The sequence below is a fragment of the Bidens hawaiensis genome, unplaced genomic scaffold, assembly GCF_021521415.1.
Source record: "Bidens hawaiensis isolate Kalapana, Puna unplaced genomic scaffold, B.hawaiensis_p1.1 tig00001236_1, whole genome shotgun sequence".
In the NCBI taxonomy this organism is placed as follows: domain Eukaryota; kingdom Viridiplantae; phylum Streptophyta; class Magnoliopsida; order Asterales; family Asteraceae; genus Bidens; species Bidens hawaiensis.
This window is the reverse complement of record NW_027491070.1, coordinates 823,548-895,636: the sequence shown is the minus strand read 5'-3', so window position 1 is coordinate 895,636 and position 72,089 is coordinate 823,548. Positions and strand designations below refer to the sequence as shown.

At 38.9% G+C, this 72,089-nt stretch overlaps 5 protein-coding genes, 1 long non-coding RNA gene and 4 pseudogenes across 6 annotated transcripts; 7 read left to right on the top strand and 3 right to left on the bottom strand.

Annotated features, from left to right (window-relative positions):
* Positions 1 to 2,220: 2,220 nt before the first annotated feature.
* On the top strand, positions 2,221 to 3,236 carry LOC143567152 (hydroxyproline O-galactosyltransferase GALT3-like). Its single transcript, XM_077053636.1, has one exon. It carries the CDS (start codon positions 2,258 to 2,260, stop codon positions 3,215 to 3,217), a length of 960 nt encoding a protein of 319 aa, XP_076909751.1. The 5' UTR covers positions 2,221 to 2,257; the 3' UTR covers positions 3,218 to 3,236.
* A 36-nt stretch (positions 3,237 to 3,272) lies between these two features.
* LOC143567163 (uncharacterized) lies at positions 3,273 to 4,481 on the bottom strand. Its single transcript, XR_013141365.1, has 2 exons — positions 4,442 to 4,481; positions 3,273 to 3,799 (listed from the first exon to the last, which is right to left on the bottom strand). It is a non-coding gene; the product is annotated as an uncharacterized LOC143567163 (long non-coding RNA).
* Positions 4,482 to 25,925: 21,444 nt separating this feature from the next.
* Positions 25,926 to 26,826, top strand: LOC143567142 (AAA-ATPase At5g57480 pseudogene; annotated as a pseudogene).
* A 5,552-nt stretch (positions 26,827 to 32,378) lies between these two features.
* Positions 32,379 to 33,866, top strand: LOC143566009 (AAA-ATPase At5g57480 pseudogene; annotated as a pseudogene).
* A 3,540-nt stretch (positions 33,867 to 37,406) lies between these two features.
* Positions 37,407 to 38,574, top strand: LOC143566003 (AAA-ATPase At5g57480 pseudogene; annotated as a pseudogene).
* Positions 38,575 to 38,937: 363 nt separating this feature from the next.
* LOC143565994 (uncharacterized) lies at positions 38,938 to 44,401 on the top strand. The gene is made up of 12 exons (XM_077052800.1): positions 38,938 to 39,068; positions 40,959 to 41,037; positions 42,084 to 42,212; positions 42,306 to 42,594; positions 42,684 to 42,802; positions 42,888 to 43,020; positions 43,101 to 43,177; positions 43,245 to 43,442; positions 43,528 to 43,717; positions 43,798 to 43,979; positions 44,064 to 44,164; positions 44,247 to 44,401. The coding sequence occupies exons 1-12, from the start codon at positions 38,938 to 38,940 to the stop codon at positions 44,386 to 44,388; spliced, it is 1,770 nt and encodes a 589-aa protein (XP_076908915.1). The 3' UTR covers positions 44,389 to 44,401.
* Positions 44,402 to 46,765: 2,364 nt separating this feature from the next.
* Positions 46,766 to 48,961, top strand: LOC143568444 (uncharacterized). The gene has a single exon (XM_077054603.1). It carries the CDS (start codon positions 46,938 to 46,940, stop codon positions 48,816 to 48,818), a length of 1,881 nt encoding a protein of 626 aa, XP_076910718.1. The 5' UTR covers positions 46,766 to 46,937; the 3' UTR covers positions 48,819 to 48,961.
* Positions 48,962 to 49,615: 654 nt separating this feature from the next.
* On the bottom strand, positions 49,616 to 50,341 carry LOC143565983 (protein SEED AND ROOT HAIR PROTECTIVE PROTEIN-like). Its single transcript, XM_077052796.1, has 2 exons — positions 50,167 to 50,341; positions 49,616 to 49,977 (listed from the first exon to the last, which is right to left on the bottom strand). The coding sequence occupies exons 1-2, from the start codon at positions 50,339 to 50,341 to the stop codon at positions 49,616 to 49,618; spliced, it is 537 nt and encodes a 178-aa protein (XP_076908911.1).
* A 3,677-nt stretch (positions 50,342 to 54,018) lies between these two features.
* LOC143567132 (uncharacterized) lies at positions 54,019 to 55,281 on the top strand (annotated as a pseudogene).
* A 4,851-nt stretch (positions 55,282 to 60,132) lies between these two features.
* On the bottom strand, positions 60,133 to 60,846 carry LOC143565971 (uncharacterized). The gene has a single exon (XM_077052787.1). The coding sequence runs from the start codon at positions 60,844 to 60,846 to the stop codon at positions 60,133 to 60,135; it is 714 nt and encodes a 237-aa protein (XP_076908902.1).
* Positions 60,847 to 72,089: the final 11,243 nt, after the last annotated feature.

Below are 72,089 nucleotides of genomic sequence, written 5' to 3'. Positions count from 1 at the left end.
CTGGTGATCTACTCACTCAACATGTGTTGTTGACAAACATATATTTTGTACGCATTTGCAGGTTATAGATTTGGATTGCTTATCGAACTGAAGCTTACATAGAGATGACTAGGATAAAACATATACAAGAATAGTTGGTGTTGTATTTGTAATTTTCTTTATTTTTGTTGTATATGAATGTTGTTTGATAATAAATAAATTAATTAGATATTGTCGCTTTATAATTTCATGATAGTAACCTTGTGAGCTGTGACAATCAGTTACGCCCCGGCATTTCCGCCGTAGGTTGGGGTGTGACAGATGATTGGTATCAAAGCCACTCTTGTGCCGTTCGGGATGATGGGACACGCCTCATCGAGGACGATGAGTCCAATAGGGGGTTGTTTGTAACAACCTTGGCAAACACAACATCGTCCCACTCTTAGGCTATCCCACATCGGCCGTGGACAAGAGAGATCCTTGGTTCATAAGTAATGTCCTGTCTCTTAACATCACCAACGCGTTTTGGGCAACCAAAAACAAATCCGTGAGCTCTTCGTGGACAGAGCGGACAATATTGGTGGTACGAGAGGCCTGGGTGTTACAGTTTACTCATGATTACTTCATGTGGTTGCATCATTTTTCAAAAATTGAAATTGTTTTTTGCATTTTAAATTGATATAAGCCTAACTGTTTAGTGTTTACACACGTCTACTGGTTAGATGATGGAATTTTGAGTTTTTATTCAATTTGTGCACAATTGTATGTACTTACTTTTTTATAGACTTCATGTTTTAATACAAGGGTTGATAACAATTCCAAAACAAGAAAACAATAAAAATTAAAAAAAAAGTAATCGTGGTTGATTTGTTTTTTTGTTCTAAAAATTTTTACTAATTTAATTAAATAATTTTCCTTTTTTTTTAAATTTCGCATATTTACATTTTATATGACTTTTTTTTAAAACAAATTAAAACTTTTACCCCTATTTAATCTTTTTTTTTCTGAAATAATTTATTTTTTCTTTTTATTTTAAACGGCGAGAAATGGTATTTTATTGGAGAATTAAACTTTTAGCAAGAAAATCCAATGAATTCTCGCCACGTCAACAAGACAACAAGAATGTATTAAAATATAATATACTTTTAAAAGACCGGCGAAATGTATCATGCTTTTTCTCTCCACATCGGAGAGAACTGATCACGTGTCTTATGTGTATTAGTTAAATAGATTTGTAATTGAAATGAATCAATGGTCATGTTTTTAAAGATTGTCTGATCTCTAATTATGATTAGAAAATAGAAATTAAGAGTTTTCATCTAATGAGAGTCATTAAATTATATCGTACATATTACTCCTTCCCTGAAGACTAGATATAAAAAACTGTATAACTTTAAAAATTACAACTAATGAATTATATATAGCTTAATATATGGTTTGCCCTTATAAAATATAATAAATATACAAGTGGTACAATTTAATAACTAGTAATAAAACTATGAAACCCAATAAATATAATTAAAAAAATTATTAGATGTTTTCTGAAACAAATAATTCTACATTAGGTTGAGACGAAATAAAATACTTTAAAAAAGAATATATAAATACTTCCACTTAAAACCTAGAGATCCACTAAAAGATATTGGATCTCTACGTGTTAATTTTTATTTGTTGTCTAGTTTTTTTCTAACTTCATATTTGAATATAAGAGTTTAAATAAAAATAACTTGCTCAAAGAATAAAGGTTAATAATTAATAATATAGGTTCGATTTATTTGTGTCTCATAAAATGTCTAGTTATTCTTGTTTTAGGTCGGGTCAGATCGGGTCAGGCCGGGCTGGTGGGATCGTTTATTTATTTTAGCAGAAAATTCAAATCCTGAAAGCTATGTAAGCCTTCATGCTGAAGCATCTTTGACGCAATTTAAGCAAGAAGCCCATGTTCATATTCATGTTCGTGTACAATTACCTAATAAACACACAAACTAGTTGACCAAACCTTAGTTTACTTTGACCAACATGCAAGCAATAACTATAGTGTACCATTTAAGTTAGGTTCAATCTCACTATGTCACACTTTAATATTTACCAAAAACACCACCACCAATAAACACATATAAGTATATAACCTCCTCCTACACAATCTCCCAAGGGCAAAACAGTCAATTCACCACCCTCCACACTCCTTTTATTCTCCACCTTCCTTCAAGGATGTAAAAAGTTCATTTGATAGACTCAACATCAAGAAATTGACACTCCAAAAATCTTTAATACCATCATGATCTTAACCATTCTTGAATCAAAGTTTTTCAATATGGCTAAGTCGAAAAAGGGCCGGTGGTTCATCGTCTCGTCCTTCCTTTTCATCGCGTTTCTATGCACCATAGCTTCCATAAATGAAATCCGCTTTGACCACTTATTAACATTTAGCAAATGTGCATTATCTTTGGATAATTCGACTCTACCTATACATTCCTCAGACGATGATATCCGTGTCGTTATTGGTATTCTAACGCTTCCAGACCAGTATAACCGCCGTCAATTCCTTCGTCTCGTCTATGGGACGCAGACAGTATCCCGTGGCAGAGTCGATGTGAAATTTGTCTTCTGTAACCTCACGAAAGAAGACCAAAAGGTTCTAGTAGCACTAGAGATCATGCGGTATGATGACATAATCATCTTGAACTGCACGGAGAATATGAACCGAGGTAAGACCTACACCTTCTTCTCGAGCTTACCAGATATGCTAAAAGACGAGCCCGATGGGTACCCGCCGTACCATTATGTAATGAAAGGTGACGACGACGCGTATTTCCGACTCGATAACCTAGTAGAGTCGCTAAGGCCGTTGCCAAGAGAAGATTTGTATTACGGTTATACCATCCCATGTGAAAATATGGATCCGTACGGGCATTACATGGCGGGAATGGGATATCTGATATCGTGGGACACCGTCGAGTGGCTAAGGGATTCAGATATCCCGAAGAAACATTTAGAAGGTCCCGAAGATAAAGTGTTTGGAGATTGGATGAAAGACGGCCAACGGGGGAAGAACCGACACAACGCTAAGTGGTCGATGTATAACTATCCCGACCCGCCCACAAAATGTACACACGAACTTTGGCCGAACACGGTGGCGGTGCATCTTTTGAAGACACAAGAAAAGTGGATTCAAACACTAAAGTATTTCAATGTCACACAAGATCTTAAACCTTCTAAACTTTACCATATACCTTAGATCATATAGTACAATGTAATGCATGATTCATTTTTGCAATTTAATTTAAATCAAATTGTAAACAATAAAGAGTTTAACTGATATTAATTTCTAACAATGTCAATGAACAAGATTCTTTCATAACAAAAACCAAACTGATAAGTCTCTTGACAACAAGTTCAAAATCAAAACTTTAACCATCTATCTCTCTTTCTTGAATAACGAGTTCTCGATTTAAAGCGATTACCTGTATGCTATTTAGCATCTTTATTGACAGACGAGCTCGTGGGGTCGCGTTCTTGACGAAGGTTGCGGAGTTTTTCTTGAAGGGATTTAACTCTATCTTCAGTATTTCTCAGCTTTTTGTATCTATATGCCACCCATAGACCGAACCCGCCATAAACAATAACATAAGACCCCCATACGTAAGGATAGGCTTCGGCGTTCTCTTTGGCTTTACGGTACTGTTCAAATACAGCTTTTTTAAATCCTCCAATGGTTAAAAGACTCGAGTTTGGTACCGGGTTCTCGTTACCCTTTTCGGGCTGACCACCATTTGCTGTTTGCTCAGTTGCCATATGTTGTGTGTTCAGAATAAGTCACCTGCAAGAAAGAAGAAATCGATTTTATAAGAACTATTGAAGTTCATCTAACAATTGCATGAAGTACCAGTTTCCAGAAACGAAATCAATTTGACAACGTAAAGTCGTAAACAATCCTACATCATTTGTCAAAATCAAGATCATGTAGAGAATAATTTAAAGTGAGCAGAGTCTTAGCTCTTAACGTCTAGAACGGACGAGTAACTTGTTAGAAGTTGCAGCATCTCTAGGATTATATTCGTTTGAGTCAAATATTGAGGCAAACAGTTCTTTGTTTTCTATTAGTTATGAGTCTTTATCTATTTAAAAGAATATATTTGAAACCCTTATTAAAACGTATGCCTGGCAAATTAGGCGGGTAGGATAACGGGTCAGAATGGGTTATGGTCTCGGGTCAAAACAGGCTGATTTAAAAATGATTATTTTGGTTCGGGTCAGAATCAGTTCACAACGCTTGGCAGCAACACCACAGCGAACACAAAACAGATGAAGTTACCAACTAAAACATAAATGAAATAATAATTGGGAATCTGGACAGTTAAATAAACCCTAAATCAATATCACGTACAGAGAGATTAGAAATACGTTTTGTGTAACAGATGATATAATTAATTAAATTAAAAAAAAAAAAAAAAAAACTTACATGTGATTCGATACGAGGAAATCACGAACAACTACTGGTGTCGGCGGCGGCGGTGAGTGTGGTGGTTCAACGTTGTTTAGGCACAACTTGTTATTTGCAAATACACCCTTAAGTTTATAACTGTTGCTAAATCACCCACAATCTTTTGTTTTTTCTGGTTTTCCATACTGAATTTTCATTAATATAACAAGTTATTTTCACCAATTGCTTGCCGGTGAGCCCAACTTCAAATGTAAATTTTGGCAATCTCAAGTTTCAATATAATTACCTACAACGGTCCCTGTCTAAAAATGCTTAACATGGTTAGGTTTTGATAAGTTGAACGGTTGATGTGTCTATATAGACTTGCTGAAGTGTAAATACATTAAATATTTTATATCTGGATTTCCGCATCATGTATTTACATATCAACGGGTTTATATAGATACGTCAGCCGTCCAACTCATCAAAACCTAACAGTGTTAAGCATGCGTTAGCTAACTGCCAATTTGCCTTAAAACTTTTGTTTTACTATTAAAAAGGTGTAATTGATTGCCAATATTTGAGTTCGACTGGTTAAAAGTTTTAAAGCTCTAACCTGGCTACTCTCGAGTATGTTATTTCATAATCGAGCTCTGTTTGTAAAACGTCATTAAAGACCAAGTTGGTTTGACTTGTGTCTGAAGAGCTCAAACGAGTTAAAAAGTTCGGCCCAATCTTGTTTTACTAGATAGTGTGTGTCGGATTAAAATCGGGTCGGACGGGATCCGAATCTAAAATTTTTTAAAGATAAAAGTAAAAATATTGGACCGATATAGGGTGTCGGTTCTGGTCTTTTTGGCTTGATTCAGTCTCAGGTTGTGCGAGGATCAATATGAGTTTGTTAGACCAAGATGTTTAAATTTCAGTTTTTACCCAAACCGAGTCCGGACCAAACTCGAAAGCAACCTCAAAAATTAAGAGCGATAACCGAACCAAATATGCTTTTGCTCGGTTTGATCTCGGGTCAGGTAATTGGGTTACTCGATCCAACTAAGGGAATAAGAGTTTTGGGCAAATAGTTTTGAAAGGGAAAGTGAATAGGCCAAGATTGGGTTACATTCATTTGGGCCAGTAATTAGTTGGGTAGGGAAATGAGTTTTATAGGCCTTTTAAGTGTTAAGTTTTTAAAAAATTTGTGTGCAAATATATTAAATTAATGAGTTTCATAGTTGTATAAAACTTGAGTTTTCTGAAAGGCTGGAGTACGCTTAAGAATTAAGATCGGCTCGTTTAAAGCTTTTATAACTAATATCAGCATCTCAAGTGCAGTATGGCTCGTTTAACCCCTAATCATTGTGTTGCTCGGAGTCTAAGTTTGGTAATGTATTGTTACACCATATGTACTAGTTTAGGGATTTAAAATCTGGTTAACGTGCTTGGTATATTTTACTAAGACTCGTTAGACTGGTTGGAAATGACGGCTTTTAAAAGTCACGATGACAGAAATGTCAAAAAAGTTTTTTTGGATGGAAACGACAACTTTTAGAAACCACGAGTACGGAAAGCCCAAAAAAATCTTTTTTTGACGGAAATGGCAAAAGTGAGCAAGTGCCCAATCCACATGGACGGAAATAGTTGTTTACTCTCTTTTTATATTATCCGGCTACACTTAAAGAGAAAAAAAAAACACCTTTCTATCATGTTGAGCAATTGAACTAGTGAATAAAAAAAACTCGGTGGCTTTTTCAACAACGGAAGAGGCAAGTGAAGAAACACCTAGAGATATATTCATAGGAAGACATGTTACGATGAACAAGACCAAGTGGTTTATAAGACCAACTGTCAAATGATGATGATGGCATGCCGGGTTGGAATAAGAACCCAACAACACAAAGGTTTAGAGTATAAATGCAAGATGTTTGGTAACATGTTAAAACAAAATGTCAACAATGAGCAGCAATTTCTTGTCGTGTTCTTTTTGCATTATCACCATTTGTTTGGACACATTCTTTAGTAGGCTTCTACTAGCCATCCAAAATTATTTTCGAGTCCTGCCAAGAGCGTGCGGTACCCGTCCTACCCGCCGACCCCCACGCCTCTATCGCATGTCTAGTTTTGTTTCTTGTACCAACTTCATATGCCTAAAACCGATGAAGTTTTATTAATGTGTTAAGGTGTGTAGAGACGTGATCTAAAACACCTACTACACATGGTCTTAGTATACGTTATTGAGGGTCAATGTCGTGAGCAAACTCTACATAATTCCATGTCTCAAAAGTCAAAACCCCTATTTTATTATATTAATAATTAATAAAAACCCAAAAATTACAAAAACAAATATATTAATAATTAACTTTAGGTGATTACTTAATTAATATATAATCCCGTTATCCACTTCATCCTTCCCACCTATATTTTAATCCACCTCCACGTCAGACCCTCACCTGTCGTCGAACCACCAACTTCTTTTGGACTATCCAACTCCCTCTTCTCTTCCTCCGCTACGTCTTCCTCCTCCGCCTCCACCCGTAGCCACTTGTTCATATACCTCTCTTTTTAGAGTTTGAGTTTGACTTGGTTTTTTTTCCTTGAACATGTATAATGTTTGATTTGATGATTTTGATTCTTTAAACGTGCTTTGCAGTTGAATGACACCATTTTTTGCCTTAGTTGAGATAAAAAATACGTATTTTATCCATAAATTGAAGCCGACATGGGATGATACATGGTGGTCGGAGCACACGCACTAGGCACCTTGCGTTGTCTTATGTGTATGTTGCTTCGTAGCCACATTTACTTTTACAAACTTTGATATGGATTCGGTTCGTTACATAAATCATAGCCATGTTTGATCCGCTAGAGATAAAATATAAGCTTAGCTTTCCGATAAGAGACAAAAGATAACCGAACTGGATAGATTCAGGTTATGTTTGTCTCTAACGAGTCGCTCGACTATGATTTATCTAATGGGTAGAATTCATTTACTTCTGTAAACTTTGATATGAGCATCATTTACTTCTACAATAAATGAGGCTCATTTACTTGTTACAAGTTAGTGAAGTTACAACTAGTTTCATTCACTAAAAGACCACATGTTTGTCGTCTATTGTCTAATATAAATCACATTTTCGTACCTTAGGATTTTTAAAATTTAAAAGTGGGTTGGGCTGGCTGACCAGAATGTTAGGTGGGTAGCCTCATAATATTTATGTATTGGGCTTATTATTATTATTATTATTATTATTATTATTATTATTATTATTATTATTATTATTATTATTATTATTATTATTCACACACAAATAATCTTTGTCATAGATTTACACTTTTTCCATCATGCATGCAAGGAGTGTTGTTTGGGTTTTGGGTTAATCAGTTTTTGTAATTCACTAATTCTGATATAACATTTTGCATTTCGAAATCTAAATGGAATAAGACTTGATAAAAATCGGTAATTGGGTTATGAGTTTGTTTGGGAAAGGGTACGAGTGAGATTGGGTTGGGTATGTTCGTTGGATATAGGTAAAGTCGACATGCGGGCGTACACCTTATGACTAAAACGTTCAACCACTTGAGAAGTAATACCACTATATGAATACCTTAATACCATTAGACTCATGCCTTTTTTTAAGCATCAAGTTTGATAGTAACTTATTCAGGAGAATGCATACAACCTTGTATTTTAAATTTGTTAGAGCATTACCATACAACCTCGTATATTTATCTCATAATTACATTTGTTAATACTTTTATATACTTTTATCAATGCATTTATCTCATTTACAACTCAAGTAACTCTTTAGCATGATTTAAGGCGACGAGAATTAGCAGTTGCTCTTGAGGGTGGAGCGTTATTGCTGACTTGTTGACATAACGAGTTCATCAATTACATCAATAAGTTTTTATTATGTGTTGTTGTTGACTTATTGACTAGTGGATAAGGGCAAGGGTGTTTCATGTTTTTACACTTCTAATAATAAATGTCATTTTAAACCTAACATGCATTTTGTATCATTAGCTAGGGATAAAATAGTAAACGTGCTACTATGATTTATAAAATAGATTAAAAATAAGACACCCTCCTTATATATCCCCTACACATAATTCCATGTCCCACCCCTGTTATCAGGGATTAATAATTAACTAAACCCAAGCATTACAAAAGAGTTTAATTAAACAATTAAGCTTTAATTGATTTCTTAATCAGTCAACTAATCCCAAATCCTTTTCATCTTCTTGTAATCTACCTCCATGCCACATCACCAACTTTTTTCGGACTATCCAACGCCCTCTTCCCCTACAGCTCATCCGCCCTGTTCTTCTCCGCTTTACTCCTCAACGCCTCTAGCAACATCTTGACCGCCATGTTGTTATCTCGCCGGTTTATAATCAAAACCTCACTAATACCGGCCGAAGTCATATCTGCCTGGTTGATCACCGCTTCCCGATCCTCCAAAATTTTGTTCTCGATGTCCCCGTCGTCACATTCCAAGTAGTTCTTTAGCAAAATCTTAAGTGCGGGAAACGTACAATATAGTAAAAAAAATTGGTCTAAGGCAACCTTTATTTCATAAAAAAAAACTGCATTAGGTGAAGTTGCATTAGACCTAATGCAACCTTTTTGTTATATAATGCAATTGTTTATTTAAAATGCAACCCTTTAAAAGTGTTGCATTTGAAAGAAACAATTGTGTTATCTAACAAATATTTTGCACTAGATTTAATGCAGCTTCACCTAAATGTAGTTTTTTTTTGTGAAATAAAGGGTGCATTAGGCCAATTTTTTTGTAGTATATTGTATGTTCCCCGCGCTTAAGATTCTGCTAAAGAATTACTTGGAATGTGACGACTGCTAAAGATTCTGCTATGCACATCCATTCGACCGTTCAGTAACAATGCGGGTCAAGTTTCTCAATATGATTCGGGTTATGGTAATGAAGCTAAAACCAAAAAATAAAGTCATCAATGCTCAAATACAAAAAAATAACATATTTAAAAAAAACATAATAAAACCAAAAGTATCTATTTTGTTAACGTCCAAATACAACAAATAACATATTTAAAACAAAATTTTGCCAAATTAGAATACCTATTAAAAATAGAGTTTTGAATTTCATGGTGAAGAAACACTAAGTGAACCCACGGGCGGATTATAGATAATCTGGGGGTTAAGTAATGTTTCCCACGAGGGTGAGGTCCAGCAGAGAAGGTTGTTCTTCAGGGGACCTGCAAAACAGACACCGTAAGCTCGTCACTGAGAAGGGGGGGTTCCTCCTTGTGACCACCCTCCGGCGTGAGAATCAGACTAGATTGCTCTGAATATAAGTGTATATTAAGAGATTGCTAGATAAGATTGAGATATCAGATAATGTCCTTACCATTCCAAGGTGTTGGAGTATTTATAGCCGAAGGTAGGTTTCCTAGAAGGTACAGCCGGCTGAATAGTATTCCTGTTCTACCAACAGTGGACTACGCACAGGCCATGCTGGTTGGTGGATAGGCTACGGCCAACAGTAACAAGGTCGGCTGTACACTGTTCCTTTACTGCCGGCTACGCACTGTTCCACCAACTGTAGGCTGCGCACGTCCCATTGTAAGGGTTGGTGAGTAGGCAGCGGCTAATAGTGACAAACAGTACTAGAGGGTGCTCCTCCTCGTACTGTTGTCGGTGAGCTGTCACCCTGTGATTGGTTCATGGGTTGTTCTGGTCAAATCGTCTGTTCTGCCCATACCTTAGTAGGTATAGTACGAAAGATCTTCCAGAAGCATACGGACTGGCTCATTTAGGCGGGAGTATTCCCGCCTTGCTCATTCCTTCATGTGACTACTGAAGTAGCTAATGCCTTGTGCGTGTAGCCTTGCTGTTAGTGCGGGTAGCCTTCCCTGATGGCTTGTATCCGCAGCTGCGGGAACAGGCGGGGTACTTTACCATTGGGAGGCTTTCCCTGCAGGTACAGCTGGCGTACTGCGCGTAAGGTTCTCTGAGCATGGTGGGTCCTGCTGGAGCAGTTGGTCGTTGCGCAGACGTCCCTGTTCAAGGTGAGTCTTGCGGGTCCAACTGGGCTCTGCTGGGACCTACCTCTTCAAGTCCCCCCAGTCCAATGTTCTTCTCATGAATTATTAATAAGTGAGGTGAACTTTTGGACTTAGCAAGGGGTTTTGAAAAGGGTTTAGTTTTTAGGTTTTCCGTGGTGATTCTTCCCGCGGTTTTCCTGATGTCACGCAGAAATTCCCGACTTTTCTGCTTGATCTTTGGGTGTGAAGCGGGTAGGTTTGTAACCTCCTCGCACGTCAGGAGCGTTGAGTCCCACTTGTGTGGATTCTCCATGGGGTTTTGGTAGTTTTCAACATATTGATCAGTTATGCTAAAACCACCAATCCCATCATGGAGTTTCAAACAATATAGTTCTCGACGTTCCCGTCATGCGGGGATGTTATTCCCGTTTCCGCAAGCATGGCCCAGAAGATCCTTCTTGGTTTGAATTCCCTGCAGAGTGCTAAGTATGTGAAGGGTTTTGCCTTGACACTGTACCCGCACTCGTCTTACGGTTACTTTACTTCCAAGGTATTCCTGGCGTCAATTCCCTGCGGGTGCTAAGGATGTGCAAGGTTTTGCCTTGACACTGTACCCGCACCCGTCTTATGGTTACTTGGTTGCCAAGGTAAGGGGTATTTTCCCGCTTACTTTTGAATCTTTTTGAATTTTTTTGAAATTCGAAGAGTTGGTGAAAGGATAAGAACAGTCCAAACCTCTGAAACGTCGTGCGACGGTTTCTTCTGACTGTGTCAGGACGTGCAGGAAGTTATGGTGACGTGACAGTACCTGGTCATTCCAGACGCTTTTTCAGGCGCGTGGGCCCGATTTTTCGGGCGCGTAGCCGCGAAATTAATGGTATGCGTCCTTTCAACAGCTGTTGCCAGCTTGCTTTTTGCCACGTGTCATAGTTTCATTGCACCTTCGATTTCTCTCTCCTCCGCATTAAATTCATCGCATTAATTGCGATTAGTATATAAAGGGGGAGAGGGTTCTTTGTAATTCACACTTTCACTTTTCTCTTCATCTTTAGAATGATTTCCGGTGAATACTCAACTTTTCAGTCGAGCCTTTTCTCGAAATCGTTTTCTTTCATCTGCAAGATGTCGTCTCGTGATCTTAAGTCTACAGCCGATGACAAGAGTACTGCTGGCGAGTGCCAGTGTGCTCTGCCTGTCGATCTGTATCAGTACGTCGTCAGGAAGTTCATGCTCGAGTCTCTCGAGCCTGAGTTTCCTGAACCCCATCAGACGGTGTACGATGCCCCCAGAGGCAAGATCGGGGTATATGCTGCATTCTTTGTTTATGGGAATCTTAGGTTCCCATTGACAAAGTTTGTGTACCGTGTCCTGGAGAGGCACGGTGTGCACCTGACCGAGGTGCACCCGATGGCGATTGCCAAGATTCGGCACTTCGAGTGGGTGTGCCGGATTCTGGGCATTGAGCCCTATGTTGACCGCCTGATGACCTTTTACACTTGGAGGTGCATCCAGGGGTGGTATACGTTGATAACCCGAATTAAGGGTTTGAAGATTTGCGCAACCGAGCGCAGTCTTCGCTCGTGGAAGCGGGAGTTCTTCTGCATCTCAGCTCGCGCCATCCCCGTTGCCATGAAATTCAAGAACGGGCAAGCACTTCCCAGCCTTCACGCCTCCAACTACCAGGAGGCGGAATGGTTCTCGAAGATATCCCGGGTCCAATCTCCGGTTTACCGGTTTGCGGAGTCCGGGATGGTGATGCTCGGGATGAGCCGGGTGTGGAAGAATGCGGATGCGCGAAAGATTCCGATCGTCCTCGAATACGGTTCGAACTATGTTCCTTACGGTATGCCTTGTTTCTTTTTGATGATTTAGAATCTCTTCTAACTTGTTTCCTGTTTATTTCAGAGGGGAACGACTTGCAGTCGCTCATGCACCCGCGAGAGGCTGACGGTCCCGCTCGGATGGGTACTCGCGCTCTAGACGAGAACGAGTTGCCCATCCTAGAACAAACGGCGGATCGGTTCGTGGAGGTCTACCCGCAAGGCCACGAGATCCTTAGCGCCCGGCGGCCAGGTAAGGCGCTATTCGACCCTTGACCCCTCAATGTTGAAACCTCTGCTGGAATTCCTCTAATCGTATGTTCTGATAAGGAATCCGCAGATGGTCCTCCGTTGGTGCGGAAGAAGAAGGCTGCCGGCGGGACGGGAAGGAGAAGGTGGCCTCTACTGCCGATCCGGCGCCTCGGTCTGATTCGGAAACCGAGAGCGAAGAGGTGGCGGGGAATCCCGGTGGTGATAAGACCGCTCCGGAGGCTGCAACGATTGTCACCTCCGGAGAGCCCAGGATAACAACGGTGGCCGGCGTGAAGAGGCCGGCTCCATCGGGTTCATCCCCGCCCGTCCGCACTTTCAGGCTCAAGAAAACCCGTAAGTACAAACTTCCTGTCTTTTAACTTCATAGTTTTCCATCATTGATACTTATCTTCTTTGTGCAGGCGTGGATGTTGACGCATTCCAGGGTGGAGTGCAGAGGAGTACCTCTCCGCCAATGACGGTAGGCTTGGTCAGCCTACCTGAGGCGACGACCCAGGCGCCTGCGCCTGCTTCCGCTGGTTCAGTTGCTCACTCTGAGCAGACTGTTTCAGCTGTGATGACGTCACCGCCGGCTGTGAGTGCCATTTTTACCGCATCTTTCACCGAGCTGGCGGTTACGTTTGCTGCGGACTCGGCAGCGGCGACCGCGGCGGACTTCACCATGCCTCCTCCGTCATCGGCCTCGACGGCCGATCCTTCAGGTACGCATGGGGCTTCTCGCCAACCTCTGCCTCCTTCCCATCTACCTGACCTCTTGGACGGATTTCCCTTGGGTTCAGGTGACGGGTTTGGCGGCTATCGGCCTGTTATTGACCCTACAGGTGCGTAGGGTTCTTTTGGCCTAATTTATATATATATATATATATATATATATATATATATATATATATATATTTTATCATCTTTTCCTAACTGCTTTTTGTTTTTTGCAGTGTCGGATTCCAATGAAGTGTATGTTCCACGATGGAACATCCGCCGAGGAACAACCCTTCGCACACCTGTGGAGTGCATGGAGTGGGCTCGTTACGCTGCTCCCAGTGGTGCGTTGGGGGAAGCCATGGCTAGCTACCAGGAGGGTAGGCTAAGCAATGAGCTTCGGGTTCTCCTGGCCCGGATGCAGCCGCGCGTCGAGCTGCTTTGTCGTGAAAACGACAAGTTAAAAGCAGCTCGCATTCAGGAAGTAGCTCAGGCGCGGGCTGTCCGGGAGGAGAATAGGAGGCTCTTCGCCGCGGCTGCGGAGAAGGAGAAGGCGTTCAAGGCCCTTGAAGTTGAGGTTCAAGCCCGTCTCGAGGCTCGCTCCAAGGCTGCCCAAGCTGTTAATGAACAGCTTCGGCTGGCTAAGGAAACTGCTAGGAACGCAACTGAAAGGGCCACCAAGGCTGAAGCTGTTGCCGAGCCTCTACGCGTGGAGAATGAAGAGCTTAAAGCCAAATTAGAGGCTCTCCAGCAGGCTCATGATGCCTTGGCGATGGAGGACGCGAAGAAGCTCCAAGAGATCTTGGACCAGAGGGGGGTGCTTGACCACACTGAGCGGAAGCTAAAGGGCGTCGAAGAGGCTGCGGCTAAAGAAGTGTTGCTTGCCAACCTCAACAAGAGTAAAGCCGAACGCGCCCGTAACGAAGCTCAAGCTGCCCTCCAGGAGGCTCTGGTTGCCAAGGAATGGCTTCTTCGAGAAGCGTTGTCTCAGGTATGCTTTTTATGTTTTGACGCTTTTCTTTGTAAATAGAAAAGGTTCTGATACTTGTATTTTTTCTTTGTAGGTTGTGCATCGGGTCTTTTCAGAGACATCTTATGACGATGCTATGAGCGCAGCCCTCAACGCTTCTCATGAGGATGGGGAAAAGGCCGGTTTCCTGCTTGGTCTAGGGTTCGTTGAGAAAGGCATCCCGCCTTCCAACTTCCCTTTGTACGATGTGAATACTGAAGCTGTTTATAACCAAGCAGTGAACCAGTATGCCGCCTTCCCGCATCTGGTGGTGGAGAAGGTGAACGAAGTCGCTGCTGCTGATGATGGGCTAGCTATCCTTAAAGCTTTCCTTGAACCACCACGCTCTACTGATGGAGCGGGTCCAAGTGGAAGTGGTCCTGAAGCTTGATTCTGAAGATCCCTTTCCACCATTAGCGTAGATTTTTTGCTTTTGTATAGCTATCTTTGTAATATTTGAATTTGATGAAATAAAGATTGTGTTTGTTCTTTGCCTTGTTTATTTTACGCATGTTTTGATCTAACTTAGTAATTTCTTTAGTACTTAGATAAGTTAACTTTTTAACGTGGCAAATTATAAGTTTGTTTCGCTTCCTCTTTCATGATTGTGCGGGTATGACCGTCACTTACACTTAGTAGGATGGCTTAACTTTACTTATATCCGACCTGCGTGGAAGTTTTCCTCATCTTTTCCTTTGAAATTTTCTAAGTGTTCAGAATAAGTTAACCTTTGAACGTGGTAGATGATAGGTTGAAGTTTTGCTTCCTTGTTCGTGATTGTGCGGGTAAGACCGTCACTTGCACTTACAAGGATGGCTAAACTTTACTTACATCTGACCTGCGTGTAGGTTTTCCTTAAAACTTGAGATTTCTAGCGTTGTGTTTATGCGGGTTTTGCCGCCTTCCACACGTAACGACTTACTTCTTCCCCCATTTATGCGGTGAATACCGGCACATTAGTGTGGGAAGTTCATAAGTATAAAGGTAAGGCTATCAACACATTGTGAAAGGAGAATCATTTCCATTAGAAGTGGCTCTAGGCCTTTTCTTTACAAGTTTGGAATTGATCTACATATAACATTTGCGTAATTGAGCTCCATTCCATGTTCTTGGGATGGGAGTGCCATCGAGCCTTTCGAGCCGGTATGCGCCCTTTCCCAGGACTTCTTTGATGATGTATGGCCCTTCCCAGACCGGGGCCAACTTTCCTGGGCGTTCTTGGTTCGAAGCCTCGTTGTTACGCAGTATGTAGTCTCCTACTTTGAAGTTGCAGAGTTTTACCCGCGTGTTGTAGTACTTTTGCATTTGTCGCTTGTAGTTCTCTTCACGCACTGCGGCTAAGTCTCTGCGTTACTCGGTTAGCATAAGGTCCAACCGTCTTTCCGCATCATTGTCTTCTGGCTGAATCAAGACCCTTGGTGAGGGTAAACCAATTTCGACCGGGACCATGGCTTCAGTGCCATAAGTGAGGCTGAACGGGGTTTCTCCCGTACTGGCCTTTTTCAGCGTTCTGTTTGCCCAAAGGACGTGCGGAAGCTCGTCCACCCAGCCGGATCTATGTTCCAAGAGTCTTTTCTTTATGCCTTCGACGATGCTCTTATTTGCTCTTTCCACCTCACCATTACCTTGCGGGTGTGCCACTGAGGTAAAGGTGTGGGTGATTTGATGTTCTTTCAGCCACTGTTGTAGTTTCTTGTCAGCAAAGTTGGTGCCGTTATCGCTCACCAAATTCTGTGGAAGTCCAAAACGACAAATAATAAATTCCCAAATAAACTTTTTGATATGTTTCGCGGTTGTTTGGGCTAAGGGTTTTGCTTCTATCCACTTGGTGAAGTAGTCGATAGCTACCACTAGGAACTGAACATTTCCTGCTGCTGTAGGAAATGGGCCTGTCACATCGATGGCCCACTTCTGAAATGGCCATGAAGAGGTGACTGGAACAAGTTCATTCTTCGGGCGGTGCGTGTTGGGTGCGTAAAGCTGGCAAGACCTGCATTTTCTGATGTATGCCAGCGCATCCGTATGCATCCCCGGCCAAAAGTATCCCGCGTTGTTTAGCTTAGCTACAACAGCTCGGGGACCTGCGTGTACTCCACAGATGCCTTCGTGTACTTCCCTTAGGAGGTAGTCAGCATCTTGGTTGTCCACGCATCTTAAGAGTGGGCCAAGAAAGTTACGTCTGTAAAGGATGTCATCGATGAGTTGATAATTCAGTGCTTTACAGCGTAGTTTTCTTGCCTGTGTTTTTTACTCTGGTAGTGTACCTGCCGCAAGGTATTTTATTATTGGTGTCATCCACGTTTCCGTCCGGTTTGGATGACACAAATTTCCTTGTGCGGGACCGAAGGTGTCTCGAGGAGTTCAATGCGGATATCCTTTCCTAAGTGGGTGAAGGCTAATGATGCAATCTTGCTTAACGCATCCGCATATTTGTTTTCACTTCGCTTGACGTGTATGACTTTGCAGTCGTTGAAATCGCGCATAAGGGATTTTGCTTGTGCGAGGTACAGGGCCATTGTGTCGTTCACGGCCGTGTACGTCCCGTTGATTTGATTGGCTACTAACATGGAATCCACGTGGGCTTCCAAGTTTTTCACTCCCATCTTACGCGCAATTCTCAGCCCAGCCAAGAATGCCTCATACTCGGCTTCGTTATTCGTACTTGGAAAATCCAGTCGAATAGCGTAAATGTATTCTTGGCCTGCTGGGTTGGTTAGTTTCAGCCCTGCGCCTGAACCCTCGTTACTGGCTGCTCCATCAGTGTAGAGTCGCCAGACATCATTGATGTCTTGTTATGGAGAGGGTTGAGCCTCTTCCTGGCACTCTTTTTCCCGCGATGCAGGCACTTCTGCAATAAAGTCGGCCAGAACCTGGCCTTTTATGGCTGGTCTTGGCTTATACTTTATCGCGTATTCCCCCAACTCAATTGCCCATTTGGCTAGGCGTCCCGATAACTCGGGTTTGCCTAGAACGTTTGCAAGTTTGAAGTTGGAGAGAATGGTGATTGGGTGACCCTGGAAATACCGTCTTAACCTGCGTGAAGCGTGTATAAGTGCTAAGACTAATTTTTCGAGGGTAGAGTACCGGGTTTCTACGTCTGTTAGGATACGGCTGACATAATAGATTGGCATCTGGATGCCTTTTCGCTCTACTAGCAGGACTGCCCCGGTTGCTCTATCTGTTGCGGAAAGGTATAGGATTAACTCCTCTCCCGCTTTTGGTGCTGTGAGCGTTGGGAGTTCGATCAAGCGTGACCGAATCTCCTGAAAAGCTGCTTCCGCTTCTGGTGTCCAGCGGAAGTGCGTTTTCTTTAAACAGTTTCTCAACGTTGACACGAAGGGAAACGACTTATCCGCGTGGTTTGCCAAAAAGCGATTAAGTGCCACTAGTCGTCCATTCAGTGTCTGAGCCTGTTTTATGGTAGTAGGTGATTCCATTTTGATAATGGCTTCGACCTTCTCAGGGTTCGCTCTGAAGCCATCTTTAGTGACGATGACCCCCAAGAACTTCCCTTCTTCCATTCCAAAGGCACACTTGCTCGGGTTGAGCTTCATGTTTATCTTCCTGAGCGTGTTGAAAGTCTCTTCGATGTCTTTCAACATCGCTTCTGGGTCAGGGCTTTTGATGACCAAGTCATCCATGTAGACTTCCAAGTTCCTCCCAATTTGGGCATGAAACTGGTTGTCCATCAGGCGTTGGTATGTGGACTCGGCATTCTTAAGTCCGAATGGCATCATTTGGTAACAAAATGTGCCATCGGGCGTCCGAAAAGCGGTTTTGTCCTGATCATCAACGGCCATGTGGATTTGATGGTACCCCTTATACGCGTCCAGGAAGCATTTAAGGCGGAACGGTGCCAACGAGTCCACCCTAAGATCAATTTCGGGTAACGGATAACAATCTTTGGGGCATGCTTTGTTCAAGTCTTTGAAATCTATGCACATGCGCCATTGTTTGTTATTCTTCGGTACCATAACGGGATTTGCAACCCAAGTTTGATATCTACTAACGCGTACGATGCCTGCGTCAAGGAGTTCCTTGACTTGGGTTCTACACGCGTTAGTTTGTTTAGGCCCCATTACTCTGCTCTTTTGTACGATCGGCGTAACAGCCGGATCGCATTTGAGCTTATGCTCTGCCTTACTTCGGGGTACACCAGTCATGTCAGCTGGTGTCCACGCGAAGATGTCAGCGTTTTTTTGTAATAAGCGCTTGAGTAAGGTGCGTGTGGGATCAACAATTGTTGGGCCAATGGAGACGGCCTGGTCATGGTACTTGCCGTTGAAGGCCCATCTTTCTGGTTCGGTGATGGTTGGTTTAGCCATCTTTGGTTTGGGTTTAGATGAGACAGATGCGATGCATACCTGGGGAATGCCGGTGATCATCGCTACACCCTCAGCTGTTGGCCATCCCATCATGTCGTGGACTGAGGATACCACGGCGTTGAATCTTGCCATCCCGTCTCTCCCGAAGAGAATGTCGTATGTGTGGTGTGGCTTCCTCATCACGACAAAGTCCACGTCTTCCGTGCGTGAGTGATTCCCGTCCGTAAGAGTGACGGGGAAAGATAGGATACCCAGGGGGGTGTTTGTGCTGCCATCGAACCCTTCCATCGAGGCGTAGATCGTTTCCAGGCGTTCCTTGTCTTCGTCATCTAGCTTGTCGAAGAACTGCCTGTACATCACCGTTGACGAGGCGCCGTTGTCAGCAAGAGTGCGAGAAGTGATGTAGTGCCCCAGCTGGCTTTTGATGACGATAGGGCCTTCTTTGCTGGGTCCTCCTGGCACTCGCGGGAAGCGCACCTCAGCTTCCTTCCACGCACATGGTTCTGTCGTTCGCCTTTTTCTTCCTCTGATATTACCATGAACCATGTTGATGCTGATGTCAACGGGCTTTCGTCCGTTGCCTCGGTACCGGTTGTCGTTCCGTCCTCCCTTCTTGATTGATGCCACCAGGTGTGCCAGTCTTCCATCCTTGACGAATGCTTCAACAATATCCTTCAAGGATGTACACTCTTCCGTACCATGACCTTTTGTCCCGTGGAAGTCACAGGATTTGCTCTGATCCGCATTAGGTCGCTGCCGGATCATTGGAGCTTTTGGCCACGGTAGCTTTTCAGTGGCAAATATCTCCGTGACGCTTTTGGTGAGTGGCGTCCACCGGTGCTTTTGGCTTGAAGGGTGTGTGTGATTTCTTCCGCCAACAAGAGGGTGAGAGCTGGATGAGGTGTCAAAGTTTACCCTTGACTGCCAGATACCTAGCTTCCTCTTTTTGTTCTGCCGGGCAATCCGAACATTGTTCTCTCTTGTCCTCTGCGTGTAGAGGTGTGTACTCTGGGGAAGATCCCTTCCCAGCTGCTTCTCCGTCTCGGCAAAGCGCTTGGCCGCCGTCATGATGGCATCCCATGTTGATGGCATGCCATCCTTACCCTTCAGTGTGCGGATAAGCTCTGGGTATTCGGCGCCTTGGATGAAAGCGGCGCGAACAAGATCTTCACTTATGTTGCCGAGACTTAGCTTTTTGGAGTTGAAGCGTGTGATGAAGTCTAGTAAAGATTCATCCTCCTCTCTAACGCAGTTGAGGATCGTCCACTGTTCTTCAGTATATTTCCTCTGCTGGCTGAAGTGCTGGCTGAACTTGTTCTGAAAGTCCGCCCAATCATATATGTGGTGGACCGGTAAACGATCGAACCATGCCCTGGCCGCTCCAACCAGAGTCATCTGGAACATATAACACCACGTGGGTTCCGTCCAGTTACTGACGGTTGCCCCCGCAATGAATCTGTTCAAGTGGTCGTCTGGGTCGGATAGACCATCATAAGTGCCAATGTTGGACATTTGTTTGGCACTTCTCGGGGCGATTGCTTCCGCAATGTCCCTTGCGAACTTTGACTTTCCTGCATTTGTAGCAGTTGGTCTAAAGGTTTTGGAGAAGTCACGCGGGTTTCTCTCCGCATTCGTTGGTTTAAAAGCTTCCCCAAAATTCCTTTTCGGTTGGAAGTCCGTTTCCTTACGCTGCCCTTTCGCCTTATGGCGAGGGTTTGCGTCGGTATCGGTTTCTTCCCTCTCGTCGTCTGAGTACTCGCACTCACTGTTCATATTGAGATGTTGGCGAGTACTGCCGAATTCGTCAGCCTGTTGAACTGAACGCAAGCGTTCATCCAATTCAGCTTGGAACTCTCTCTGACGTGCTTCGGCCCACGCCTTCACTTGATCTAGTGTTTGGCGAGGGACCCTCGTTCGTTTTTCCAACTGGGCATCAGTAAACCCCAGTGGAATATTTACTGCACTTGCCCCGGCTTGGGTAGTCGGGGTAGTGTTCGTAAGATTTGTATAACCGCCGGTGTTCCCCCCAGTTGCTGGGGTTGTGGTTACCGGGGTTTCTTGGTCGATTACTGGCCTTGGGACCGGAGTAACGTTAACCATTTCTTCAGAAATTTTGAAAAAACTAATAATTAGTTCTAGCTTTTATGCACGGATGGCGCCAATGAAGAAACACTAAGTGAACCCACGGGCAGATTATAGATAATCTGGGGGTTAAGTAATGTTTCCCACGAGGGTGAGGTCCAGCAGAGAAGGTTGTTCTTCAGGGGACCTGCAAAACAGACACCGTAAGCTCGTCACTGAGAAGGGGGGGGGGGTTCCTCCTTGTGACCACCCTCCGGCGTGAGAATCAGACTAGATTGCTCTGAATATAAGTGTATATTAAGAGATTGCTAGATAAGATTGAGATATCAGATGATGTCCTTACCATTCCAAGGTGTTGGAGTATTTATAGCCGAAGGTAGGTTTCCTAGAAGGTACAGCCGGCTGAATAGTATTCCTGTTCTACCAACAGTGGACTACGCACAGGCCATGCTGGTTGGTGGATAGGCTACGACCAACAGTAACAAGGTCGGCTGTACACTGTTCCTTTACTGCCGGCTACGCACTGTTCCACCAACTGTAGGCTGCGCACGTCCCATTGTAAGGGTTGGTGAGTAGGCAGCGGCTAATAGTGACAAACAGTACTAGAGGGTGCTCCTCCTCGTACTGTTGTCGGTGAGCTGTCACCCAGTGATTGGTTCATGAGCTGTTCTGGTCAAATCGTCTGTTCTGCCCATACCTTAGTAGGTATAGTACGAAAGATCTTCCAGAAGCATACGGACTGGCTCATTTAGGCGGGAGTATTCCCGCCTTGCTCATTCCTTCATGTGACTACTGAAGTAGCTAATGCCTTGTGCGTGTAGCCTTGCTGTTAGTGCAGGTAGCCTTCCCTGATGGCTTGTATCCGCAGCTGCGGGAACAGGCGGGGTACTTTACCATTGGGAGGCTTTCCCTGCAGGTACAGCTGGCGTACTGCGCGTAAGGTTCTCTGAGCATGGTGGGTCCTGCTGGAGCAGTTGGTCGTTGCGCAGACGTCCCTGTTCAAGGTGAGTCTTGCGGGTCCAACTGGGCTCTGCTGGGACCTACCTCTTCACATGGAGTTGTAATTAAAATATCTATTAAAAATATCTTCCTCTGTGTGACATGCACTACGTCTTGTGGCGCCTTAACCATCCGCGTCACGGATCCTTTATCCTACAATAGATAATGTTACCTCCTACACTGGATTTTTTACCCGTTTCAGACACTGGATTTTTTTCCACATTTTTAGAGATGGCCCTGTTATTTATATACATAAAAACGAATCATTTTAATAAATTAAAAAAGGGCCTTCCCTGTGATATGACTGGCTAGAAAAAGCATCCAAAATAAATCACCCAAGATGTTTGGTAACATGTTAAAAACTTAAAACAAATGTCAACAATGAGAAGACGTGTGTTCTTGTCTTGTTCTTTTTGCATTATTTTCAATCACCATTTTGGTTTGGACATATTCTTTAGTAGGCTTAACTAGCCCTCTAAAAATGTTCAAAATTATTTCGGAGTCCCGTCAAGAGCGTGTGGTACCCGTCCTACTCCTACCCGACACCCTATCGTGCGTCTAGTTTTGTTTCTTTTACCAGCCTCAGATGTCAAAAACCGATAACTTTTGTTTGTGTTAATTTGTGGTGAGAACGTGTAACATCAATGGTTCAAAGTTCAAACTGGTTCTCTGCGTTCATAAACAGGTTGTACAAATGTACAATTATTATTTAAGTGGGCCCTTTGACACATTACTTTCATTAGTTCACAACTGTTCTATTAAAGCATGGAACCCATGTATCAACAAGAATGGAAACTAGACAAACATATGATGATGAAGCCCATAGATCAAAACGTGAACAAGAAAATATATGTACACAAATTTGTTATATATTTTCTTAGAATAAAAGGAGTAATGTCTTTGATCATCCGTCTGAATCGTGCAGTCGTTTTTAGATTGAAATATTCTAATTAATATGTATTCCAAAACTTCATTCGGATACAATTCAAAAAAAAATAATAATAAATCAAGAACTACTAAGTACGCTTAGTCGCTTCGGATGTGGAAACTGTACTTTGAAACAAACCAAATATAAGACACCAAATATAAGACTAGATAAATTAGTGTGTTTATTAATAATGTGACAATAAAACCCATGTGAAACGACACCTACGCCAACCACTTTTTTCTTCTTCAACGCATCTAACCGCTCCCTGATCGCCATGTCCTTATCTCGCCGGTTTTTTATCATCAACTCACTAATTTAGTAGTCTCTTAATAACAACCCCTAGCTACGTTTACTTTATTATCCTCAACTTTTTGGCAATAACTCCACCTTCGACTCAATTACTCATGTTAGTCTTCATAATTAGTTATAAAATGTTCACCAATATATAACCGATTGTGATATTAAATATTCGGGTTTCGGTCTCTTTCGGTCCAGGTTCTCAGGGTTTTTGGTCCGGCCCTATTTTGTTCACCAATACATAACCGATTGTGATATTAAATATTCGGGTTTCGGTCTCTTTCGGTCCAGGTTCTCAGGGTTTTTGGTCCGGCCCTATTTTGCACAGCACTAACGTTAATAAAATTTCTTTGCCGTAGAAAAATAATAAATAAATAAGAAGACAAGTCTGAACAAACTTGTCCATATAGAAATTTGGAACGCTCGAAGCTTATTTAAAATGTATTACTTTTTATTTTTAAAAACCCACTAGAAGCACTAGAAGGTGAAATGACAAAAAGTACCAAGGAATTTTCGGTGAACATTAAAAAGGGAGATGTATAACATTCAACAAAAGCTTATTTAGTGTTTTTATATATGCTATATTTTGTATTTTCTGCCGTTTCTTTCTCCTATTTCATTATTATTTTTATTTATAATTTATTCTTTAATTTAATTAACGAGTTAAGTGTCATTTTAGTACCTGTGGTTTAAACAACTACGCAACTTTAGTACTTTTTTTGAACTTTTCGCAACTGGATACCTCATGTTAAAAAAACTGGTCGTTTTAGTACTTTTTCGTTAACTCGTTTAATTTGTCCGTTAAATAAAGGGCATAATAGTAACTTTGGTTTTTTTTTTTCTTTTTTTCTTTAAACTGCTGATAATAATATCCCTTTTATTAACCCTAATACCCAAATCCTTTTCTCTATTCCTTTGTGAGTAAAACTTTCAAAAACCTTACAAGTTTGTTAATCTCCCAAACCCTAGAAAACCCCTAATTTAACCCAAGTCAATGGATTATCCATGGAACTGCACCTTCATCAACACTAGAAAACCCCTAATTTCGTTGATTTTCAGTCTCCATGATGAAGAACTGGAGTTGGGTTCTTCCGAATATGTACAGAGGAGCAATAGGGGAAGACGACGGGAAGGGGATGTGGGTGGTGGTGGCCGAGTTTGGTTGTGCCGGATTTGAGGTGGTAGAGGTGTGGTGATAGTGGCGGTTGTGGTAGTGCCGGCGACGGCTGTGGTGGTGGTTAACTGATGGTGGTTATTTAGCGGCGTCGTTGTTAGCCGGCGGTGGTAGATGTATAGCAATGATGGTTGACCTTCGGGTCAAACCCTAGATACGAGTAAACCGGTTTATCTCATGAAATCAAAATGATTGCGATGATTGTTTGCAATGGTTGTGGTGGTGGTTAGAGATAGATGAAGAAGATGGGTCTATTATGGTGTGCGAGATTATGATTGTGGTGGAGGGATAGGCAAAGGGAGAATTTGATTATAAGAAAATAGAAAAATAAATAATATAATAAAATTACCAAATTATCCCTGACTTAACGAAGAAAAATAAACGATGTTCGAAAAAAGTACTATAATTGCAAGTTTTAGAAAACTGAGGTAGCCAGTTGCGAAAAATTCAAAAAAAGTACTAAAGTTGCGTAGTTGTTCAAACCACATGTACTAAAATGGCTCTTAACTCTTAATTAACTCACATCTATCATTTGGTATCCTCCACAACACTTGATTTTAGTAGCGTGGGTATAAACGTTACAATTTAAGAGTGCAACAAAATAAACACGTTTCGATACCCTTTTACTATCTTTTAAGGCTATATATTTCTTTTGCTATGGCGAGAACATTAAAACCAAAAAAAACTTTACACCCTTCACAACTTGCAAATTTGATCTTGTTGTTTTTAATCGGCATTTGTTCACCACTTGGATATTATTATAGAATAATAATAGAATATTAAACCTAAGGACCAATTGTTGACTGCTAAGTGATCATGTTAATCCTGCTGGCAATTGCCGCATTTCAATCAACAAATTTAATCTAATACATTAAACATGAAAAAGAAGTATGAAAATGTAATTTACGTTGCAGGTTACCCGGTTGTCTTTTAGTGACTGACACCTGTTGGTTACCTGATTAAGCACATGTACATGATGTATTATATGAAGTGTTTACGCATGTGCTAGTTATAAGAACCACATTTTTTCATAATTTAAATGTCTCGATCGAGCTAAAATAAAAAAGCTTCGTAAACTCTAATAAATAACAAATTAAAAGGTCCGACAAACCCAATACTTTAAATGAGTTACGGACAAAAAAAAATGGATTGAGCCCAATATCTAATAAGAGGATTAAGATTTGTATCTATTTTATAAATAAAAAAAATTAAAGAATGTATATATAAAATTTGTGCTCCCGAAAAGCAAATGCCTCGGCTGATCGCCCGGGTTGCCCCTGCCCACCAGCCGGTCCTGCCGGTTATTATAATATATATTGGTTAATGTTGTTTTTCGATTGTCCAATGCTCGTTTAATTTCCTTCTCAACATCTTCATGTCTTGTTTCAAAAGTGTTTTCTTTTTCTATCTTAAGGGGTATGTAAAAGGGGGTCTTTAAGGTAACACGGTAGTACCAATTGTTTCAAAATATATATATATATATATATATATATATATATATATATATATACTACTTAGGATGACGAAGATGATGAATTTAGATTACCATTTTTTTGAAAAAAAAAAATAGTATTGGATATGTGTTTGTGTGTGTGTTATAAGTGAAGTCGGGTTAGCTTTTTTGTTTTGTTTTGTTTTGTTTTGTTTTTTTAATTTAAAAAATTATACTTTTTTCGTTTTTTAATTGTTGAAAATGAGACTTTTGAACCCAAGGCTTCACCTAATCCAAGAAGGATACGACAATGTAATCTACGTTGCAATTTACACAATTGTCTTTATTGACTCAATGACACACGTATACTTGCTTTGTTACCACGAAAATGTGATGTAGTTTACATACTTGTCTTTTAGTCACATGTTCATTTATAAAAATCCCAATCTCTCCAATTGTTTTGGTCATATTCATTTCCAACAACATGAATATGATAGAACTCTTGACAAACATAGTATCTCTAGTTGGTGTTCTGGTCTTGTTCCAAAACCAACTTAATGTTTTCATTCCACCTGAACTCCGTTTATTGTTCCTTAAACTCTTCCAACGTTTATTTAACTCCTTCAACTCTTATTGTTATTACGAAATCATCGATTTCGACAGCGTCGAAACCAACGATCTCTACAACGCGGTCCAGCTTTATCTATCCGACTCCGCCTCTTCCAAAGACTCCGCGAGTCCTAACCGTTTAACACTCACTCGCGGTCGTAATTCGTCGGTTATCACATTCGGGCTAGCGAGCAATGACCGGCTGTCAGACGTGTTCCACGGCGTTAACGTTGTTTGGGAACACGTCGTGCCGCCCAGACAGTCCCAGCCTGGCGGGGAATGTCTGAGGACAAGCGTAAGTTTACGCTTCGGATTAATAAAAAGGATAAACCGCGTATCCTTAATGATTACCTTGAGTTTATAACCGAAAAGGCGAAAGAAATCAAGAGGAAGAATCGGGATAGGTTGTTGTACACGAATTCGGGTAACGAGTCGAGATGGGATTCGGTGTCGTTTAAGCATCCGAGCACGTTTGACACGCTAGCGATGGACCCGGTTAAGAAAGCGGAGATAATGTCCGATCTCCGCGATTTTGCGGAAGGTGAGGCGTTTTATAAACGCACGGGGCGTGCGTGGAAGAGAGGGTATTTGTTGTACGGGCCGCCTGGGACCGGGAAATCAAGTATGATCGCGGCCATGGCGGATTACCTTAAGTACGACATTTACGACCTTGAGTTGACCGAGGTCAAAACGAATTCGGAGCTACGAAAGTTGCTTATGAGGACGAGTTCGAAATCAATAATCGTAATTGAAGATATCGACTGAAGAGGTAGGTCCCAGCAGAACCCAGTTGGACCCGCAAGATTCACCTTGAAGAGGGACGTCTGCGCAAAGACCAACTGGTTCCGCATGACCCACCATGCTCAGAGAGATGAATACCTTACGCGCAGTACGCCAGCTGTTCCCGCAGGAAAAGCCTCCCAATGGTGAAGTACCCCGCCTGTTCCCGCAGCTGCAGATACAAGCCATCAGGGAAGGCTACCCGCACTAATAGTAAGACTACACGCACAAGGCACTAACTCTCAATAATTCAGTAATGTCACCTGAAGAAGGAATGAGCAAGGCGGGAATACTCCCGCCCAAATGAGCCAGTCCGTACGCTTCTGGAGGATCTTTTGTACTACACCTGCCAAGGTATGGACAAAATAGACAAGATCTGACCAAAGCAGCCCATCACAGGGTGACAGCTCACTGACAACAGTACGAGGAGGAGCACGCTCTAGTACAAAATGTCACTATCAGCCGCTGCCTACTCACCAACCCTCATCGTGGCACGTACATAGCCTGCAGTTGGTGGAAAAGGAATAGTACACAGCCGGCCATGTCACTATCAGCCGCTGCCTGCCCACCAACCACCAGCATGGCACGTGCGTAGCCCACAGTTGGTAGAAAAGGAATATTATACAGCTGGCTGTACCTGCTTGGAAACCTACCTTCGGCTATAAATACTCCAACACCTTGGAACGGTATCATCATCTTATATCTTATACCATCACATATCTTATCTTATCTAGCTATTTCTCTTAATATACACTTATATTCAGAGCAATCTAGTCTGATTCTCACGCCGGAGGGTGGTCACAAGGAGGTACCCCCCATTCTCAGTGACGAGCTCACGGTGTCTGTTTTGCAGGTCATCAGAAGAATAACCATCTTTGCCGGACCTAACCCTCGTGGGAAACATCTACCTGACCCTAAGATTATCCGTAATCTGCTTGGGTCACTTAGTGTTTCTTCATTGGCGCCATCCGTGCATAAAAGCTAGAACTAATTCTTTTTCAGTTTTTTCAAAACCTCTGGAAAGATGGTTAAGGTTACTCCGGTGCCAAGGCCAGCGAGTGACCAAGAAACCCCGGTAACCAAAACCCCAGCTACTGGGGGGAACACCGGCGAGTACACAAATTTTACGAACACTACCCCGGTTACTTAAGTTGAGGCAAGTGCAGTAAACAATCCTCCCCTGGGATTCATTGATACCCAGGTGGAGAGACAACAAACGAGGCTCCCCCGCCAAATACTTGATCAAGTTAAAGCGTGGGCGGAAGCACGTCAGAAGGAATTCCAAGCTGAGTTGGATGAACGCTTACGTTCACTCCAACAGGCTGACGAATTCGGAAGCACTCGACAACAGCTCAACATGAGCAACGAGTGCGAGTACTTGGACGATGATGGGGAGGAGTCCGACAGTGACGCAAACCCTCGTCATAGGGCGAAAGGGAAGCGCAAGGAAACGGACTTCCAACCGAGAAGGAATTTTGGAGAAACCTTCAAACCAAGGAACTCGGGGGGAAACCCACGTGACTTCTCCAAAACCTTTAGACCAACTGTTGCAAATACGGGAACGTCCAAGTTTGCAAGGGACATTGCGGAAGCAATCGCCCCGAAGAGTTCCAAACAGATGTCCAACATCGGCACTTATGATGGTATATCCGACCCAGATGATCACTTGAACAGATTCATAGCGGGGGCAACCGTCAGCAACTGGACGGAACCCACGTGGTGTTATATGTTCCAGATGACGCTGGTTGGAGCGGCCAGGGCGTGGTTTGATCGTTTACCGGTCCACCACATCTATGATTGGGCGGACTTCCAACACAAGTTCAGCCAGCACTTCAGCCAACAGAGGAAATATACTGAAGAGCAGTGGACGATCCTCAACTGCGTTAGAGAAGAGGATGAATCTTTACTAGACTTCATCACTCGCTTCAACTCGAAAAAGCTGAGTCTGGGCACCATAAGCGAAGATCTTGTTCGCGCCGCTTTCATCCAGAGCGCCGAATACCCAGAGCTTATCCGCACGTTGACGGGTAAAGACGGCATGCCATCCACATGGGATGCCATCATGACGGCGGCCAAGCGCTTTGCCGAAACGGAGAAGCAACTGGGTAGGGATCTTCCCCAGAGTACAAACCTCTACACGCAGAGGACTAGTGAAAACAACGTCTGGACCGCCCGGCAAAACAAAAGGAGGAAGCTAGGTATTTGGCAGTCAAGGGTAAACTTGACAACTCATCCAGCTCTCGCCCTCTAGTAGGCGGAAGGGATAACACGCACCCATCAAGCCGAAAGCCCCGGTGGACGCCACTCACCAAAAGCGTCACGGAGATATTTGCCACCGAAAAACTCCCATGGCCAAAAGCTCCAATGGTCCGGCAGCGACATAACGCGGATCAGAGCAAATCCTGTGACTTCCACGGGACAAAGGGTCACACCACTGAGGAGTGTATATCCTTGAGGGATATTGTTGAAACATTCGTCAAGGATGGAAAACTTACACACCTTGTGGCATCAATCAAGAATGGAGGGAAGAATGATAACCGATACAAAAGCAACGGACGAAAGCCCGTTGACATCAGCATCCACATGGTTCATAGTAACGTCAGAGGAAGAAAAAGACGAACGACAGAACCATGCGCGTGGAAGGAAGCTGATGTGCGCTTCCCGCGAGTGCCAGGAGGACCCAGCAAAGAAGGCCCTATCTTCATCAAAAGCCAGCTGGGGCACTACATCACTTCCCGCACTCTTGCTGACAACGACGCCTCGTCAACGGTTATGTACAGGCAGTTATTCGACAAGCTAGACGACGAAGACAAGGAACGCCTAGAAACGGTCTACGCCTCGATGGAAGGGTTAGACGGCAGCACAAACACCCCCCTGGGTATCCTATCTTTCCCCGTCATTCTCACAGACGGGAAACACTCTCGCACAGAAGACGTGGACTTTGTCGTTATGAGGAAGCCACACCACACATACGACATTCTCTTCGGGAGAGACGGGATGACAAGATTCAATGCTGTGGTATCTTCAGTCCACGGCATGATGGGATGGCCAACAGCTGAGGGTGTAGCGATGATCACCGGTATTCCCCAGGTATGCATCGCATCTGTCTCATCAAAACCCAAACCAAAGATGGCTAAACCAACCATCACCGAACCAGAAGAATGGGCCTTCAATGGCAAATACCCTGACCAGGCTGTTACCATTGGCCCAACAGTCACTGATCCTACGCGCACCTTACTCAAACGCTTACTACAGAAAAACGCTGACATCTTCGCGTGGACACCAGCTGACATGACTGGTGTACCTCGAAGTAAGGCGGAGCATAAGCTCAAGTGTGACCCGGCTTTTACGCCAGTCATACAAAAGCGCAGAGTAATGGGGGCGGAACAAGCTAACGCGTGTAGAACCCAAGTCAAGGAACTCCTTGACGCGGGCATCGTACGCGTTAGCAGATATCAAACATGGGTTGCAAATCCCGTCATGGTACCGAAGTCTAACAAACAATGGCGCATGTGCATAGATTTCAAAGACTTAAACAAAGCATGCCCCAAAGATTGTTACCCGTTACCCGAAATTGATCTTAAGGTAGATTCGTTAGCACCGTTTCGCCTTAAATGCTTCCTTGATGCGTATAAGGGGTACCATCAAATCCACATGGCCGTTGACGATCAGGACAAAACCGCATTTCGGACGCCCGATGACACATTTTGTTATCAAATGATGCCATTCGGACTTAAGAATGTCGGGTCCACATACCAACGCCTGATGGACAAAGAGTTTCATGCCCAAATTGGGCGGTGGAGAAGGAGGTGGTGGAGGAGAAGAGAGCGTTAGATACTCCAAAAAACGGTGGTGTGGCGACTAGCGATGATGATGACTTGGAGGCGGATTACAAGAAAGGTGGAGATGATGGAAATGAAAATGTGATTAGTTAATTAAGTAACCAATTGGTAATTTAAATAACTTTCTTTTGTAATATTTGGGTTTAGTTAATAAAAAAAAAAAAGTAAAAACATAAAAAAATTGTTTTCGATTTTAGATATGTATCATACTAAATTATGTAATTATGTTTGATTTCAAACTATCATTTCCTTCTTGTTTTGCGGATTTGGTCTGTGTTTAAAGTTTAATCTTTATTGTTTTGTTAAGACGGAACACATTTGCTATTTTATCTCTAGCTAATGTTATAAACATAAGTTAGGTTTAAATGACATTTTTGTTCTTATTAAAATAGTATGCAAACATGAAGCACCTTGTCCTCGATTCCCTATCCAAAAGCTAACAACTCGACAACAACGTAACATTCGCAAGGAAAATTAACCAAGACAAAGAAGAAAAGGACAATGGAGGATGAGGTGGACGAGAAGAGGGCGTTAGATACTCTTAAAAAAATTGGTGACGTGGCTACTAGTGATATGTTAAAAAGAATAATGGGATTAGTTAATCAATTAAGTATGCTTAATCACCTTGTTTTGTTATATTTGAGTTTATAGTTATTAAATGTTCAAGGGTTTGTGGGGACATGGAATTCTAATTTCTAGGTAGGGGATTTGGTAGGAATTGAATATTGAAAATTGGGAAAATAAATTAAAAAAATGTTTAATTTGTCATGTAGCGTTCACAACGTTTTCGGTTTTAGTTGTGTATCCTACTAAATTACACTTATATTTGGTAGTTAATTTGTTGTTTTACGTTTGGTCTTTTATTTTTTATGGTTAAAGGGTTAATTATTGTTTATTAAATAATCTGGCTGTTCAAGGTATTGACATAATGGTGTTCTTTCTTAAGTCTTATGTGCTTGAGCGTTGTAGTCAAATGGTGTTGCTCTTCAATTTTACACGTACTCAAAAACTCGTCCGACCCAAAGGCATAGATTTAAAAGTCAATTAATTATGTTAGAGTGAGCAGTTAGTTGAAAAGGGAAAAAAAGAAAAACAAAAAACTAATAAATAAAACATGAAGCTTACACAAAATTAAAATCAGTTATGGCCATACATTTTATAACAATCAGTTTCTACTCATATTTTAAATTAGTTCTATATATGAGTGCAAACAAGCCGAGTCTGAGCTCAAGCCAAAAAATAAACTCATCATATAAGCAAGTTTGAGTTTCACTTACCAAACTTAGTTTGAACCAACTAGCAAGCCTATTATATATTTACTTTTTATAATAGTTATTAGTTATATATATTTAATAGTTATTAATCAAAATATATAATGCTATAAAAATAACTAAATAAAATATTATTAATCTATGTATAAAGTTATAATTGAAATATATATTTATCTATCCCTTGTGTATCTATATATTAATAACTAGTAAATGAGTTAGCGTGAGCTGAGTCCGAATTAAGCTCGAGCTTGTAAATCTACTGACGAGTCAAACTCAGACTTTATAAATAAAGATCGAAACTAGTTGGTTTCGATCTTGGCCCCGCTCCGCTCGTTTGCACCCTACTCGAATAATATGAAGTGAGAGAGTTGTCCTCTAGTGACTGAAACTTGCTACAATAAGTTAGCTACTTAGCTGGTTATTATTATTATAAATCTCAATCATTCCATTTGGTCATCTTCACATACCAACCATGAATGAGCTCTGGACAACCATAGCCTCTCTACTAGGCGTTCTAGCCTTTTTTCGACACCAACTTACTGCTATCATCCCACCTGAACTCCATTCATTGTTGCTTAAAGTCTTCCAACGTTTGTTTAACTCCTTCAACTCTTATTATTATTACGATATCACCGAAATCGACGGTGTCAACACTAACGAACTCTACAACGCGGTCCAGCTCTACCTATCCGCCTCCGCAGCCGCAAATGCGACCGCTTCAACCCGCCTTTCGCTAACTCGCGGTCTTAACTCGTCCGTTATCACCTTCGGGCTAACGAACAATGACCGTCTGCCAGACGTGTTCCGTAACATTTCCGTTGTTTGGGAACACGTCGTGACGCCACGGCATTCGAGTTCAAACTCGTGGCGTCCTTGGCAGGACGAGAAGCGTGGGTTCACGCTTCGGGTTAATAAAAAAGATAACCCAAATAATAATATAGTTAAAGAGTATCTTGATTTTATAACCGAAAAGGCGAATGAAATTAAGAGAGAGAATCAGGACAGGAAGTTGTACACGAACTCCCGCGGATCTTCCGATTCCCGAGGACGTCCGTGGGAGTCCGTGCCGTTTAAGCATCCGAGCACGTTTGAAACGCTCGCGATGGACCCGGTTAAAAAAACAGAGATAATGTCTGATCTCCGCGATTTTGTGGATGGTGAGGCGTTTTATAAACGCACGGGGCGTGCGTGGAAGAGAGGGTATTTGTTGTACGGTCCGCCCGGGACGGGGAAATCGAGTATGATCGCGGCTATGGCGAATTACCTCAAGTACGACATTTACGACCTCGAGTTGACCGAGGTCAAATCGAATTCGGATCTTCGGAAGTTGCTTATGAAGACGAGCTCGAAATCAATAATCGTGATTGAAGATATTGATTGTTCGGTTAATCTATCGAATCGTAAAAGAAATGGTTCGGTAAATAGTGTTTCGGGTGGTCCGGTTGATGCGGAAAATGATGACAACAATAACTCGATTACGTTATCGGGTTTATTGAACTTTACGGACGGGTTATGGTCATGTTGCGGGTCGGAGAGGATATTTGTCTTCACAACTAATCATATTGAGAAACTTGACCCGGCATTGTTACGGAGGGGGCGAATGGATATGCATATATTCATGAGCTATTGTTCGTTCCCGTCGCTTAAAATCCTGCTAAAGAATTACTTGGATTGTGACGACGGTGATATCGAGAACGATATTTTGGAGGATCTAGCGGCGGTGATCTACAAGGTGGAAATGACTCCTGCGGATGTTAGTGAGGTGTTGATAAAAAACAGAAGAGATAAGGACAAGGCGGTCAAGGTGTTGTTAGAGACGTTGAGGACTAAAGTGCGGAGGAAGAAGAGGGCGTTGGATACTTTGAAAGAAGCTAGTGGTGGGGAGGATGAAAAGAAAAATATAATTAGTTAATTAGTTAAGTAAGCAATTAAGGTTAATTGTTGAGTCACCTTCTTTTGTAGTAGTTGATTATTATTATTATTAATCAAAACAAGGGTTTAGTTGGGGGACATTGGAATTCTTGGTGGGGTCTAGTGGGAATTGGATGTTGATAATTTGGAAAGTATAAAATATATAATTGTTCCTTGTTTTGGTTTTTAGTTTATGTATGATTGTATCATACTAAATTATGTAATTGTGTTTGATATTTTAATTTCTTTGTTAGGTTACTAAGTTTAATCAATTAATCATTAGTGTATATTCTTGTTTGTTAAGACGTAACGCGTTTGCTATTTTATCTCTAGCTAATGTTACAAACGTCTGCTAGGTTTAAATAATGATTAAACATAAGAAAAAGGAAAGATATGATTGGTCCTTAGATCGAGCCTCGTCCCAAAAATCTGTCGAGAACACGCATATATAATATGGTTGAAAAGGCCAGTGTTCTAAGTGAAAAAAAGTTGGGGAGGCACGCACCGTATGCATAAAACTAGAAAAATACATATGACCACGTGACGTTAACGTTACATGATTTAACGTTTTTAGCTCTTTCACTACGGATGCCAAACACAGGATGCTTGTTGAAGTAAGTTTCAATCACTAAAAGACAACTGTGTAAACTACATCACCTTTTTGGATTTATAATAATCAGGTAACCAGCTGTGTAAATCGAATATGTATGCAGATGACCCAAACAGATTGTACTGCTGTAAATTAAAATACAAGTTATGCCCATGTATGCAAAAAGTTGTACTGTGTGGGGCAAACCCTGGACTAAAAAGGCAAAAGAGTAAAATGGTCTCATTGGTAAAGAAAAATAAAATGAAAGGTTAAAAATAGAAGAAATAAAACACAACTTAACTCTTTGTTTTTTTAATCACTATAAATACAAGTAATAATTTTAAAAAATAAAACCCAACTTCACTACAAACTTCTCTTGAAAAAACACACTCATCCAATATTTTGAATAAAATGGATACTCTAAATTTAACCGGTTTCAACCCAACGGTTCCTTTATTGATTTTTAGCAACATTTAATGAAACCCCGTTGTTCTTTTCTTTCTTTCTTTTATTTAATTTTATTTGTTTATTTTTTTTAATAACCAGATTATGCACCTCTAGATATAATAAAAAACAATACGAACTATCAACTTAAATATGTTTTTTTTAAGAATATACAAATATTCACCATTCCAGGCGAGTGTCTCAATGTTTGAGGTATAAAAATATAAAAAATATTTATTCACTATGTCAACTTAAACATGAAATGAATACTTATAAAAATATTCACTAAAAGATTATTTTCCTATGTCAAGTAAGTGTCTCAATGTTTGAAGTATTGTGGAGTTAAATCGTGAAAAAATTATTGATAAAATTAAACTCTCCAAGAGATTATGAAATACATTAACCAACAATATTTATTTAAACTTGGTGTATACGCCGGTTCAACATATTCTTCGCCACCTCAGGTTCAACTTAGAGTGATGAGGACATAGAATACAAAAGATGAAGGCTTTTGATTGAGATATAAAAGATAAAGATGTGTGTAAATAGATTGATAGATCCAACACGGTTAAGAATGATATCTATCAAATGGTATACAATACGATTTAGGGGTGGTTCTATTTTACAAGAGATTTATGTTAAATACATAAAAAAAGAAGAAGAAATTATGTGATTTTATTTTTCTTAACTTTAATTCTTTTAGTTGGTTATTATATTTTTCGGATTTAGGTGCTAAAACTTCGAATTAGATAGAGTTTAAATGAGCTTGAGAAAAACTTAATTCCTGAATGAAGTTCACTATAAATGTAGAATTGATTATCATATTGTAGCTACAAATCAAAGTTGTTTTTCTATTAACCTTGTTCTTTCTGATACTAGGAAAAAAACAAAAAAATAACAACCTCAAAACCCGATTAATTCAACCCAATTAACCAAACCTAAAGATACTAAGTGAATCAATCAATCAATCATCAATCAATCATACCCAGTTAAGTCCCACCAACAGCAAAGCTATAAGTAGGGTCTGGGGAGGGTGAGATGTAGACACACCGTACCTCAATCCAACGGGATAAAGATGTGGCTTCTAGAGAGACATTCAGCTCTGAAATACATATGTATGAGACAATATAAGGTAAATGAAATGATGATAATAATAATAATAGTAATATTAATAATAATTAATAATGATAATAATATTAATATTAATATTAATAAAACAATAATAGTGATAATAAAATAATAATAATAGTATATGGTGTGTGATCAAAATAAGGTAAATAGAAGCGTTAAGGTGTTCATTTCTCCCTAAAAATCTTTCACTTTAATCTTACTTCTCCAAGAATTCTTATCTCCAACCATGTCATTGGAGAGGTTTAGGTCTATCAAATCCCGTCTAATGAAAATCTTAAATCATTTTAACTAATTAAAAAAGGGCCTTCTCTACAATTGGGCCAATCCTTGAAGATGAGAATAATCTAATTTAAGCCATAAATATCGAGTGCATTTAATCACTTCTTTGTGTCTTCACACTACTCACACTCTTGCCTCTCGAAATTCAACCACACCGTCTCCGGTAATAATGAATAATGAGAGCTCGAGGTCGGCTTGTTTATTACTAAATTAATTAATTTATGTAAGATTTAATCGATATTTATATATTTTGAGAAAAAATTTTAACGAGCCTAAGCTCAGTTCGACCTTCGAGCTCGTGTGCAGTGCTTAAATGAGTCAAATTTTAGCTCTGGCTCAGTTGACTCGGGAGCTACCGATCACATTACCCACAAAGACTATGTCCTTGATAACAAAGTTAAAAGCCAATACAATCTCCTTGTTATTATACCTAATGGAGAAAATGTGTCGGTTAAGGGAAGAAGGGATCATATTTTACCTAACATAACAAGAATTAATAGTGTCTTTTATGTCCCCGATTTTAAATTTAATCACTTATCTGTTAGCCGTTGGTCTCAAGATCACCAATGTGTTCTAACATTTTTCCCATACTTTTTTTTTTGTCTTGCAAGACTTACGTTCAAGGACTTTGGTTGGATCGGGTAGGTGCAAGGGTGGCTTATATCGGGTGTGAATGGTGGAGAGTAGAAGACAAGCAATGACAGTTACCATGGATTTGTGGCATGAACGCTTAGGCCATGCTTCAGATTCCAAACTATGTCATGTTGATTTTCTTAAAATTTTATCTACTAAAGACAATGACGTTTTTTTTTTTTTGTGATTCTTGCCTTAAGGCCAAACATACACGATCACATTTTCCAATTAGTTTAATAAAAACAAATGGTTGTGGCAAGTGTTAATTTCTAGGTTTTATTGATAAGATCATTGATTTTGCAAGCTTTCATAGAACTTTTAACTTAATTTTAGTAATCATACGTCTTCATCTCAAAAATCTTTTGAAATTAATTGCCAAATTTATTTTAATTACTTAAGAGAATGAAATCATTTTTTTTTTTTTGTGGAAATTGTCAAAGGTGTTTTTGTGGGCTGTTGTAACTTTCTATGCCGAAAAGAATCCATATATTTTGGGATGATATTTACAACCAATTTACAAAGATATAGTCGGCTTATTATTATTGTTATATAAATCATCCCAATCTCTGGTTTTGATCATCTATTATTCTATGCAACAAACAACATGATGGAGCTCTGGACAAACATGGCATCCTTAATCGGTGTTGTGGTCTTGTTCCAACGCCAACTTAGTGGTCTCATCCCACATGAACTCCGTTTATTGTTGCTTAAACTCTTCCAACTCCTTCAACTCTTATTATTACTTCGACATCACCGAAATCGACGGTGTCAACACTAACGAACTCTACAACGCGGTCCAGCTCTACTTATTTGCCTCCGCGGCCGCAAATGCGACCGCTTCCACCCGCCTTTCGCTCTCTCGCGGTCTTAACTCGTCCGTTATCACATTCGGGCTAACGAACAATGCTCGGTTGTCAGACGTGTTCCATGACGTTAAAGTCGTTTGGGAACACGTCGTGACACCGAGACAGTCTACTAGTTCTTCGAGTTCGGGACGAGATAAGCGTAGGTTTACGCTTCGGGTTAACAAAAAGGATAAACCGCGTATCCTTAATGATTACCTTGAGTTCATAACCGAAAAGGCGAATGAGATCAAGAGGAAGAATCGATTACGTTAGCGGGTTTATTGAACTTTACAGACGGGTTATGGTCATCTTGTAGGCCGGAGCGGATATTCGTTTTCACAACGAATCATATTGAGAAACTTGACCCTGCATTGTTACGGAGTGGGCGGATGGATATGCATGTGCTCATGGGCTATTGTTCGTTCCCGGCGCTTAAGATTCTGCTTAAAAATTACTTGGATTGTGATGATGGGGATATTGAGAGTGACGTTTTGGAGGATCTTGCGGCGCTGATTGATGAGGCGGAGATGACTCCTGCGGATATTAGTGAGGTGTTGATTAAAAACAAGCGAGATAAGGACAAGGCAGTCAAGGCGTTGTTAGAGGCGTTGAAAAGTAAGGTGGAGAAGAAACGGACAAGGGAAAAGAAGAAGGAACAAAAGAAGGGTGAGTTGGATAATCCGAAAAAAGTTGGTGGCTCAGCGACGGGTGATGGCGATGGCGTGGAGGTCGAATTGAAGAAAGATGAGGCAAATGAAAAGAATAATGAGATTTCGTTAATTAATTAAAAATCTATTAAAATTAATTTTTGGGTTAATCAACAGAGTTATGATGCTAAATTACACTTATGTTTGGAATTTTCATTTGCTTCTTATTTAACGGCTGGTCTCTTATTTTTTATGGTTACAAGTTTAATAATTATTGTTTGTTAAAAAGTAACACATTTGTCATTTGCTATTTTATGCCTGCTTATTGTTAAAAATGCATGTTAGGTTTCAAATGACAATTTTACTCTTATTATTAAGAGAGTATATAAACATGAATCACCCCCTTTTGAGTAATTTGGTTATGTTTGACAATTTTCTGGTCAAACTTGACATTTGTAAGGCCCAATTATTGTTGTTCATCTCTGAATATGTTTGGAGAACCTGATGAGCCACTCTGTTGCTTCTGCTCCAATCAAGGCTAAATTGGCCATTTATTTTGGCATGATAAAAGTCCACATTCTTTTGGGAAAATACTTTGGTCAACATGTTTGCTTAGCATGGATAGCATCACTAATGTAACACATCTGTTCTTGTTTCAAACATCCAATTTAGCATGTCATATTAGGTTTTAAACAAACCTATAAATACACCTATTTCTCTTCCAATGGTTAGGCCATGTGTAGTGGAGGGCCTATAATTGGGGGCGAATTGTGACACGTGGCGCCAAGTCATCATGGAGTGGAAATTTGTTTTTGGGGTGTAATGGTGTAGGGGCTACAAGTTGGGCCCACAATGTCTTTTTTTATTATTTTCTTTTTATAATTAAACTAATTAAATAAAAACCAATTTATTTAAATAATTAAATAAAAATGTTTTAAAATTAAAAAATAAATACAAAAAAAAAAATAATAATAAGGGGGTGTCTGTGTCTAAAGACTAAAGCAGAGTGTAGGACCTCTAAATGCTCTTCCGCCACTTGTCGATGAATCTGATGAATTCTTCGACTTTCGTTGATTAATTGATCCCAAATCTCGGCAGAGTTCGTGGAATCCGAGGAACTCATTGAGTTTGAAAAAGTATGAAAATAATAAAAATGATTGGTATTTTTATGTTTGGGTTTGTGCATGATAGGGTGAAAATGGTTTAATTGGCTTGATATTTATATTAAGTTTTTAAATTAATTTTTTTTTATATTTAACCGTTACCCCCCAATGGTAACATTATTATTATTATTATTATTATTATTATTATTATTATTATTATTATTATTATTATTATTATTATTATTATTATTATCGCCGGCGACAAACTAACCCCGCCCCCGCCCCAAATCGCCCAAATATCGCCGGGGGGGGGGGGTGTTCTAGCCCCAAATCGCTCTTTTGTCGCCCAATCTTGCGTCCACTACGTTTGGCCTTATTACTCATCGCTCTTTTTTCAAACCGTCACGTCATCACCTACTTTTCCCTTTATTTAATATAGATTTAACATGAACAGACCCACTATCAAGTGATTGTTCTTACAACGAATACAACCCACTTCAATGACGGAAGTGGTTTGCAACATGTGTTTGTAAACCTAAGCGGTGTTACGTGAGCAAAATTGAAGATACTCTTACAACTGGTACAATAATTGTTAAAATGTTGATAAACATATGGAATGGTAGTTTAGGCATATTATAGAAAGAGAAATTGTGTGTGAAAACTAGAATCCGTTAATACGATTAGGTTTTACTATATGTGAATGGTGGGCCTGTTGGATTTTAAAGATATGGAAAAATAACAACCAGGCTAAAAGTTGCAAAGCTATTACTTTTAAATTTTTGGGCTTGTTTAATGACTGGACTTCGATACCGGTGTACATCTAAATCTCATCAATATCCGAACAACCATTCTGACACATGTGCTATGACATAAACGGTCAAACTTATAAAATTCTTTTGTCAAAACAATCGTCTGACCAATATCTGTACTGGGTGAGTATTAACCGAATCCATATTAACCGAAAAGATGTTATCAGTTATTTTTGTACACTCATTCATATTTTCATTAATTTCAAGCTTTTATACATCTATTTCATGTATTTAGACATTCATTTCGTGTAGCTAAAATTTGGTTATTAATCGAATTCAAACTGAAAAAACCGAATGATTAACCAGAGACCAAATGATTAACTTGGTTGCCACTAATAACCGAACAGAATTGAACCGCACACACCCTGTGGCTATAGATGGTCAAACTATGGAATTTTTTTGGTCAAAACGACAATCGGGCCTAAAGTCAATTTGGGTATTGACCCAAATCAAATATAAGCCCTAAATATTAGCAGCAGTTCAGTTCTACTCAGCACACTTTTGCCGGTAACAATGGACACTAATCAAGTACGAACCCTAATCCTAGTTTTTGTATATTTGCTATTTTGTTTATTTAATTAGCCTCATGATTATGAATTTATGCTTATTTAAGTATATTAATGCAGGTTGATTATGAATACGAATTAGTTATTGAATTATCTGAGAAAGATACTCTGTTTGAGAAGAAAAAGGTTAGGGTTTTAATGGATTATTTGCAGAATGTTAATTTGGGTTTTATAAAATGTTAAATTGGTTGTATAAAAATAAGGGTCGGACTTTAATTTACGAAAGCTCGAGCTTGGCTCGTCAATTGTTTTTACAAGCTCGGGCCCTGCTTGTTTATTATTAAGTTAATTAATTTGTATAAGTTTTAACTTATTTTTATGTATTTGAGAAAAACCTTAATGAGCATAAGCTTGATTCAAGCTCGTGTGCAGTTCTTAAATTAGGGGTGTCGATCGTGTCGGGTTAGCGGGTTGACGGATTGCGGCTTGGCGGGTTGAAATGTGCAACCGGAACCCGACCCATATTATTATTCGTGTCAAGATTTCAACCCTAACCCGTACACACACAAACTCGGGTCGACCCGATAACGACCCGTTTGACCCATTTACCAAAGAAACTAAAAGATTTTTTTTAAATAAAATGGGTATAATTTTTTGAGTCGGTAGAGAAAATGAGTAATATGATTTTTTTTCTTTTTTAAATAAATAAGATCTTGAAATTTGATTCAAAATTAGAGTATACTCGGAAAGTGGAAAACGGAAAAAATATAAAATAATTATAAAATTTTAATTTTGATTACTTAAAAGGGTCAACCAGAACCTAACCCGTTTTATAAAACGGGTCATTTTAGTCAACTCGAACCGACTCGTTCTTTAAAACATGTGAGTCAACCAAAAACCTTTTTTTTGTATCGGGTTCGGGTCGTAGCAATAGCCAATAGTTGCCGCCCCTAGCTTAAATGAGCCAAAGCTCGGTTCGAGCTCGGTTGTATAGTGTGAAGTTAATACATAGAAGTCTAAAGCAGTTAAAACTTAAAAGTACTTTGGGCTCGTGAAGGCTCGGTGAGCCTAAATGATCTTCCCATGCAAGGGTTTAGCTCAGGCTTGATAACTAAACGAGCTTCATTTGAGTGTCAGGCCTGTTTCAAGCCTTGTTATCAATCTGATTTTGAGTAGCTCGCGAGTGGCTCGGCTCGTTTTCACGGCTATAAAGGCATTTTTATTTTTTATAGAAACTATTAGAAGTCAAGGGTTTCGATCCTAGTGGAAAAGTCAGAATCAAGAGCAATTGTAGTGTCGAGCTGTTGAATTCAGTTTTGGAAGAGATGATTCAGAGAGCGAGAATCATTCATTCCGATGAGGTAAAATGAGCCATTGAAATAGCTGATAATAATAATAATGATTCATCAATACATTTTACTAATTTACCCTCATGATTGTTTATTAATTATAAGGTTGATCTTTACTTTGGATGGACTGATGCTGCTCATCCAGTGGGATTTTGCAGTCAAAGGAATGAACTAGAGTCTCTTAACTCAATCTTGTCACTTGTTAGTAAGTCAAAGTCAAACAATCAACAAGTTTTTCAAGATCTTAAGAATGCAACTCTTCATTTGATTCATAAGTTTGAGAATAATATTAAAGAAGACGTTAAAGTTCTCGCCAACCGAAACTTGGACAAGGAGAAACTTTTATTACAATGGGGCGAAAGTAACGGTGTTAAGTCTAAAATTGACATAGCTTGTAAGTTCTTAGTTTATTTACCATTTTATAAATATGTTACAAAATGATTTTTATATTTATTGTTACTTTTTTAATTTCATATTAAACAGATTTTGAAGAAGCTGGAAGAGGAGCTATAGCAAGTGAAGATCTTGAAGTTGGAGATGTTGCTTTGGAAATCCCGGCGTCTGTCATTATATCGGAGGACATTATACATAACACAAGTATGGTACGTTAAAATTTATTCGTCTATTTATTCGATATTATGTTACGTTTAACATATTAAGTTATTCATCATGTATATTTATTTGCAGTTTCCAGTATTAGAAAAAGTGGATGACATCTCATCCGAGACAATGTTATTATTATGGAGTATGAAGGAAAAACACGGTATCAACTCTAGATATAAGCCATACTTTGATTCTTTACCAGAAACGTTTAATACAGGTAGTTTTAAAAATAACGAGCTCGATACATTATCTTTACATATTGTTTAATATTTAGTTGATGTTGTTTTATTATTACAGGGTTAAGCTTTGGAATTGAAGCAATCATGGCTTTAGAAGGAACACTTTTGCTAGAAGAGATAGTTCAAGCTAAGGAGGTAATGTTTATCGACTCTTTTAGGAAGACTATTTTATTTTTATTAATTTTTATTTTTTTATTTGCAGCATTTGCGGTCACAATATGATGATTTAGTTCCATCTTTATGCAAAAATTATCCCGATATATTTCCTCCCGAGTTGTACAAGTGGGATGACTTTTTATGGGCGTGTGAGTTATGGTATTCGAATAGCATGAAAATAATGTTTAGTGACGGGAAACTAAAAACATGCTTAGTTCCCATTGCAGGATTCCTGAATCATTCGGTTCGTTAATCCTTCTTTCTTCTTATAATTATATATTTCTGTAACTTTATATAAAAAGTTTAAAACTTTACAATAATCTTTGTAGTTATCACCACACATAATGCATTACGGAAGAGTGGATAATATTACAAACTCATTAAAGTTTCCGCTCGTAAGAAACTGCAAAACGGGAGAACAATGTTATCTTACATATGGGAATTTGTCAAGTTCGCATTTAGTTAACTTTTACGGCTTTTTACCGAAAGGAGACAATCCGTATAATGTTATCCCGCTTGGTATTTTCTAAAACTGTTACATTTTTAGAACTCGCTATCGGTTTTTATATTGTCATATCTTGATACTTTTTTTGTTGCAGATTTTGATCTTTCTGAGGTTGATAACACGGATGACACGTGTCACGTATCTAATTGGTCTACTCATATGGTTCGTGCCACTTGGCTTTCAAATAACCATGGAATTTTTCATTATGGGTTGCCATGGCCTTTGTTAGAATATCTTCGTGAAGCTCGTGGTTTGTTTTTACAATCAGATGTCACCGTAATAACTCTTTTATTACTTTGTTTTGTTGAATTGATTTGCTATTTAATGACTTTGAAGTTATAATGTTATATGTACTTTTAGGCACAAGAAAATTTGGAAGTTGAGTTGGAAATTCTTGAAGACCTTCTATCTACGTTTGATGCCATGATGCAAAACTTGGACGAGACAGAACCGCTAGCCAGGTACTTTAATGGGATTGTTTTTTAACGAACCTGGTCTTGTATATTTTTACGTTTTTTCATTTGTTTTCTTTAACTTGAGTAGGGAAAACTGTGATTGGGATGTTAAGCTAGCGCTGGATTATAAAGACTTGCAAAGATGGATTATTTCATCGATTGTAAATTCCTGTTATGCTGGCAGACAGTTGGTGGAAAATGCGTTGCAGAAGTATACGAATAATGGCTAGTTCCGGATTTGACCTCTTACCGGGTAGTCACTTACATGGTTGACTCGTGGTATCTTTGCAGTTTCCAAAGGCACGCCTGCCATATAAACGGAAAGCTTTTTTTAATCATCTTTCAATGCATATATTTATGCAAGTGGCTACTTGACAATGGCATGTTACATTGTTGAAGCGAAGTCAAATGTACTATTTATGAGTCTGTCAGTTTCTTGTTATATTTTGTTTAATTTTTAAGTTTGGAATAGTTGCTTATATGTATACATTAGTAGTTCAGTTTTGCATCTGGTGTTATTGTTTTTTCTTGAACATTTTAGAGCTGGATCTTGTTCTGTTAGTTTGTTGCAACTATTTAAAGATTGCAAATTCAATAAGTTACATATGAGTACTACTTGGGTTATTCTAATTTTTAATGGATCAAATCGGTATTTTCTTCGGTTAAATTAGAAACAATATGGGATGATGAAAGGTGGTTGCATCCTATATCGATCAAACGCCCCTTTAGCCATGAAACTAAACCGAATCCTGTATTTCAAGGTATTAACGTGGATGTGCAACAATGTACAATCACGTACATGTACATGTTTTGATTGTTGGAGAATGTGACGTGCAAAATGTTTGAACATAGAGCACGTTTGAACAAATCGAAGCACTTACTGCTTAGCTACCCTCTCTCTCTCTTCTATTAATAATCATTTGATTAGTAAAAATAGTTATACATGATATGAAATCAATACTTATTATTCTTTTTTCATTTGGAGCCAATGAGCTTTGGCTCTAGGGATGGAATGGGTCGGGTTTAGGTATTCCTAAATCATACCCGATTATTAAAGTCCATTTCAAATCCGTTGGGTTTAATCGGGTAATTACCCGTCGGGTTTCCAATCGGGTTATGTCAAAATACCCATTGGGTATAACCGACCCAAAACCCATCGGGTTTCTATCGGGTTTTAACAAAAGTATAAATAACATAGTTAAAATAAAATACAATTACTATAAAAATAAAATGTCGCAAATAATTGCCATAAACAAGTTTTAATAAATAACATAGTTAAAATATCTATAGTATAAGTATATAAATATAGAAAAAGTTATGTCATGTATATCAGGTATATAATTGGGTAAATTGGTAAATGTTATCGGGTATACTACAAATCCCAAACCCGTCCTAATTATGTCTGGTTTCGGGTTTTCCCATCGGGTTCGAGTTTAACCGTCATCCCTATTTAGCTCTATTGACACTGAAAGGGAAATGGAGTTTCGAAATGCAGGCCATCGGGTTTTACTACACTAGGCCATCAGGTCTCCCCTCACGGGCGGATCTAAGTATACGAGACCGGGTTCACGGGAACCCACTGAGTTTCGGATTTTATATAGAATACCTATATAAAATATGAGAGTGAATCCACATATATCTTATGAGTGAACACATGTAGAAGGTGAAACTTTGATGTAGTGGTAAACATTGCAACTTGCTAATCTAAGAATCCGTGTTCGATTCATAGTTGCATACCGTTTTTTTCTTTTTTTCGTTTAATTTTATTTATTTTCTTTTAACTAGTTTATAAACTGATTTGAAAGTTATAACAATGTGCAGTACGTGGGGATCCTAATATGCGTAAGGTTTAAAGTTATTTTGTGGTAATGGGATAGAAATATAGAACAATGCGCATGATATAAATATCTAATATATATATATATATATATATTACAATTCTTTGTAGTAAAATACTTGCTAAACATTACTAACAGAGTAACAAACTAACAATTCATCTTAATCTATAATTCAGTAATATTTGAATGCTTTAATAAAGATGTTTGTTTTTTTGTTACAGTATCGTATTTGTGTGATGAACCTTAGCTACTCGAACCGTTAAAACGACCCGAAACTGTCAAACCGAACCGAATAGTGAACCCACTGGAAAAATTCTCAGATCCGCCACTGTCTCCCCTGGAACAAAAGATGGTGAGTTTTAACTACCCAACTATGTATGCGATCCCGGGAAAATGAGGTCATATTTTGCCATTGAATTACCCTAAATAACCAGACTTTATTCGTTAATCGTTTTTTATTTTTATTTTTATTTTTATTTTTATTTTTACATTTGAGCTAACAAGCCAAATCCCAAAAGTCTTACCTCTACCAAAACGTTCCTTAATTATTTTTAATAATAATAATAATAATAATAATCTCCGGCTTCAGTTGTTCGCATCTATGATCATCATCTCCTTCAACATCCTGCATCAATCATTCATCAAATCAACCTCAAATCTTCAATTGATATTCAAAGATTCACACACACTGCAAATCCCACATCAGTAAGTCATCCTAATCATTACATAATCTCAATTTCATATTCAATTCATTCCATTTACATATCCAATTGACCCACAATATCACATAGATTACACTCCAATTAACCTAGATTCACGTCACGAATCCATATCATTAACCCGATCCGACCCAATTCCATATTACCCACTTCAATTCAAACCCTAGATCTAGCCTTACACTTAGGGTTATTATTATTGTTATTGTTATACAGTTAGCTATCATGTCTTGTTTAGCTTTATCTCTCCAACCCACTAACGGATCCGACATCCTGCTCCAAACCCGCGAATGGTTCCCGCCCGCACGGGCCCTCGTGGCGTTATCCGCTTTCCGCCAGACCCGGCTCGCTTTCGACACGGGAAAGAATCAGAACGCGGAGGACGGTGACACGTCGTTGGGAGACGACCCTTTGGCGGCGTCCAGCGGGCAGGTTATTGTCGGTGTTGAGAGCCGGTACCGTGTCGTGTACAGGCTGGTGAATTCGATATACGTGTTGGGGATCACTACGGTTGATGATGATTGTATGAATAATGTGTTTGAGTGTATTAGTATTGTTAACCAGGCGGTGAGTGTTGTGGTGACCGCGTGTCGTGGTGTGGATGTTACGCCCGAGAAGCTTGGGAGGAAGTACGCGGAGATATATATGGCGTTGGATATTGTTTTGAGGGGTGTGAGTAATATTAGACTGGCGGCAATGCTTGCATCTTTACATGGAGATAGTATTGCGAAAATGGTGCATTCGGCTTTGAGTACCGAGAGTAAGATTCGGGGGGCGGAGAATTGGGGAAACGTGGATTATCAGTCTGCTGAACATGAGTCGGGTGAGTTAGCGTTTTCGAGTGCGAGTTTTGAGTTGCCTCCCGAGGCTTTGGAGGCTGGTGATGAGGTGGCGGCGGTTATTACACCGGCTGAACCGGTGCCGATTGTTGACCAGCAAGATGAGTCGAAGCAAGAAGATGATCAGACCGAGAAGGATCCGTTTGCTGCGAGTGATAATCTTAACAAACCGGTTGATCTTGTTGGCGGGTTCAAGAAAGATAAAGAGCAAGCTGCTGACTTGTCGATTGTTCTTTCGGGTCTTGAAGTTACCACGTTACCCCCGGCTGCAGCCACTGAGTCGACTCATATTGGTGTTGAAGGGTTTGAAGGAGATTATGGTGGGATTGAGTTTAGTAAAGACGGGTCTACTTTACCTGAAGATTTTGAAGGTTTAAATCAAGCGTGGGGTGGCGGTTTAGACGCATCCGAGTTTGTCGATTCGAAGAAAGTACCGAAATCCGAAGGTCTCAGCGGGCTCGAGTTATTGGAAACCCGTGACACTCCGGCTACCAAACCTGCAGCTGGGGCTGATACGCCTCTTGAAGACCTTGTAACGAAGCAGCCCGAAATGAAAGGACCTGAGATGTACATTTCTGAAACAATCAATGCAGAGTTTAGAGAATCGTTGCTCGCTCGGGTCGGGTTAATGGGCGTTATCTACTTAAAAACTTTACCTCCTAAAAACGATACGGAAACCGAGTTTTCTTTCAAGGTTGAAAACACAAACGGCGTTAAACGATTCATTATGCATAATTCGAGTGTAAGCAGTCTCGGTAACCAAATGTTTCATGTAAAAACCGCACCCTTGGATCAACCGATTCCCATCATGAAATACAGTTTCTTACCTCGTGCGACTCCTTTGCCTTTGAGGGTTAGACTGGTCAAACGCCACAGTGGCACTTTACTCTCGGTGATGATACAATACGTGTCGAATCCGGATTTGCCAGCTCCTTTGACCGATGTTACGTTTACTCTTAAGCTTCCGGTTGACCCGAGGCTTTTAAAGGTGTCACCAAAAGCTGTATTGAACAGGACTGAAAGAGAATTACAATGGCATGTTGATGAAATTCCTTTAAAAGGAAACCCGGTTCGGTTAAGGGCTCGGATGCCGGTTGATACGAGTGAAGAAAACACGGATGAAATTGAGGTTGTTGGTTATGTGAAGTTTTCTTATCAAGGGACGAAGTCGTTGTCTGGGATCTCCCTGCAGCCGGTTTCTGAGGGTAAAACGGACTTTTATGAGGTTGCGCACAGGTATGAAAGTGGGGTTTATACATGTAACTGAGGGAGTTTGTTTCGAGTTTATTGCGCGTTGTCTATGTTTTTGTGTTTGGTTTCATGGTTGGAGAGGTATGTGATTTGAAGCGTTTTTAGTATTCTTTGCCTTTTACATTAGTTTGTTACTCGGAATCATTGTTTGTAATGACAAAGTTTTTGTCTTTCTTTGCTCTTAAGATGTTTGATTTGCAATAGGTGGTAAGTATTGCTTTTAATATTTGTTTTCTTGCATGATAGTTTCACTAGGTGAAGTATATTAAAGATATTTTAGATCAATAGAATTGATGAAATCTATTTTGTTTAAATATGAAAAGAAACATGTGTAGGTGGAACTGTTTATTTTTGACTGGCTGTTTGGAAACATTGTGCTAAGTCATCAAGAGACCTGACCGATTAAGAGGTAGGTAGCCTGTGAATCAGTCAGCATATTTCCGAAACTTATCCACTAAGAGGTTTGTTTTGCTTAGTAGCACTGAAATATTCTCTATGCTAAAAAGTGTCTTTTCCCATGATCTGAAGTAATCACTTTTTAACTTGGATCATATTTTACTGGATGGTTGTGACTTGTGACTTTATCTATTATGCCTATTCCATTCAAGTTCAATTCTATTATTTTAACTCATGTATCTATAGTTGTAAAATGGAAATCATGTCATGGACTTATGAAAGTGATCAATGTGCTTAAAGAATAACAAAGAGTTATAATAAAATCATAAAACAATCATCATGTAATTCTACAACAAAAGCGAAAAAACGACACAATTCAAAGGAAGAATCTTTCAAAGAGTCGGAGACTCTGAGATGTTAGTATCCATTGTTGTTGGAGGCTGGTTTGGGTTGTTCATCACTTGTGTAGAAAAAGGGTTTGATTGAATATAAATTCGAGTTTTTAAGGAGCCGATGTGACGCAGAGGAAATAATATGAACGCCCGTAACGCCTCCATTAATATCCAGTGGAACCTTGCATTCCTCCAATGGTGATTTCTCTAGGTAGGCCTTGCACTCTTTTAGCTCCCATTTAACATTCTTAAAATACTTGGTCACCGGAGGAGACAGTTTTGCTAGAAAGTAGCCCATGTCGTCAGCCGGACAACTTGAGACCGAAAACGGTGCAAGTTCGAGCCCCATGTGGTTTCTTGCCAAACAAGTTACTCGGGCCGTGGCTCCTACATGCATGCAATAATAATATGATCATAATGTTGTTTTAAATTGGAAAATTGGATTTTAACATTTAAAACATGCCAATTATAGTTTGGATTATAATATAGATTATTATCTGACAATGGATTATAGTTTGGATTATTAAGTCGAAACTGTCTTTTAAAATCGAAAGTAACTATATAAGCTGATCATACCTTTAAGTGGGATCAGTTCAGAGCCAGATTTACAATATATAAGTCCTTGAATTGCAATGGGTTTGGTCGACGGAGCACCTCCATAAGCACCATAGGCAGAGGCGGAAACTACTGACGTTGCTACTGAAAATATAAGAACAATGGCGCACAACATGGTGGTGGTGGTGGTCTTCATGTTTTGTTTATCAGTTTATGTATGTCTTACGAATCTAATGGCTCAAACTTGAGGGGTAATTTTATAGTGAGAATATATGAAGTATTGAAATTATTTTATTGAGTTTTTTTATATGTTAATGCTGGGAGATCTTCAAGTACATGGGAGCACGATGGCTTCTAACAGATGTGTTTCATACAATCATACAAATATTTTTTAATTCTTAATTTTCTAGACAACAATTTGTCAAGCATATATCATGTAAATAGCTTTTAAATATTTCAGTGGAAATTGCTTCAAAATTCAGTGATCAGTGAAAAGTTGTATTGAAATAATTCTTAGTGACAAATAATCGTTAGTGTATATTGTTAAACGTGTCCAACACCAAATCCGATTCAAGGCTCCTAATATCTTGGAGAATATTTAATATAATAATTAGTTTATTATTATAAGATAAGTTAGTCTTATTTTATTTAATCCTATTTGTTTTGGATTCAAATTGTGTATTTGAGTTAGTATAGGATTAGAAACCGTGGGTTTATATATACCCTAGGTTCAATGTGTTAGTTAATTATTAAGTTTTTCTCGTTAGTCATTTTCTTAATAAAAGAGTCGATCGTGTGTTGATTAGATCTCGTGCTTGTGTTCTTGATTCACCCGCTAAAAGTTTAACATATATGATGATCAATGCCAACTTCGTATCAGTAGTAACTAGGCTGTAAACCGAGACTTAGTTATCATTGTTAAGAGTTTTCTGCTAAGGGTTTTTCACATATGTAGTTGTTTAATTGCGGACAATTAAAAAGCCTATCAGAATCCATAAATATTAGATATCTAACATTTGGATATTTAAAGTTCGAGAATTTTGGATAGTTCAAGTTCGAATTCAGGCGTTTTTATACACCCATAATTAAAACCATCACATTATCGATCGTAACATTCTAACATGGTCAAGAGACTGAGACTAGAGTAGAGGTGCACAAATCGGGTTCAAATGGAAAACCCGAACCGGTTCGAAACCGGTTTTTTCACACCGGGTTGTAAAATGGCACCGGTTCCAATCAAGAGCCGGTTCGGTTCCCGACCCGAACCGATGCCCAGATATGCTAACTTTTAAGAACCGGGTAGGGTATGAACCGGAACCGGTTTTTACGTAAAAACCGGTTCCACCGGTTTTTTTTGAAATTTAAATATTATAGCCGTTAGGAACCGGTTCCAACGGCTATATAGCCGTTTTTGACCGTTGGAACCGGTTTTTTAACTATAAATAGGTTATTTTCTTACTATAAATAGCAAGGTTTGTTTGTTTACTTGTTAAACCACTTCCAAAACTATAAAACACACTCCAAACCATAATTAACCTTAAACCAACAACAAATGGCAACTAATGATGACGTTGTTATGGTGATCGAAACAACAAGATGCCCCGATGTTTGGGTTCATTACGATTTGTGTCTCATGACCGACTCACATGAGTTGGCACGTTGCAAATATTGCTCGAAGTTTCTTAAAGCAGGGTCCAACTCGACGTTACGAAAACATACGAATAAGTATTGTCGAGAGAAAAGAAGATTGGAAGCTAAAAAAACGGAAGTGGAAGAGTCGTCCGGCTCTACAACCCAAAAATAAGTATTCCCGGATTAAAACGACGGATCTATTGTCTCAAAAACTGGTTCCAACGGCTATATTACCGTTGGAACCGGTTCCAACGGCTAATTGGTGTCTAAAAAACCGGTTCCAACGGCTATATTACCGTTGGAACCGGTTCCAACGGCTAGTTTGACTTTTGTTTGACCCTTCAAAAAAAACCCGTCGGAACCGGTTTTTCCGGGTACGAACCGAACCGGTTCCAATTAAAAACCGGGTAGGAACCGGGTTGGAACTGGTACTGACATACAAATAGGAGAACCGGGTACGATTTTCGGGTACAAAAATACCCAAACCGGGTATTGTACCAACCGGGTTGGAACTGGAATCGGTTCCGGTTCGGTTCCACCTGTTAGGTTCCGGAACCGGTTTTTTTGTGCACGTTTGGACTAGAGAGCACCTTAAAATGCATATATGGGTCAAAGCCCAATTGTTGTCACGGGCTTGTCTCTATAGGCTCACTATAACAAGCATATCCAAGGCTTGGTTTAGCACACTTTTTTTAGTTTTATTAGCTTGAGTGCTTGGGCAGCTTGACACTAAATCTAGTCTTGATATTTTACATTTTTTTACATGAAGATGTAGTTATAACATGTTGAAAAGATGTCTGAGGTCTAGGCTTTATCATAATGTACAAATGTGAAATGTATAGATTTAATAGTAAGATTAGAGAGAGAGAGAGAGAGAGAGCGTATTTCTAAAGAACAAAATTATTACGCGCGAGTAGGGATGGGAAAGAAATTAATGACCAAAATTCAAATATATATATCAACATCACCTTGTTATTCATTCACATCACAAATAAATTAGGAAGAATTTCATATAAATTAAACATATTAATGTGAGAAATTTGTTGTAACCATAATTTAAAGCTTATATGAATATATATATAATTTACAAGTATAGATCCAATATAGTATTCATTTAGAATCAAAATATTCCCAAATGACACTGGACAAATTGGACCAAAATTATGCTACTCGATATCGACGGTCCACCAGCTCCAAAAGATGATATTGATGGTCAATAGTCAATACCTCTTCCAATCTACTAGAACAGAATTACATTACTCAATATAAAGTTTAGATGCTTTTTTAGAATATATTTAATAACTTAAGAAGCATTTAAACTATAATAGAGTATGTATATATGTAACCCATTAGGCTATATGTAGTGGGCGTCGGATGGGGGCGATATTGGGCGACAAAAGGCGCAAACACCGCCCCCCTGGGCGATATTTGGGCGATTTTGGGCGGGGGCGGGGTTAGTTTGTCGCCGGCGAGATAATATTAATAATGTTACCGTTGGGGGGGGGGGGGTAACTGCTATATATTAAAAAAAAAATTAATTTAAAAACTTAATATAAATATCAAACCAATTAAACCATTTTCACCCTATCATACACAAACCCAAACATAAAAATACCAATCATTTTTATTATTTTCATACTTCTTCAAATTCAATGAGTTCCCCGGTGTAGGGGTATGGTATTAAACCCGGTTTACAATCCTAAATTTATTATATTTGGTTTGTTTTATTATATGGGCTAATACATTTGTTATTGGGCTGAGGAGGTTTGTGGAGGTAGCCCTAATTGGGCTAGGCCCATTAGGGTATCATGATGGTGGCCATGAGACTCTATATAAGGAGGTCTTCACCTCCTTATCATGGGGTCATGCTCAGTAGGTGCCACCACCAGTTTTTGTGTCTGTGAACAAGAGATCTTCAAGATCATCTTAGCGGTCACCTCCACACCCCCAAAACGCCACTGCAGATCGCGAGCAGCCGGAGGAGAGGATCAACAGACCAGGATGCGGTTCATTCATCTCGAAATCCGTGGAAGCTCCGTCATGGGTCAGGTCAGATTCCATTTCGTGCTTCGACACCCGGATTCCACGAACTCTGCCGAGATTTGGGATCAATTAATCAACGAGAATCGAAGAATTCATCAGATTCATCAACAAGTGGCGGAAGAGCATTTAGAGGTCACGAACGCGGTTCGGGCCGTCGCCAATAACATGGTGTCCGGCTCTGCTCCATCTACGGCACCACGTAGACGGTCATATATCCTTCAGGATCTTATGCAAGCGAATGCTCGTTTAATGAAGGACTACTCCGACGACACACCTACATTTAACGACGCTATGTTTCGACATCGTTTTCGGATGTCCAGGCGTTTATTTTTGCGCATCGTTGGAGATATGGAGCGGGAGTATGAGTATTTTCAACAGAAACCCGACGCAAGAGGATATTTAGGATTCTCCGCCATCCAAAAGTGTACTTTGGCTCTACGCATCCTCGCATACGACAACACGACCGATATCAATGACGATTATTTAAAGATGGCTGAGAAAACAACGAGAGATGCGTTGGAGAATTTTTGCATCGGTAATATTTAATTATTTGTATTAACTATTGTTTTTAATATAAATATTGTTTAATAATTTATTTGTATAGGGATAATACAATTATACTCTCGTCGTTATCTGAGGATTTCTACTTCAAACGACTTGACTCGCATATATGATGTACACGAAAGCAAACATTCTTTTCCAGGCATGATCGGGAGTATAGATTGCATGCATTGGGAGTGGGCCAACTGTTCAACCGCATGGCGAGGTTAATACACTCGTGGTGACCATGGAGTGCCAACGGTTAGTCTTCAAGCCATTTGTTCACACAACCTCTGGATTTGGTCAGCCTACTTCGGCTCAGTCGGGTCCAACGACATAAACATTCTCAACGCGTCACCCGTGTTAGAGTATTACATCAGCTGTAGCATACCAGTCTTACCCTTTTATGCCAACGATACCTTCTATCGTCACGTATACTATTTGGGAGATGGGATATATCCAGAGTACTCGATCATCGTCAAGACGTTTCAAGACCCTATCGAAGAAAAAAGAGATTATTTTAAGAAGAAGCAAGAGTCCGCTAGAAAGGATATCGAGAGGTGTTTCGGGGTTCTAAAAAAACGTTGGCATTATGTGAAAAACCCTTGTCGTGTATGGACGTTGGCAAAAATGAGCGATGCCATGTATACGTGTATCATATTGCATAATATGATTTTAGAAGACGAGGGAAAAGCAATATGTCAACACTATATACCAGGAAGCGTTCCAGAACAGTTCCCTGAACCAACCCAAGACCAACGAACGTATAACATTCACCAGCTCACATCAAGTGATATACATAACCAACTGAAGGCGGATTTGGTTCAACACGTGTGGGATAATCGTCCTGTTGAGGACGAAGAGGAGGACGAAGACGAGGACGGGGACGGGGACGAAGACGAAGACGAATAAATTAGTTTTTTTATTCCTATTTTTATTTATTTATTTTTTAATTTTAATACATTTTTATTTAATTAGTTTATTTATAAAAAGAAAATAATAAAAAAAGACACTGTTGGCCCAACTTGTAGCCCTTACACCATTACACCCAAAAAACAAATTTCCACTCCATGCTGACTGTGCGCCACGTGTCACAATTCGCCCCCAATTGTAGCTCCTCCACTACACATGACCTTATTGACCTGTATGGCTGTATAGACTTATTAGAAGAAAAAAAAGTCTCATGACTCTTCCAGATACGTCATGATTCGGAATTATTTGACAATAAAAGCAAACCAGATTATAGAACAAGATCCTAAAAAGTTTTAGGTATTAAAATTCCCATTTTAACAAATTAGTCCGGGAGTTCTCTTAAAAAGTTTAGGAATTATGAGATTTGACTTCACTTCTTTAATTTTTGTATGCATAATGTTATATAAATTATCCAAAGAATTTGTGCATCATTCCAAAGACTAATATCGCATCAATCATAATAACTCCACCAACCTTGAAGTACAGACAAATTAAAAATCCATATGATATCTTAAAAGTAATTTAAAATATGTATTTATTTCACTTTAAATAGCGAATAAGGTGGCATCACAAACTTTCCCAAAATAATTGTTACTTTCTTCCGAGAGAGAAGGGCAAAAACGTCTTATCACTTTTAGAAATAAAGAGACAAAGATTGTCCTAGGTGGTTCCCCACTCAACTCTTTCTTTACCTTCTCCATGTTTGTATCTCTGTCTCACCTTCAACTATTTATTAACACATATTATGGTCCTTCAACTCATAGTACCCATGCATTTAAGATTTTAAGGACAACCCTAATTTAAAAGTATAAAAAAATTTGGTAGTTCCGTAGTTGTTCATGTGCAATCCAACCACCCCTAAAAGAAAATAAAAAGGGGACATGAAACCCGTCTTAATAGGCTTTATATTAAGACCTATATATAAAAAAAAGATTGAAATCAATACCAAATTATTAAGTTCACAATCACATGCTAATTATTATTATTACAAAGAAAATGTTATAGTAAACCGGTATATTTCATGTTTACATAAAACAACATGGTTTAAGAAATTGGGAAAAACAACCTATGAGACCAAATTGTTCTTAAAGGTTTGGTTTGGTTTGGTTTCAGTTTTAACGGTTGGTTTGCAATATTTAAAAACTAATTACTAACGATTTGGCTAATGCTTAAACTTAAAACTTATCAAAACTGCATCTTGAACACACACTAGTCAATACTTGGTATTTTATGAAACCATTCACGCATTCGAGCCTGACACTTTATGCATAAAATACAAGGATTAATTGATTTTCTTTTACTCTTGTAGGATATCTTACCCAGAAAAACACCCATGAAAACTTTCACAAGATGAGGTTAGGTTTAACATACTGTGTCCACTTTGAACTAAAGATACTTTTATTGGTTTTAATTTAGAACAATGCCTTGATCGAACCATAAGTAGTATTTTCCTTAATGATGTAAGACTGTAAGCGACATATTCTCCACCGAAGGTAACCTGACCTCGTCAAGGTGAAAGTCGATCCAATGGTTCTCATCCTCCTACTTCATGTTCTAAAGTTTTACCATTGATAGTGGTTCATGTTGATTTTTCTAGTACAAGTAATCCTAGCTCGACCCACATCTTTCATAAACCAAAATCGGTGTTATCAAACTTAACGTTCTTTACTTAACATGATTCGCTAGATCTATTTGAGAGTGACTCCCCGCTAACTTTTGAACAAGGTTTCTAGAAGTTAGGGATCTATCACTCAGGTAAATAGGTTGTAATTTTTTTCCTGATCAGCAATTAACCTATACCTTCAAATCCTACTCTTAAATCTCAGCATTTGTTAATCATATGATGTGAAACACATTTCACACACACCTTAATTCCGCTAGACCACATGCCCTTTGGTAATAGATGTCTTTAATAATATGTCGTACATCTAGGTTACTCTCATATATTTTAGTCTCATTCTTTGTAAATTTAAAGTATATATATGCACAGAATAACAAAAAAAAAGTACTGTAATTAAACAATTTTTTTTAATTAGAATAAAAACTAAAAAGAAAATATTTTATTGCATGAAGTTGCACATTATGTCATGACAAGTCATTTTGGTCTTAATAAGTCCTATCACATCTTAGTGGGTCACTTTAAATTACAAAAATGCATATTAGGCTACAACAAGACATTTTGGTGTTAATCACATGATCGAGTATGATTAGTTGTACAAGTTTTGGCATGCATAAGAGGTTTTGCGACGTACTAGACTACTAGTGGGTTGGTTTTGGTTGCACGAAGTCACATTACGCTATGATAATTCATTTCAAAGTTATATACACGCTTATGATTTTTCAGCCTTAATGTGCTTTGTCTTATGCTAGTGTTTAGTTTAGCTTCCACAACGCCACAATGAGTCATAACGTCTCATTATTAAAGTATATATATGCACAGAATAAGTCATCATGTCTTTCAAATCTAAAAATGCAACCTTCCTGTCTTCAAAATATGGCAAATCAACATTTAGGTGATCTATGAGAAGGGGTTTCAAAGACGGATTAAATATGACAAATGTGACGTTGAATCTGTTATCTTTCTCTAATAGGGAGCGCTAGCGAGATTGTTGGAATTGGTGGCCATGAAATTAAAATATTACTCATTGGTACACACGTCTAAATAACACTAAATGGAATTTTATTGTTGATGAGTTCAGAGATTAGAATAGTATTAACAATCGTTTTGATAAGCCAACGGGATTCCCTAACTCGATCTTGGGATCAGTGGCAAAGCTTGGACTCGAGCGTGTGTGTGTGTGTGTGTGGGGGGGGGGGGGGGGAACTCAAAATGTATTTTAAAAAAATCATAAACGAGGGGGACGGCTCAAATTTTTGGCCGCAAATGGGTAAATTTAAACTACGTGTAAAACTTAAAAAAAAAAATTATGAGAGAACAAGCCACAAAATAGATAACCTACATTACACTTCCTAATCTTATAGATAAACTACCATTTTATATTTTTATGTGTGCACATTGCAGAACATGAAGCAACGGAAACCAACACCACGGGTCTTCCTTCCATCCCAAGCAATGGCGAAGTTTCATTAGGGCAAGGGGTGGCCCCGGGCCCCACCCCTGTTTTTTTGCGCAATAGTGTAAATGTGTCCGTTTTTCGCCCGAAAATTTAATATGTAGTGTAAACTTACTCGTTTTCGCCCGAAAATATGAGTCCGACCTCCCTATTTTTTTTCGCAGTAGTGTAAATGTATACGTTTTTCGCCCGAAAATTTAATATGTAGTGTAAACTTACTCGTTTTCGCCCGAAAATTTGAGCCCGGCCTCCCTATTTTTTTCGCAGTAGTGTAAGTGTATCCGTTTTTCGCCCGAAAATTTAATACGCAGTGTAAACTTACTCGTTTTCGCCCGAAAACTCCCTGTTTTTTTTCGCAGTAGTGTAATTGTATCCGTTTTTCGCCCGAAAATTTAGTACGTAGTGTAAACTTACTCGTTTTCGCCCGAAAACTCCCTGTTTTTTTTCGCAGTAGTGTAAATGTATCCGTTTTTTCGCCCGAAAGTTTTATACTTAGTTTAAATTTACCCATTTGCGGCCAAAAATTTGAGCCGTCCCCCTCGTTTATGATTTTTATAAAATACATTTTGAGTTCCCCCCACACACACACACGCTCGAGTCCAAGCTTTGCCACTGATCCCAAGATCTAGTTGGGGAATCCCGTTGGCTTATCAAAACGATTGTTAATACTATTCTAATCTCTGAACTCATCAACAATAAAATTCCATTTAGTGTTATTTAGACGTGTGTACCAATGGGTCATATTTTAATTTCATGACCACCAATTCCAACAATCTCGCTAGCGCTCCCTATTAGAGAAAGATAACAGATTCAACGTCACATTTGTCATATTTAATCCGTCTTTGAAACCCCCTTCTCATAGATCACCTAAATGTTGATTTGCCATATTTTGAAGACAGGAAGGTTGCATTTTTAGATTTGAAAGACATGATCAGTTACAGTAAACTTTGTTACCATGTTCGAAAACTTTACTGGACGGAAGTACTGTTGTCAATGGGTCCTGATCATTGACAAAAATCGAAAAGGCTGGGCGAGAATTTTATCCAAAATCCTATCCTCAAATTAGTGACATAATATTAACAGAAGTACCTGTTGCAGATTGAACTCTCATTGACAAACGGCGGAAAAGCCTAGACCGAAATCTTATCCTCAAATTAATGACGAATCATCTATGGGTCGATCTTCCGTGGGCAAAAAGTTCCCATAAATAATACCATATGGGGCTTTACCCAAACCAAGTGTCCATCAATAATCCTTAGGTGAATATCGGCTTTCCCCAAGTTATGTTATCGCTCGTTAATCACTCACGAATTACCGAAGGTTATCTTTTCTGTCGGTGATACTCATTTATCTTGGTTGTTTTAGAAATCATCAAAATGCTAGCTGGAATGGTTCAAACTAATATGGTTTTGGGATATTTCTTAGAGAAAAAACAAAATGCTGCAGAATTAGTTTGTCTTATTACTTGATAATCACATACATTAATAATTTAAAACGGCTTTCAAAACACAATAATATAAACAAATTAGTGCACCCAAATCCCGGGTTATAATACCTTTAAGCATTGATTTATAATGATTGTACTCAAAAGTCTTAAACCAAACAACACAAGGTCCAACTAATAATACAATTATTATTCATCACCTTGTGCCCCATACGGTAATATTCCTGTGAAAATGAAAGCCCACCAACGTCTCAATTCTTTAGCCTTATATTTCCATCAGCTTTAAGGCATCGTCACGGCTACGCTGCCGGACCTTCTGCAGCTAAGGAATCCAAGCACTCCCCATGAACTTTTCCTGTGATCACCAACCCCTTTAACCGCAAAACGATCACTGCCTGTAGGGAACATAGATTTTGAAGTGTTCTGGATGTTTTGCCGGTTCCTGATGTCCTTAAGATCCATCTCATGTGGTACCTTCAAAGGCGCAAACACGAGATCCGTCCACCTTGAAGAAGAAGACTTGTTACTCAAACTGTTGCGGTTGCTATCCACGTTTGTGTCATAGTTCAACCTTGAATGCTTGTTGAGTTTCCTGTAATCAAAAGAGTGGCTGTTTCTAAACAGCTGAGTAGTGGTCCCGGTGCTAGTCAACTCACGCATTGACTCGCACCGGGCATGGAGAATATGTTTCTTTTGATTTTGTGTTTTAGACGCTTGTTGATCATGGTTTGGTTGGTCGTTGGTCGGTATGAGCTTGGGACCGGAGAAGATATCTTTTTCATGGGAATTCATCATGTTCTCTTTATAAAACTGGCCACCAGATGCGTCGCTGCTACAGAATTCAAATAAATCTTCTGTAGTTAGTGATGGTGGAGTCCGATGGTTTTCATGATCTTGAGAATCATCGGATTTGTCATTTATTGTTAGGGCGAAATCGGTGAGGGAAAGTGTCTCGAGGGAGTCTAGGTCTTGATGATCATCATCGTTGACATCCATGTTTACAAAGTGTGTGTGTTTTGGAGTTAATGATTGTGAAACATATAAGAGTATAAAAGGAGTCAAAGCATATGATGTAGGAATATATAAAGATATCATATATCATTAAAAATGTGCATGCACTAGCTCATGATTTAAGTTTAAATTTGATAATATAATTAAATAATGTAAGGGGAATAGGTTTGGCAAAGCATAGCCATCTTCATTATGGCATATCCCCGTGTCATTTAGCTTATTCATATTCTTGTCAAAGAATTAATTTCAAGGTCCAAACACATGTCTACAAGAATACAAATATATGATATAAAATAAATAGAATAATAATAAGAATATCAATATTAAATACTAAATTAAAGAGAAAACTAATGCATAATTCATATGTTAATCGATACATATTGCCTCTTGGTTGTATGATCTTAAGATACAATCTAGTTTCATATCTCTGTTGAATCTCTTGATAAGATAATTTGCATGCAATTGTCTCATGAGGGTTGGTTTGCTCTTTCTTAACTTTGAATGCAATCTCTTTGTCTTTAGTCAGACTCATCCCAAAGGTTTGTATGATCCCACCAATTCTTGAACAACAAATTATTGTCTTTGGATTCTTCATTTGTGATGGCTTTAACAACAATCTTGGCGTGTAACATGATAAAGGCTTCACTCATAATGTCACTGATTTTGACATTGAATAGTATCTTTCTCCCATGGCATCAATTACTTCCTATATCTTGTTAATATAACTAAGATGCATACACTTTCTTTTAAATCTATTTAGCTTTCGTAATCCATTATTTTTCAAGAGTTGCTAAATATAGGATAGTTTGGTTTCCATTTATTAAGTTAACTAGTTTGAGGCCCGTGTACTACACGAGTAGTTCTTGAAAATACAATATTTAATAAATAATCAGTATGCAAGAAACAATAAACCTGTTAAACACTATTAACACAATCGTTGTACAATAGTCTTTAAAACAATTTTAAACTAAAAGATACTTTTTAAAGTGAAAAATAATTATATATATCAAATGTTTGAAAAAAAAATAGTAAGTAAATATTAAATTAACAAATTTTGAAGCAAAAATTCTAAAAAAATGGTAACTATTATTTTATTAATATAAATTTGTTAAAAATGGTAAGGGTTTACTATAGGAGTGACAAGTGACAAAACTTGTAAGCTTTTATTAGAAAGTATAGATAAATTATGCAAAAACTATGTACAACTAGTTGTTTTATTTAGTTATTTTAGTTTATCAAAATCCAGAACAACTTAATAACATTGGATTTTTTTTATCGAATGTAAGATCGGTTAATCTAAAAATCGGCATGATGGATTTATAGCCAATCCTAGCCTTTTGATCTTTTATTTATAAAATTTCCCTTCTTATAATAAATGATCCATAATTAATCGATCATAATACTTCATTTTATTAAGTGTTTCCCCATAATCACGCTTGGTTGTGACGTGTGAGGCCTTCATAGGTTTAAGATGCCTTCTTGTTATATAAGTCATTAGTCAAAGTTTGAACTAAAACTACGTCAAAGTTTGAACTAAAAAAACTATAAATAACATATACTTTCCAACAACTTAGAAGATAAAATCATTGCTTATGTATTTTTCTTCTAATTTTTTAAACTAATTATTTGATTAATATATATGTTTTCTTTGTTTATGATCTGTTGATAAATAATAAAAGTTTATCCTAACTTAAACAAAAACAAAGGCACATAGTGGGCTATATATTGACATTTAATTTGGTGTTAAGCACTTATTGGTTGAGAAAATGACACCCGTGTGATCACTCCCGCCTCTTTTAATTGGGAGGATTAGGCTTGTGTGGAGGTTGTGTTTACCAAAAGTTTAGTTTAATTATTATGGGAAAACTGGTATTTAGATATAAATTATATCGATTAGAAAGGGTGAATACAAGGTTTTTTTTAATGACTAGTTTATAAAGTTTAAAACATCTATAAAATTATATATTAATTGTCTATCATGAAATTTGAACCTCAAATTAGATAGGAAAGCCAATTGTGAAAGCCATTTTTACACTATCTTCACCATCTAGGGATTAAACACAATTATTATTATTATTATTATTATTATTATTATTATTATTATTATGCAAACAAGAGTGAGACCCGCACTCAAAAAGAAGAAAATAACACACACACATATATATGTTTGATTTCTTTTAAGAACCACTTTGAGTTTTAAGAACTCGAGAGAACTCAACGTAACAATTTTTTTTGAATTTGTTTTTACACATATGTAATACGTAAGTGTAAGTAACGTAAAAAAAATTACAGTATTTTTTTACACACTGAATCAACTTATTACATATGTATAACTCGGTATCTGTGTTGACCGGACCTTGAAATTTATGGTTCGTTGGCGTGTTTTTGCAAGCTGAATATTCAAACTGCACTTCGTTTTAGCTAGCTGGTATATAATTGTAGAACAAGGATGATCTAGGTTATTTTTAGGTGGATTGTATGTATCTAATTTCTTATAGCCAGTTCTCCTATAATATGCAGATGTTAGAGTATCCAAAACAACAAACTCTAACAAACGGCCACAACAGTTTTCAAACTTTTCTAAAAAAACCCTACTTTTTTACACAACAACAAACCACTACAAACCGACACATCATCACATACAATTTTATATTTAATCAAGTAAAAGTACTTTTATTATATATTTAATTATTATATTAACCACTTAATTTTAATCAGCTACTAAATTATTATGTTAACCAACTAATGAACTTTGTTTATAAATAAAAAAAAAATCCCCTAATTAAAAGTAACCCCACAACACCCACCGCCCCATTACCTCTTTTTTATCTTGTCTTTTCCTTTCTTTCATTCTTGATCTGAGTTGCCATCAAAAATGAAACCGTCCGTCCGTCCGTCGTCATCTAATGAAACCGCACAGCACCCAGTCCTTTCTTTCTTCCTATTGATTCCAACAAAACACGGTTAATAGATCTTGATGGGTTCCATAGATCTGGAAGTTGAAATAGATCTTGATGGGTTTCAAACTACAACCAACAAAAACCTGGAAGTTGAAATAGATTTTGATGGGTTCCATAGATCTCGATTGTTAATTAATATATAAATGGGCCCACATCTATCCGTTCTTCTCACGTTTGCAGAGCCGGACGTATTAAACGAACTTTGGTGAAGTCCGATTTATCTCAGTCCAACTGGATTCGGACCTCGGGCAGCCCACCCCGTTGTGGATGCTCTTATTAACTGAAAATTCTCTGTCATAACTATGGATCTTTCATGTAAAGTTTATTTAGGTGATTTTTATGACTAGATTGCTTATTTAAAATTCCCTGACTAAACTTTGTACTTAATAATATTGATATTTGTATTGCATGTTTTTTGAATGGATAGTAAGAGGCTGCTTTATACTTAATAATATTTGTATGGCAATTTGTTTCGGTTCGAACCTCGAACCTGTTTGGCTAAAGTGGTCGAGTTCGGTAAAACCCACCAGGTTGGCCCGGTAACTATTTTTTATCTTTTATTTTTTATAATGGGTTTTAGATATTAAGTTAAATTGGCTAGGTATCTTATGCCAACGTTTATAAAGCAAACGGATGTTGTTCAAGTCAACCGCGGATACATGGGTTTTGTTCGGGTTCACGTGTGCGCCAAAATTTTCTGATTGGACCCATGAACAAGACTCTCTTAACACTCCTAATGACACATAACAGAGATTTAAACTAGAGATTGCTTCTCTTCCGAAAGATGAAGGTTTGTCATTTTCTAGAGCCAAAACTGAAGGACTTGTAGGAGGCTATCTTTTTCAAAACTTGAGGTTGGCTATTGACACTCTTTTACTAAATGGATGCTCAAAATTGGTGGTAGCAAAATTAGTGACTAAATCACATAAATATTCAAAGTGTCATGACCTTTGCCAATTGCACGCTTCATATAAACATTATTGCACATGTATAAAGTTGAAAATTTTACTATTTGGTTCAAACAGATATGAGCAGCCCCAACTTTGAACTGCCTATAATGCGTTGTAGTACCCATAGGAAGAAAATTTAAGCCTTGCACAAAATTTTTTCAAGTTATAGTTCTAATTTGGCTAATATCAATACTGCAAAGCTAATTATATGTATATTGTAAAGTTTTTTCTTTAAAGTAATGAAATAACTATACTAAAAGATGTCTCATCTGTATTAATGGATTGGAAATTAAAGTTTTGGTACATGTATCCATGGCTTGATCAGTTTCATTGCAGGGTAAGTACTTTTGTTGACTTTCTTAGTAATTTCTTGTAAGTACCATTAAATTACATGGACATGGAAACTTGGGCTCGTTTAGGCTTGGCTTGATTGAGTTTTTTCACGAGCCAATCTGGAGTAGCTCGCGATTGGCTTGGTTAGTTTGCATTCCTAAACAAGTCCAATGTTGAGATGGTTGATTTTAATAGGTTACTATAAGTTTTAGGCTAGTAATTAAGTTGGTTCCACAAATTAGTGTCTATATTGTTTATACATATTGAAAAGTCTTTATTTTTCTTATTAGGTACCTCGCATGAGGATTGAAGATGGTGATAGAAGTTAACGAGCTTGGTTAGTTTGCATTCCTAAACAAGTCTAATGTTGAGATGGTTGATTTTAATAGGTTACTATAGGTTTTAGGCTACTAATTAAGTTGGTTCCACAAATTTGTGTCCATATTGTTTATACATATTGAAAAGTCTTTATTTTTCTTATTAGGTATCTCACATGAGGATTGAAGATGGTGATAGAGGTTAACGAGTCTGGTGAAGTTTTTTTAGTTTTTATTCAATATATTTGTTACTTTTCTTTTTAGATGTTTAGATATTATAACTTCATTTGAGAGTTATTAGACATTTGGTATGTGTTTGGAACACGATCGAATTTTTAATTGTGATAAAGATATTATGATTTTTATATTTTAAACTTTTATTTTTGTTTTATATTGTTAAAAGGTGCCACTAAGACCCCAAAAATTTATAGTGGCATTAAAAAAAATGACACAAAGCTCAAAAGTTTTTGTGGTAGACAAAAAGTGTCACAAAAAACCTCAAAATCTTTGTAGTGGCAAACAAAGAAAAGTGCCACTAAAAGTCTGAAGGTTAGTAGTGGCAAATAAAAAAAGTGTCACTAAAAGTCCAAAGGTTTGTAGTGGCAGATAAAAAATGCCACTAAAAGTCTAAAAATATTTTAGTGGCACACGAAAAAAAGTGTCACTAAAAGCTCAAAAGTTTGTAGTGGCAGACGAAAAAAGTGCCACTAAAAGGCTTTAGTGGTAGCGCTTCTAGTGACACTTTATTTTTGTGTCACTCATTCCAATAAGGTTCATTAGTGGCACTTTTTTGGTTTCTTGTGACACTTTTTGTATGCCATTAAATGGCTTTTTATTTTTAGTGCTTGTGTAATCATTAAAAATATTTATTCTCTCTCCTGATTAATTTTTTAATCAGATTTATTCTCAGCCACATATTCATACTCATTTAATTAAATGCGTGGTCCATATTTAATACTTAAAGTTTTTATAACTTATCAAGTTCTCAAAATATCCCTACCTTATATATATAAATATATCTTATCAAAACATCATTAATTAAGTGTGTGTAATTAATTTGTATGGTTGTATTTTTAATTGTAACAAGTTTTTTTACCCGCGCTTCGCCGCAGAGGCGTGTACCTGAGAGAAAACAACCAACGCCGAAACATTAACTTCCTTGCGTTGAAAGGTTATAGACAACTATAACTTACTCAAGTGTAAGGCCCCGTTCCCGGTGCCTCACTTTAACGTTGGATTTACTCATAAACACAGTTCCAAATATCAGAGTTAATTAAAACTTTTGCGGAAACGTTAACTTTAATCATTCGGTACAAAATATTAATCTTTTCCTTAATACCATAACACAAAACATTACTTTTAAAACATCACTTATTTTCATCTTCAGATGCCAGCCGTTCAATCCATGCCATGCGCCTACCTCATGCTTGCTCCTTAATCATATTCACCTGCGTGCATATACATACATATCCGAAAATGCATATCGATACTTAACCAATTACCCTACTACCATACATACATACATACCTACCATCACTAATCCTAGTCTATCGAGAGTACGTTCATAGTCCGCCGTCTATACCTATACTCAAGGTTGTGAACACGTAAAAGGTCCGCAGTCCTTACCTATGCTCACCAATTATGGTACATGCAAGGTCCGCAGTCCTTCCCTGTACCATCCTATATTGACAACACGTACAAGGTCCTCAGTCCTTCCCTATGTCGCAACCTAAACCATAGCACGTACGAAGTCCGCAGTCCTCCCCTATGCTACCACAACACAATTATAGCACGTATAAGGTCCACAGTCCTTTTTGTGCTGACGCCTATCGACAATACGTATAAGGTCCGCAGTCTTTATCTACGTTGGCGTCTATACCTATAACACGTATAATGCCCAATGTCCCTAACTACGTTTACATCTATCACCTATATCACGCATAAGGCCCGCAATCCTTAACTACGCCATCACCTGCCAAGTCCATGTCCATTAGAAGTTAGAAGGATTCGCCATCCTAACTTACTAAGTCGAACGAAGAACTCACATACCATTCATGTACCTATATACACATACTTTACATATACAATAATTACATTATAGCATAAGAACACTCTGGGCGTTCTTCACAACATTCAATCAACAGTCATACTCCTTGTTGATACGTGCAATATCCGAAGATCGTTCACGTACCGACAAGCAATCCTTCATATCTATAACATATATTATATATATAGCATACACTTACCACTTAAGGTAAGTGTATTAACTAATCACATCGAGTATGCACACAGCCCCGAAAACATAACAAGGAATGGGGCTAGAAACTCACCTGATTGCGGTCACGTCTTCCGTTAATGGTTATTCCTTCTCTTTAGCTGAGCTTGGCTAACTGTTAAATATATGTTTGTTATTTAACTATATAATCATTTGAGTTGGCATTTTTAACTAACCAACATGCTCCTCTAGGTTGGGGATTGTTTATTTAACTTATGTGGATGGGCCAACTAGTGAGATCAGGCCCACTGTTCAGTACAGCTTATAGGCCTAGCTGGGCCATGCCCACATATCACAACATGTCACTAAGTGGCCGAGAACTCTAGGGCTGAGAACTCATATGTTGACCGAGAACATGGGTTGACCGAGAACCCATATTTGACCGAGAACATGGGTTGACCGAGAACCCATATTTGACCGAGAACATGGGTTGACCGAAAACCCATATTTGACCGAGAATCAACCGAAAACTCAAGTTGGCCGAAAACCCATGTCTGATGCTTCCAGTTTGTATTTTTCCTATTTTCTCATTTCTTACCTAGCTCAGTTAGTTTTCATGGTCCATTCTATGACTTTTAACCACCTTTGCCCTTTTTCCTTATCCGTTTTACACCCAATACCCTGCCATCATCAAGATCTAACCCACCCATGGCATAAAGCTTAAACCTTTATCCATTCCAAACCCAATTTAACTAGATCTCTAACCAATGAGTTGATTAAGTCCATTTTAATCATCAAGTTTGCAACTTTATGGCTTGTCTAGACCCGATCTACACCCAATACCCTGCCATCATCAAGATCTAACCCACCCATGGCATAAAGCTTAAACCTTTATCCATTCCAAACCCAATTTAACTAGATCTCTAACCAATGAGTTGATTAAGTCCATTTTAATCATCAAGTTTGCAACTTTATGGCTTGTCTAGACCCGATCTACTCTAGGTTTTAGTTTCATGACCATTCGTTCATAAAAACATAAACTTTAAGATCAAGAACATACCTTTATGATGTTCCTAGGTTACGGCTTGACTTGTTTGTCAACCTTTATCTTGTATTAAGCTTGGGAAATCAATAACTAGTGGTATTCGGCTTGGATTTGGTCTTGAATCCCTTTCTCTCTCACGGCCGCCCTTAAGAGGGTATGTGTGTGTGTGTTTTAAGGTGTAGGCAAGGTGTGTAATGGATGGAAATGGAAAGATTTAGGGTTTAAGAGGTATTTATACTCCCTTAAGCCCATGGACTTAAAGCCCATCTTTCCTTTTTGGTCCATTATTAAACCCCCTAATTAGCCTACTTATCCCTCTATCATTATTATTTTATTATTTATTTACTAACTCGAGTAAACTTTCCCATCGTAATAACTAATATAATAAATGTTATTATTTGAAATTTTGGGATGTTACATCAAGGGTAAAGGTGACGAAAGCTAACAATTATTTGAAGCTGTAGGCATTCACATATCAAACAACTTTTGTATCATATTTAATATCTTGTGAAATAAACTTGAAATTTGCAGATGTGCAACATAGTTAGCAACCATACACGCAAATTTCAGACTATAATAAACACATGTCAATGAAACTGTCCAATAAAAACTTAATATCAAAAAACTATTTTGCTGCACTTAATAAAGCCACCACTGCTCACCCGCCACCACCGGTTCCAAACTGAAAACCGAAAACGATAGATGATTGTCGTCACTGGCTCAGATACATGATCATCATAGCCGCATTCAACCAAACCGAATAAGACCACGACCCATAATCGACAACCATAACAGCCCATTGTCAACACGAATCCACAACCACCAAGGGTTTCTAATCTAAACCGGGCAACAGTAGACCGATTATCATTGTCAGAAACATAGTCATCATAGCCGTAGTCAACCAAAACCACAAAAGCACACACTAACAATTGGCAACATGTGAACTATAGACCACAACAGGCAAAGACAAACATCCACGAATCAACCGCTACCAAGGGTTTCGAATCAGAACCCGTCAACGATAGACGAAGGCTTCCCTACGGGTGGCCTCTTCGTCCACCGCCGCCGATTAGGGTTTCGTAACGGAAACCGACAACAGTAGATGAGGCACGTACCCATCCATGAATAAACGGCCAACAACAAAACCGCCATTAAAAGAACAGTAAGAGGCCACCAACACTGCTACCTAGGGTTTCAAAACAGAACCCGACAACAACGTTGGTGACCAACACAATCGCCCATCGGAACCCCACACCACACACCAAGGTAGCATAATAAAACGACAACGTAACACCCCTGTACGTTCCCAGCCGGATCTACACGGAAGTATCTCGTACTACGTAGGTGCGGAATCCTTACGTAAGACGATACGAGGGTAAGATGTAAACTACGTTAATACCGAACACGAACACACGTTACAATACCCAAAAGACACGTTGTATTGCTACCTTTCAACACGTGACACAACAATCACAATTACTCGTTCTTGAATCACCTTCAATACAAGCCGTAACATAGGTATATAAAGACTTCGACAACTTCGCCTAACAGACTAGGCGAAGTTGTCAATAACTTCGCTTGTCCACAAGTTCGCTTATATTAGGCGAACTTGTGAGACAACCTATACAAACCAAAACAAAACAAACTATCACGATTACAGACACTAGATACTGAACTACTGACATAATGCACCAACAGACTCCCCATTGGCAGTAGCTTCATATCTCTATCTTCAATCACTTGTCTTGTAATCCCAAAAATCTCGAGTCACTCGTCTTCAAGCATGAACGCCTTCTCTGACACAAACGGAAACTACTCTCTGATATTTCTTGGCTTCATCTTTCCAGGCAGGAATATAGAATATCTTTTTCTCGTCTAGTACCTGCAAGTCAGCTTGAGACAAATTTATCAAGTGCATAGGATCATACACTCTCGGCACCTCTTGTTCATCTTCATCCTCCATGACCGCTTCAGCCGTTTGACTATCGACATACCACCATTTCAGATTCTTTAAGACATCCTTGGGCATTTGTTTCATCGGCACTTCTTTTAAACACCGGATAGGCTTATACTTCATTACCATCCAAGGTTTGCCATCAGCTCTCATTCCTCTGTCTTTATCTTCAACAAGCTTCCCTTTCTGCGGCTTTAACAACTCGAACTTTTTCTCTTTTATACTTTCTTTCCACACGATCTTCCCAATAATCCTAGCCATATTATCATCAATCCTGTTTATCAACCCCAACTTGGCCAAATCCTTCACCTCACACTCAGGCAAGGTATTCAACGATCTCAACAACCTCTTGAAGTACTGAATCCCATCGTAACGTTTAATCACAAATAGCCTCAACTGCTCATCATATAATCCCCTTCTTCGATTCAGCATACCCTTTGATATTATAACTCTTTTTAAACATAGTTGGAACCGCCGGCTTCTTTGTCTTTACGAACCATTGAGCGTAGCCTTCTTTCCATCTAGGCTGCTCTTCCCATTCAGATTCATCACTTCCCATATCTTGACCCACATTTGTCTTATCAACTTCTGGAATTTCATGCTCAACATTTTCCTCCACAATCTCTCCCTCTTCAATCTCACTATCAATCACAATGTCAGCTCCTATTTTTTCAATTTCTTCAACCGGTAACACATCGTCGTCACCTACAATATCATCATCTAACATCTCCTCATCATCCACTACCACCACATCATCACCCCCTGATCCACCTGTTGCACCAGCTGACTCCCCCTGAGATGTGGAAGTCCCAAGAGTTTGTTCAGTTCTTGGCAACTCACCACCTGCACCTTTCGATGCATTGGGATCATCGTCTCTATCATTACTCTTCTTCGTCCTCAACTCATCGCCCTTGCAGCTCGTCTTCCCCTGAGATGCTAAGAACTGTTTTAAAGCATCAAAAAGTTTACCATGCTCAACCAGGAGGGACGACTAAATCTGATTTTCTGCAACAAGGCGCTGAATAGCGTGAGTCTGGATCAGGTTGATTCTTGATTGTTCTGCCACGACCCTTTCAAGAGCTGCTATCCTGTCTAAGTCAGATAAAGTTGCATCAAAATCAAATCTCATATAACTTCGCCCATGTGACAACTTCGCCCTTCAACTTCGCCTTAAATTTACAAAATCAGCCCTCAGACATTTGAACAAAATGCAACTGTCTTTTAAAATCCTCCGTGAAAGATTTAAACTTTATAATCAAAGAACCAAGTAACCAAGCTTTGAAACATAAAACGAAATATACATGAAAGTTTTAGTAATTAAGTACACGGGATCAAATTTCAGTCATGTCGGGGACCAGCATGTTTTAGAAAAGATCCGAACAGGAATCATACTAATTATATGGCTGTCACATAGATCCATGTTCAGCGGTATTATGACATAAAGAAACAGGTTG

Excerpts from the sequence above, each read along its gene's own strand:
- LOC143565971 (XM_077052787.1), bottom strand. The coding sequence starts at position 60,846 with ATGGATGTCAACGATGATGATCATCAAGACCTAGACTCCCTCGAGACA.
- LOC143565983 (XM_077052796.1), bottom strand. The coding sequence starts at position 50,341 with ATGAAGACCACCACCACCACCATGTTGTGCGCCATTGTTCTTATATTT. Across the intron at positions 49,978-50,166 it reads TGAACTGATCCCACTTAAAG|GAGCCACGGCCCGAGTAACT; the intron begins GTATGATCAGCT and ends GCATGCATGTAG.
- LOC143565994 (XM_077052800.1), top strand. The coding sequence starts at position 38,938 with ATGAGCCACTCTGTTGCTTCTGCTCCAATCAAGGCTAAATTGGCCATT. Across the intron at positions 42,803-42,887 it reads TTATACATAACACAAGTATG|TTTCCAGTATTAGAAAAAGT; the intron begins GTACGTTAAAAT and ends ATTTATTTGCAG. Across the intron at positions 43,718-43,797 it reads GTATAATGTTATCCCGCTTG|ATTTTGATCTTTCTGAGGTT; the intron begins GTATTTTCTAAA and ends TTTTTGTTGCAG.
- LOC143568444 (XM_077054603.1), top strand. The coding sequence starts at position 46,938 with ATGTCTTGTTTAGCTTTATCTCTCCAACCCACTAACGGATCCGACATC.
- LOC143567152 (XM_077053636.1), top strand. The coding sequence starts at position 2,258 with ATGATCTTAACCATTCTTGAATCAAAGTTTTTCAATATGGCTAAGTCG.